The 72,089-nt window shown below is 34.3% G+C and overlaps 1 non-coding gene across 1 annotated transcript; it reads right to left on the bottom strand.

Moving 5' to 3' along the window:
* Positions 1-56,354: 56,354 nt before the first annotated feature.
* LOC112916068 (U6 spliceosomal RNA) lies at positions 56,355-56,457 on the bottom strand. The gene has a single exon (XR_003234249.1). It is a non-coding gene; the product is annotated as a U6 spliceosomal RNA (small nuclear RNA).
* Between the last annotated feature and the right edge of the window lie 15,632 nt (positions 56,458-72,089).

Below are 72,089 nucleotides of genomic sequence, written 5' to 3'. Positions count from 1 at the left end.
CTCAGGAAGGCAAACGCTCAACCACTGAGCCACCCAGGTGCCCAGAAGGTCAATTATTTTAATAAGAAATGCAAACAATAAGAAAGTACCATCCCAAAGATCTTTTGGTGATATTTAAAAAATTTCTTTCAGTGTTACCTAAAGTAATTGTGCAATTCCAATAATGGGTGTCATCTATTTTATAATGTTTGATAAAAAGAACAGTCATGAGTCTTTGTGGCAGCCATGCATGTGTGCCGCTCAGATTTTTGTTCAAGAGAGAGCCTTGAGTTAGCGATATAGGTGACTGACAGCCTCCAGCTGTGGCAATTTGGGGATCCATTTTAGTTTTTCTTTGGGGGCCAGTCTCCCTAAGTGCCTCTCATTTGGTATCAGATCATGGCAGACTTACTAGGGATGGACGATTTGTGCCTAATCTGAGGTTTCTCTAATGAGAAATCTTTTTCTCTAGGGTTCTATTGACTTAACCAAGACTCTCTCAGATTAGTACTCTGTGTCTCTTTTTCAAGATAATAATAACCATCTTTAGGCTTTCAGGCTAGGCTTTCAAGTCATTGTTTTGACCTTTGTGGAAACGTTGGGATTTACATGTACCCTTGCTACCAGAAGGCTTTCTTTCTTAAGCTTACTTTTAAGCAGATAACTTCTCCAGACTTTTGAGGGCTTTTTTATCCCTGAATTCTATTGATTCCCCCTTTCTTTATCTTTTAAAGCCATTAAATTTTACCCAAGCTTATCTTCTTGTATTTTCTTGTCAAATGCAGACTGTATTTGCCAAAACTGCATGGTGTGTGTGTGTGTGTGTGTGTGTGTATTTCTAATCACTTTTCCTAGGGCTTTGGTTCAGCTCCCTAGGATTTGCCTGCTAAGTTATCATGATCAACAGTTTTATAAATGGTTTTCCAGTGATTAAAACATCTTGATCTACATACAGTCTGATATATTTCTTTACCTCTTGCTGTGTGACCACTAAGCAAACACTATTTGAAAGTATTATTGTCTTTAGTAAGCAGAGCAGGATAAATGCAGAAACAATCTCAGATTTCAGTAACTTAAAATTAAATCATTATTCCTTGCTTACATCACTGTCTAATATGGTAGTGAAGGAGTCTGCTCACTGTTCCTACATTCACCCTGGACCCTTACGTTCTATCTTCAACCATATAACTTCCCAAGTCAAGGTTTATGGGAAAATGAGGGAGAGGGGCACACTCACTCTTAACTCTCCACAAGAAGTGATATTCCACTTCACCATTAGTAAGAATTAGTTATGTGGCTAGACATACGAGGACAAATGAAATGGGGCTGGAAATGATATTTAATTATTTTTTCAGAAATAAGAAAACTGGTTTGTTGTACCTCCAAATAAGCACCATTAAAAAGAGGAAATCCTTTCTGTTGAGCCCATGGAAAATCCCAGTTCTTGCCTTCATATTCATTTTTATCAATAGTCTACTAAGCAAGCATTAGGGTGATGAGGATAGAAGCTGACTGAGGAGCAGATAGTAAAAGATAGAGTCTTTTACTATTGAGAGAATTTTGTGTAGAGGGGACTTGTAGGCAAGCATTCCAGTCACATTCCAAAAGATCTAACCACATAATTATTCATTAGACTTTCTGGTCACCAGTCTTTTCTCCTTCCTTACATATATAATTTTTTAACAAAATCCAATCTATTTTATTTCTAACCCAAATATTGTAAATGTAAAGAAAATTACCAGTACAAAAGTAAATACATTCAGATTTATTTACACAATGCAAATGAATGTTGAGTTTCATTTCCATTTTGTGGAATTTTGTTATGGGGTCTGGCTTTGTTGTGTAACTAACATGGGTCATTGAAACTTGATTATCCGTCCCCACATGCAATTTTCTGTCCTAAGGAACCGGAAAATTTGGGTTTTTAATGCACATGCTGTAATGATGTTAATACTGGTTTACACTTTTAGTAGGAAGGTAGCTATCCCATAGTTTGAGGAGAAGTCAGAGAAGTTATAGGACAGGGAGAGACCACATGCTAAGGAAGGGAACAAGAGACAAGAGAAGGTTGAACGACAGGCACATGGGGGCCCTGAGCATTTCTGTGCATGAGGATAAGGAGGGCATGACCAAAACTCTCCTTTCTTAGATGTCAGGACACAGGAGGTGGGCAGAATCACTGGGGAATATTCAAGTCATCTGACCACAAAACGGGGGCACGTGGAAGATGCAAATTGCATGAAAGATTTGGGACATATCAATAAATCATGTACACTATACAGTTTATACATGTATATATGTGCCTATATACATACATAAAGATACAGATTAGTTTTGGGTTTTTTTTGAGATTTTATTTATTTATTCATGAGAGACACAGAGAGAGAATGGCAGAGACATAGGCAGAGGGAGAAGCAGGCTCCCTCCCAGGAGCCTGATGCAGAACTTGATCCCAGGACTCTGGGATCATGACCTCTGAGCCAAAGGCAGACGCTCAACCACTGAGCCACCCACATGCCCCAGTTTATGTTATTCTATATAAACAAGGATGCTTAAGAATGTATTAGTAAATACACACACACACAGACACAGACACACACACACAAATTGAGAGAGAGAGTGAGGAAGTAACACCTCTGGTCATGTCTTTCCATGAAAATTGGTCAGAAGGATAACTTAAAACTCTGCCAACTTTTAAGATTTCCCTTCTCTACTCTCCATCAGAATAAATCAGTGGGACTCCAAAACTACCACAGTTCACTTCTGGCTGGTGATAGCATATTCTGAAGAGCATTTTGCAACTTTTTTTTTCTCCTATCAATCAATTGGATATAAAGAACTTACACATAGGTTATGGATATGTGTTGAGGCAGTAGTAAATGCATTGGAAGAGTGAATGAACTACTTGTGGATGAAGTACTGTTAGTGATGTCTAAATATATGGTTAGGGCAGCACGGGTGGCTCAGCAATTTAGTGCTGCCTTTAGCCCAGGGCCTGATCCTGGAGACCTGGAATCGAGTCCCACATCAGGCTCCCTGCATGGAGCCTGCTTCTCCCTCTGCCTCTGTTTCTGCCGTGCTCTCTCTCTCTCTATCTCATTAATAAATAAATAAAATCTTCAAAATAAATAAATAAATAAATAAATAAATAAATAGTTAGATGGATCACCTATCAGCCAGCTTAGCCTATAAGGCAAGCTAAGGTTATCAGGCCATTTAGGTTTCCAATGGAAAGTGGTCAGCCTGTATCAGGGTTCAAGGCAAGCAAAATCTATTTCTATATCTCAGAAACAGAATAATTATTTGATGAAGAGGACATAGCTTTGTTCTAAAATCCTAAGGTCATTTCTGTTGACTTTATTTACTTAGATTCCATTGATTCAAGGTTTCATTCAACTAACTAGTAAACATTCCCCAGCTATAAGAGTTAAAGCAATGAAGGTGAATAACCCATAAGTGTGATAATATCAATGAGTCCCTTTCAATCTAAATTATCGTGCACCTTCTCTGGGGTAGCACCTTCAGAATCCATTACACAAATATTTCCAAAGATATGCCAAAATAAGCAAAGTACTACAATTCCTCTGGTGTTTAAATCCTTTATTTTTTTTTTTTTTTAATTTGACTTTGGAATTTGTCCTTTGGGATATAGAGAGAATATGTTCTTAGTCCTAGTGTATATTAACCTGATATCTCCCGTGATAGTAGTTATTCTATCAGTAAGGTTTTTATAGTTTAAGGCAACCTGATCCCCTACTTGGACCCCAAGTAGTTTATGCAGGAAGAAGATTAATATGAAAATATTGATTAGTTTGCATCATTTCTGAGAGAATCAGAAAATCAGGCTTTGCTATAAATGGAAAGAATCAGAGCAGCAATTGCAAATGTGCTACCATCACATACGGTATTCTGAAGTTTACATCATTGTTGTAGTTGTCCATACTTCAGCACTTGTAGTGTTATACCAGGTCTAGAATAAGTTTACACCATTACACTTAATAGAACATTCCACAACTTTAGATGTTGTCATTGTTTTGTGTTGCTTACTTCTGCTTCCCAAACTCATGGGGGATGATTCTTTGTAGAGTTATGAAGCTGTCTGGAAAAGATAATTTTCACCTTTTTTTGTCTCTTTATTATAGAAAAGCAAGCTGAAAGAGGGTTCAAATAGGTTGTGACTGAGCCAACTTTGAAATTTTAACAAAGCTGGAAGAAGGCTTTTCAAGGAGAAGGATTGAAGGTGAAAGAAAGTACACGATATTCAAAAGTAACATAGCTAAATGATTGAGGAAATGCTTTATATCCTCAAAACTTACAATGTATACTAGCTACTCTGGAAAAATCTTCACTTTGACAATCTTTTGGTCCAGGATTTTTGACATTTCATATCCTAATTAAATTTGTTTTGCATAATACCTATTAACACCACATAATAACATCTGTGGAACACATTTTAGGAAACTTGATGCTAGATTGAAAGTATCAGAAAAATGGTGATGGACAGAGATGTGGCTGGAGACACTTGTCTTGTTAAGAGAATTGGAGCTTTACATGAATGGAGGGAGAATCATTGAAAGTTGTGAGCAGCTCATGGCACAATGAAATTTAATTTATATCACATGCACCTGTATCAAGCAGGTAGGCCAGTTAATAAGTTGTTTCATTAGTTTAGACAAGAAATCAGGAGATTGAAATATTATATGTTAATATCTATCAAAAGTCCTGCAATGACATTATAAAAATTAAAAAAGTTTAAAGTGCCCAATGGAAGCTAGTGTGAGGCTGAAAGGTAGCTTGCATGCCACTCTGCCCCACATCTCACTAGTCCTTATTCCTCTGCCTTTTTTTTTTTTTAAGATTTTATTCATTTATTCATGAGAGACAGAGAAAGAGAGGCAGAGACATAGGCAGAGGCAGAAGCAGGCTCCATGCAGGGAGCTGGATGCCGGACTCGATCCCAGGACCCCGGGATCACGCCCTGAGCCAAAGCAGACACTCAACCACTGAGCTACCCAGGCATCCCTCCTGCCTGTTTTTTTTGTAGAAGTTCCAATTTAACCCTTGATCACATCAGAAAACAAGGGAAAAGTAAGCCTTCACATGACTGCTAAGGAATAGCAGAAACTACAGAATATGTGTATGTCAGGAACTTAGACTCCAAGGAACAAAACCAGAGAAGCAAAGTCAAGAGCAGTTAGAGCCAGAGAGAGACTAAGACATCAACACTGAAATGAAACATGACTGTAAGAGTGAAGTGCTCCTAAGTGATAGGATTATTATCAATAATAATTTTATCTTAATTGTATTTGAAACTTGGCCTTTTGCTGCATGAGTACATTGGGCTGAGTAAAAAATGCAGAATGTATGCATTACCATGAAATAAGAAGGTCAAGAGAGACAAAGAAACTGCAACAAAATTAGTGTTACAAACACTTAGCAAGCCAGAGTTGCAGGACCCCTGGGTGGCTCAGTGGTTGATCGCATCTGCCTTAGGCTCAGGGCTTGATCCTAGAGTGCTGGGATTGAGTCCTGCATCAGGCTCCCTACAGGGAGCCTGATCCTCCCTCTGCCCATGTCTCTGCCTCTCACTTTCTATGTCTCTCATGAATAAATAAATAAAATCTTTTTTAAAAAGAACCCAGAGTTGCTTTGGAGGGGAGAAAAGCAAAATGGGTAATATTTGATCATATCTTACCGAGTATAGTCAAGCACTTCAATTATTTGCAATATGTCCATATTTTAATCTTCTTGTTATCAGAGATTGCTAAGAGATTATTATAAATTTTAGTGTCAAGATTTGTTATTATTATGAAAGTTATACAGTTAGTTGCCAGTGGAATTAGTACCAATGATCTAAAACTTTAATATATATTGCTGAACTAACAGAAGTGAGGAGCTTTTATATTTCTGTGCTAGTTGGATAATGCTTTTTTTTTTTTTTTTAAGTTAGCTCCCAGCAGGGAAAACATTTTAATTTGGCAGTAAAAAGTGATTTGAACATCTAGCTTAGAGTTGGATATTTTTTCCCTTGAAATTTGATAGATTTGAAATGAATGAATAAAATGTGAAATCCTCAAGTCAATGTTTTATACATAAGTTGGGGAAAATGTGTTGAATTGTATTAAATAATTGATGACAACTAAAACATCTATTAGCAACATATAATTTGTATTTCTCATTGCGCTCTTATATTATCACATCCTGGTGCTTTTACTTAAATCTTTCAAAATAAGCCCTAGAGTTAACCACTTAATTTAGTTATAGAATTCTCTGCAGTTATAGAATTCTCTATGGAAATTTGTATTTATTGTCTTAACAAGGTGACACATTTGTATACATATTTTGACATCTTAAATGTAAAAATTACTTCAATGCATTAATGGGTAAGGGTCCATCACAAATTAAACCACCCCAATCATTTCTGTAGGAAATACTGGGAACATTTGTCCTTAGAGACTAACAAATCAAACAATCTTCAAAGAGATAACATTTTGAAAAGATCCTTTTAGTCAAATTATATAGTTAGGCTACTGCATAGGTTAACAATAGACCTCTCTGATTATCTGAAACATTACTAGAATAATTTTATTGGAATCAGGTAAAGTTCATTGCAATGTTTAGAATGATAGTGTGGCTTTTTAACCAATAATAATTTGTCCACTAATGTAAAGAATCAGAATGTACCCATATGTGTTTTAAATTTTGGTCTCCAGACTGTCAGAGAATAACCTTTACATGCAGGAGGAAAATTGCCAGCTGATTATTAATTATAAAGCCTTCTTGGGGAAATAATAATTCTAGAAATGTCTGAGTCAAATGGCTTCCAAATGTATAGATTAGTGATGTTATTTGCATTATAGAAATGGATTATAGAATGGAAGTATACTTGGATATAAAATTAAACATAATGTTCTATAACAACTTAAGCACAATATTTCCCTTGAAGTATAGACTCATAAATGTACTTATTTGGCATCTCTGCTTTGAAAGCAAGTATTTTTTTTTTTTTTAAAAATGACAGAAACTTAGTTCCTGGGAGTCCCTATTTAATTTCCTTTCTTACAATTTTGCTACCATAGTAAATGGAGATTTCATGTTGCATGTGGCTCAACAAAATCTTAGTTATCCTTAATGCTTTTTTTTTTCCTTTCATAACACATCAGATCCATTAGCAAATATTATCAGATTTATTTAAAAATATTATCAGATTTATTTTTTAAACTATCTACTCAGTCTATTTTTCCTCTCTTGAATTTCATCTGTCTCCTTAATTTATTTCCAAGGCCTCTTAACTGTTCTCTTGACATCCACCTTTGGCTTCTTTGGTCTACTCTCAACAGAATAATTATAAGTTTTCCTTCTGACTGCAACAGTGTAGCTTGCTTGTATCATACAACTATCTTGATGAGATAACTATTAAAGTTAGGTAAAAAACAGCTTCTTGACTGTATTAAGAGTAAGTAGCAAACAGGGAATGACCCTGCAGAGAAAGGGGATGAATTGAAAAGAAAATTTCAAACAATCCCATTTATAAAGCACTCAATAAAATAAAATACCTAGGAATAAACTCAGCTAAGGAGATTGATATAGAATAAATTTTGCAGGCCCCATTCATATCTTAAACAGTAACTTCCAAATCTGATGCTATTCGTTTAGACCGTGGGAGATGTTTAGGTCATGATAGTTGAGAGCTCATAATTTGGATTAGTGTCCCTTATAAAAGTTGTGATGGCTTTTTGATTTCCTATTTGGCTAGACTATAGTCTCTGGTTATTCCATATAATACCCATCCAAGTGCTGCTGTAAAGGCATTTTGTAGATCTGATTAAAGTATCTAATCAGTTGACAGTAAGGGAGATTATGCTAGATAAATTGGGTGTGCCTGATGCAATGAGTTGAAAGGCCTTTAAAAGCCAAGTTGAGGCATCCCTGAGATAAGAGTAAATTCAGCCAATGGACTGCAGCTTCAGATTATGCCCATGAGTTTCAGAATACTTTTCCTGATGGCCTGCCCTTTCAATTATGGACATTCCTAACCAGCTAGCACAATCCTATAAACCAATTCTTTGCAATAAATCTCTTGATATATTCTGCTTCTCTGATTGAATTCTGGCTGACACAACTATTAAACTCAAGATGTACAACTTCCAACATAAATTTATGAGACACATAAGGAATCAAAGTAAAAGAAAAAAAAAATGAGGCAGCCCCAGTGTCTTAGCGGTTTAGTACTGCCTTCAGCCCAGGGCGTGATCCTAGAGACCTGAAATCGAATACCTCATCAGACTCCCTGCATGGAGCCTGCTTCTGTCTCTACCCCTCTCTCTCTCTCAGTCTCTCATGAATAAATAAATAAAATCTTAAAAAAAAATACTAACAAAAGAGAAATAAACCAACAGACCAGGCTCAGAAATAACCCAAATGTTAGAATTAACAGACAGGAAAATTAAAATTTTTATGATTAATAAATTAATGCATCTGGTGGTAAAATAGGTAATAAATGTGAACGGATGAAAAATTTTGACAAAGACATAGAATCTAATGAAGAATCAAATGGAAATATTAGAAATAAGAACATGTTAATGAGATAAAGAATGTCTTTTAATATATCATTAAACTCAACACAGCTGAAGAAAGAATCAATAAATCTGAGCATAGGTCAATAGAAATTACCCAAATTGAAATATGCAGAGAAAAAAAAGTAAAAAAGCAAAAACAAAACAAAACAGTATCATTTATCCACATATTGTGAGGCAGCATCAGTCAACATCCTGTATGTGTAAATTAAAATCTAGTAGGATAAGAGACAAGAGGGCAAAATGAATATCTGAATTATCTGAGTGATAATTTTTAATTTAGGGGATAATTTTAATTTAGGGAATAATTTTTCCCCTAAAGATAAGGCCAGGCATCCCCCCTCCCATGCATACACATAGACATATCATAATTAAACTGTTCTAAGCTGATGAAATAAAGAATGTTTTGAAGGGACTCAGAAAAAAATATATTTCATTGAGAAGAAAACAAAATAAAGCTTATAGCATCTTCCTTTCAAAAGCTATCCAAATCAGAAGACACTGGAGTGATATTTTTGAAGTACTAAGAGTAAAACACAAATGTTAACCAGATTTATATATATATAAAATATATATATTATTTTATATAAAATATAAGTATAAATATATAATATATATTTTTAACTTTTAAAAATTTAAATTCAATTAATTAACATATTATGTATTATTAGTTTCAGAAATAGAGTTCAGTGATCCCTCAGTCTTGTGTAATACCCAGTGCTCATTATATCAAGTGCCTTCCTTAAGGTCCATCAGGTACCCCATTCCCCTACCTCCCACCTCTCCCACCACCCTCAGTTTGTTTCCTATGATTAAGAATCTCTGGGATCCCTGGGTGGCTCAGTGATTTAGCACCTGCCTTTGGCCCAGGGCATGATCCTGGATGTCCCAGGATTGAGTCCCACATCAGGCTCCCTGCATGGAACCTGCTTCTCCCTCTGCCTGTGTCTCTGCCTCTCGCTCTCTCTCTGTCTCTCATGAATAAATAAATAAAAACCTTTAAAAAAAATCTCTTATGGCTTGTCTCCCTCTCTGATTTCACCTTGTTTTTATTTTTTCTTCTCCTCCCCTAGGATCCTCTGTTTTGTTTCTTAAATTCCACATATAAGTAAGATCATATGATAATTGTCTTTGTCTGATTGACTTATTTTGCTTAGCATAATACCCTCTAGTTTTATTCACATCATTGCAAATGGCAAGATTTCATATTTTTTGATGGCTGAGTAGTACTCCATTTGGTATATGTACCACATCTTCTTTGTCCATTTATCTGTCAATGGACATGTTGGCTCTTCATAGTTTGGCTATTGTGGATGTTGCTGCTATAAACACTGTGGTGAAAGTGCCACTTTGGATCACTACATTTGTATCTTTTTGGAGTAAATCATTAGTAGTGCAATTGCTGGGTCATAGCGTAGCTCTTTTTTCAACTTCTTGAGGAACCTACATACTATTTTCCAGTGTGGTTGCAGCATCTTGCATTCCCACCAATAATGTAAGAGGGTACCCCTTTCTAAACACACCTTCATCAACATCTGTCATTTCCTGAGTGGTTAATTTTAGTCAGTCAGAACTGGTGTGAGGTGGTATCTCATTGTGGCTTTGATTTGTATTTCCCTGGTGTTGAGTGATGTTGAACATTTTTTTTTTCATGTCTGTGGCCATTTGTATGTCTTCTGTACAGAAATATCTGTTCATGTCTTCTGCCCATTTCTTGGTTGAATTATTTGTTCTTTGGGTGTTGAGTTTGATAAGTTCTTTATAGATTTTGGATGCTAGCCCTTTATCTGATATGTCATTTGCAAATATTTTCTTCCATTCTGTTGGTTGTCTTTAGTTTTGTAGAGTGTTTCCTCTGCTTTGCAAAAGGTTTTTATCTTGATGAAGTCATAATAGTTAATTTTTGCCTTTGTTTCCCTTGTCTTTAGACATAATGTCTAGCAAGAAGGTGCTGCAAGTGAGGTCAGAAAGGTTGCTGCCTGTGTTCTCCTCTAGGATTTTGATGTATTCCTGTCTCATATTTAGGCCTTTCATCCTTTTTGAGTCTATTTTTGTGTATGGTGTGAGGAAATGGCCCAGTTTCATTTTTCCACATGTGGTTGTCTAATTTTCCCAACACCGTTTGTTGAAGAGGCTGTCTTTTTGTCGTTGGATATTTTTCCTGCTTTGTCGAAGATGAGTTGACCATAGAGTCTCTATTCTGTTCCATTGATCTATGTTGTCTGCTTTTGTTCCAGTAACATACTGTCTTGATGATTACAGTTTTTTAATAGAGCTTGAAGTCTGGGATTGTGATGCCACCAGCTTTGGTTTTCTTTCTTAACATTCCTTTGGCTATTCAGGGTCCTCTCTGGCTCCACACAAATTTTAGGATTATTTGTTCCAGCTCTGTGAAAAAAAAAAATGACGGGATTTTGATAAGGATTGCTATGCTCTAGGTAGCATAAACATTTTAACAATATTTGTTCTTCCAATCCATGAGCATGGAACATTTTTTTATTTCTTTGTGTCTTCCTAAATTTCTTTCATGAGTGTTCTACGGTTTTCTGAGTATAGATCTTTTGGCTCTTTTGTTAGATTTATTCCTGGGTATCTTATGGGTTTTGGTGCAATTTTAAATGGGATCTATTTCTTAATGTCTCTTTCTTCTGTCTTATTGTTAGTGTATACAAATGCAACTGATTTCTGTGCATAGATTTTATATTCTGCCACTTTGCTGAATTGTTATATGAGCTCTAGCAAATTTTGGGTGGAGTCTTTTCTACATAGAGTATCATGTCATCTTTGAAGAGTGAGAGTTTGACTTTGCTGTTTGAACCTCTTTGATTTCTTTTTGTTGTCCAATTGCCGAGGCCAGGGCTTCTAGTACTGTGTTGAACAGCAACAGTGAGAGTGGACATCCCTGCCATGTTCCTGACCGTAGGGGAAAAGCTCTCAGTTTTGCCTCATTGAGAATGATATTCACTGTGGGCCTTTCATAGATGGCTGTTATGATATTGAAGGATGTTTCCTCTATCCCTACACTGTGAAGAGTTTTAATTAAGAGAGGATTCTATACTTTGTCAGATGCTTTCTCTGCATCTATTGAGAGGCTCATATGGTTCTTGCTCTTTCTTTAATTAATATAGTGTATCACATTGATTGATTTGCAGATATGGTACCACAATTGCAGCCCAAGAATAAATCCCACTTGGCACAGTGAATAATCTTTTTAATGTACTGTTGGCTCCTATTGGCTAGTATCTTGGTGACAATTTTGGGTCTTGGTGAGAATTTTTCTATCCATGTTCATCAGGGATACTGGTCTATAATTACCCTTTTTGGTGGGGTCTTTGTCTGGTTTGGGGATCAAGGTAATACTGGTCTCATAAAAAGAGTTTGGAAGTTTTCCATCCATTTCTGATTTTTATATAAAGAGGAGAATATCCTTGAAGATAAATAATCAGTAAATTTTTTCAGACAAAAATTAAAATTAATTACCAATAAAAACCAAGCAATATTAAGTAAATTTCTATGATATACAAAAATCTTATGCCAATTTATTAAATAAAACTGTCATTTGGGGGCAGCCCGGGTGGCTCAGCAGTTTAGCGCCACCTTCAGCCCAGGGCATGATCCTGGAGACCCGGAATTGAGTCCCACATCAGGCTCCCTGCATGGAGCCTGCTTCTCCCTCTGTCTGTGTCTCTGTCTCTCTCTCTCTTTCTCTGTCTCTCATGAGTAAATGAATAAAATCTTAAAAAAAAAAACAAACCTGTCAATTATCTGAATTCTCATTCTCTACTTATAGGCAAATTTACATAGAATGCCATTTTAAAATCAGAAGATTAGTTGGTGACCATGATATAAGAACAGAGGATGTTTATTTATTTTTTTTTGTTTTTGAGGATGTTTAAATTAATAGAATACTGAATGCTATCTATACATTATAATTAATCAGGCATTAATCATGTCATTGTGTATTAATGCCATCTGTATATCAAAGACAGCTGGCTGCACATTCACCACTGGAAAAGTTCTCAGCTGAGAACTAGAGAGGGACATTATATGTTTATTTTTCCAAGAGACTTGTTTTTGTTGATAGCTTAGAATATAAACACTTGTTTAAAAAATATTTTATTTATATCTTTATTTGAGAGAGAGAGAGAAAGTGACCAGTGGGAGTAGGAGACAGGGAGGGAGAGAGCAAGGAAAGAATCTCAAGCAGACTCTGCACTAAACAGAGCATGAGCCTGAAGAGGGACTTTATTTCTTGACCCTGAGATCATGATCTGAGCCGAAACCAAGAGCCAGACACTTAACTGACTGAACCACTCAGGAGCCCCTAAACACTTTAATAGTGCATGTTCCAAATCTTTTCTACCTTAGGTTTACGGTTTACACTTGTACTTTTTTCTCTACTTTTCATCTTTTTTATGCTTTCCTCACTGATCACCCTTTAAATGTACACATTCTTTCTTTTAATATATTAGCATATGCAATCTTTATAATACACATCCTTGTTTATTTAAGTACCACTGTGTCTTTAAATTAGCTTTGAATTTCTCTATCTTTTGTTTTGGTTTTACAACTTTACTCTAAAAGAGTAATTTAAGTTCCCCTACTTCTCAAGATTAAATTGGCTTTCAGACATCCCTTAAAGAAGTTATTTCTAACAATTTTAAGTTTGACTTTTTAATTCCTGAATAAGAATAGTAGCCACCGGTGTATTTTCTATATCCTTCAACAATCTGCTCATATGTGTATATATATATATATACATATATAATATATATATATAATCTAAGTTATCCACCATTTCTCTGATCTCATTTCCAATCATTTTGTAATTAGTACATTGCTTGCTGTGCCAAAACTGCCTTTCTAACCATTTTCTAAACTCATTTACTATTTATCTACGTATCACTTTACTTCTGTTGTTCCTTCTCTGTGCAATACTTTCCTCTCTAAAAATCTACATAGCTTGTTCTCTTGCTTTTCTGGGTCTCTGAAAATATGTCATTCAATCACAGAAGCCTTCTCTGATTACCTCTATCACTATAAATGCCCTTTTTTTCTACTTTATTTCTTGGCTTACAGTTATCATCAACTAACGACATGATTTTTTATTTAAGAATCATGAAAAGGAAGACTATTTGATTCACATTTGTATCCCCAGCTAGTATGAAAATTCTAACACAAAGCTAGTTTCAGTAAATATTTGTAAAATGAATGAATAAATGTATGTCAGGCACTATATGAAATCTTTCTCATTCTATTATTTCATTAAATTCATGCATTGACTAATTTCATAGATGAGGAATTAGAAGCTCAAAAAGATTAAAATAATTTGTCTGGTATTTTAAAGTTTGATATTTGAAGTTTGGTAGTTTAAAGTTTGTCTGGTATTTACTTAAACTTTGCTAATCTGCTAGGAGTAATCAGCCATAATGTTCAAAGACTGTCTTCTCTAACATATGTCACTCTTGATGAGCTTTAAAAAATACAAGGAAGTGAGGTAAAGATGAAGGGGAATACTGAAGCAAAATATATAATTCAAGGAAAGCTGACCCAGATGAAACTCTCAGGCTTCTCAGGGTGAATGTAGAATTGAATGTGGAGAACAGAGATTCTGAACTGAAAGTAATTTAGAGAAGTACTATCACATAGTAACAGCTGAGAAGAGTGGAAAAAAAATGTGAAGATAAAAAAAAAAAAAAAAAAGGAAGCATACTTTCCTGTTAGAATTTTCTTTTGTAGCTGGTGAATATATTTAAATTCTCAAGAGTACAAGAGAAATACAATATGCTGTCCTGATCATCTTAGAGCATTGTGATGAATGAGATAATGAATGTGAAAGTGCTTTGAAACTGTAGGGAATAAAAATAACTTCCCCTTTACCCTTCTAGGTTCTTGGCTGAGACCCTACTCCCATTCCCATAATTAAAGACATATTAACAGGAGAAAGACAAATGGAAGTTTAATGACATGTATACCTTCTATATATATGGAAGATACCCAGGAAAACTGAGTTAACTCCTCAGAATTACCCAAGCCACTGCCTAAAATACCATCTCCAGCTAAAGACAAAAGAAAGATGTCACAGGGAGCAGTTATGGGAGGTTATCAGACAAATCACTGTAAACAATGGCAAGATTCTAATGCAGATTTAAGAGTTTCTAGATATTTGGTCATCTCCTCTTCCTGGTATAGAGAGGGAGACATCTTTACAAATGAAGATTTGCCTTATAAATGTGTATGTTACAAAAAGGTAACTTCTACTCAGCTTCCAGAGCTTTCCCTGTGTCTGTTGTTTCTTAAAAATAATCAGTCTAAAATAATCCTATGCCAAAATGTCATATTTTGGGGTGACAAATTCTGTTCCCTTTAGACACCATAAAGTCTATTCAGTTATAAGGATTTTATATTCAATAGATGTCAATTTTCTTATACTCTGAGTAGATGCTTTCATTTCTCAGTTTCCCTGTAACTGTTATTTATTTTTTAAAAATTATATTTTCCACAATCTTGTCTTCCAGATTAAAATGAATTCCAAATGTTGTGTGGCATAGATCGCATATGGCCTTTCTCAGAATATTAGATTGTTTATCTTCCACATTTCAAGTCACACAAACTAAATCCTCATCTGGAAATGTCAGGGGATTAAAAGAGGAAAAGGAGAGAATTTTAAAAGAATACTTTATAAATGTCTTTTTTTTTTCAGATTTTCAAGGAATTGTTACAGGTAAACATATCAATTGCATTACCATGCCAATACAATAAGAGACATCTTTGAAAAATAAGACAAAAATACCTGTATGTGGAAATTGAGGATGTCTGTTAGGTAGAAGTCACAACTATTTATGAAGCTTTTGTGGAAGGATAATTAGTAATTTACACAAAGAGCCATTTTTTGAGTGTTTTGATCTTTATAATATAAAGGAAATCCTCACGTTTATTTTCCCAAATGCTCACTTTTGGGCTTAATAAAAAAACTTGATCAAGGTTAGTTCTAGTTCATATTTGGATAAATATTTTTCTTCTCTTTTCCCTATCCCACTATCACAAATGAATCAACTGAAAGTATCTTAGTACTTTTAGTTCAAGATACATATAATTTAGTACTTCCAATGCTACCAAAAAAAGGGTATATTTTGAGTTGATTATCCCACTAGATCATACATGTATATAATCTGGAATTAAAAGATATATTAAGTGAAATAAAGGCTATATGGTCTTTTATAATTCCCTTCTAAAATCATAATAGTGTTTCTAAATAATTTCTAATGTGGAATGAGAAATCAGTGGTGCTTATTAACACCTAGAAGTTTAGCAGTGGTTAAAGGCTGTGTTATGAAAGCAGGTGAGCAAGGCCCTCAGTATTTCTAAGGGATAGCAACAGAAAAACATACCTGGGGTACCTGAGCAAATTTGTTATTTAAAAAGAAAAAAAAAAAACTACAAAATATTGCAGTTTAAGACCTAAGACCTATTAAGTATGTACTGTGGGAACTGTTCCAGTGACCTTCCAGCCATGTGTTAATTTTGTCTTTATGTCTGAGTTCATCATTAATTATGTCTGTAATAAATTAAGATTGTCTCTTTCCTGATTAAAAGGTAAAAGGATGTGAGGGCAGCTCCTTCATAAGTAAGTGAAATGGAATATATAAATGGGAAAATCAGAGAGAGAGAAATGATAATGTAAAGAAGGCAATCAAAAATGAAAGAATATTAACCAGGGGAGAAAACAAGGGGACAAATATTGGAATTACTTTATAAAGATGTTATTATTTCAAAAGAAGGTGAATTCTAATATTCTGAAAATTAATAAAGATTCCATATATTTGACCAGTTAATTCTGCAGTGTGGTAAATATCACAAACATATATCCAAATATGATGGCATGCTCTGTGCCCCTATTCATCTCACTCATTGATGTCACTCAGTTCACCTGTTTTAAACAGGAAAAAGTAATTTTTAAGTCAAACATTAGTAGGAAATTAAAAGGAGGTCCAGATTGGTTCTGCATTTTTAAAATTGAAATATGTAAGTTTGGCATAATAATAAGGAACACAGTAATGATTCAGTTGCTACTCTAGTAAACAGGATCTACTTTCCAGACCATGAATGACTCAACATCACAAAATAATTGGCTCCAAACTAGAGACATGGGGTATTTCATAACATTTGTTGTGTAGTTTGTAAATGTGTGAGTGTTTTGCTGATCGTGTGGTTTTAAAAGTGATCAACAGCGAGTGTCATCACAGTAAGATGAAACCGAATGGAACTGAAGCAGGTGAAATACAACAAAGTGCAAATGACATGCTGAAAATGGAAAAGAAAAAGCAGCAGAGAGTAGATGTGAAAGGAGGACTGTTAATCTCTGGGGGTGCTGGGCAGTAGAGGTGAGGCAGCATCAATTCCTCTTAACTCAAATGACCCTCACACTTGCTCTTAGATCCATGCTCCATTTTGCCTCTTTCATATCTTAGTGGAAGACCTTCCTTTTCTTCTTCTTCAAGAGCAATTCTATTCCCAGAATGTGAGTCTATACCATCTTACTATGTCTAATATTTTATCATGCTGATGCCATTTTCCTGTTATCCACAATCATTTCCAGCATGTTCAAGCTTTGCCAGGATAAAAAAATTCAAACAAATTAACCTCTTTCTACTTAATATTCGATGTGTCTACTTCCAATAACTGCTAAGATTCTTTTAATATATTTCTTCATTCATTATCTTCAAATTTTTTGTCTTCTCTACCATGAAGTTTCAAAATTGAGCTTCTTGACCCACCCCTCTTCCGAGAGTGCTATGGCAAGCTACTGTGCTGTGCCCAAGATTGCGAATGTGAGAAACCACCAAGGAGCCAACGTGATGCAAACACACGAGGGAGGGTTTATTTACAAGCTGGAGCTTGGGTCCAAGTGTACCCAACACAGCAGAACAGGGACTTGGACCCCAGGTGGTTTTCAGCTTAGTTTTTATAGGCTGGTCTAGGGGATCTTCAGAAGAGTGGAGGAATTTCTCAAGTTCTGTTTACATTTTGATATGGGGCTTTCAAGGGTATTGAGCTCTGTTCTTATTCTAATAGGGGCTTCCTGCCCTTGGCTTGGACTCTGTTTTTATTCTAATATGGGGCTTTCTAGGACTTTAAGCTGTAAGCTGTTTTCTTCCTGTAACTGAAGTAAGGTAAAGTTCAGCTCTTCTTCGCAGGGGCCTGGGATGGCTGTACTTGTGCTAACACTGAACTTAAAGTGGAATGGCCTTAATTTTCTCGGCCTCCACAACTGGTCATAAATTACCTTATACTTTGTGAAAATGAATCCTTTTTAATTCTTATTTTATTTGGTCTTTTTGCAGGGTTTGCCAGATAATTCCCTCTAAGGAACCTTTCCCTGGGTCTTTAAGGGTTCCTGGGCCCAATTCCAATGTAAGGAGGGTTCCTCCACACACAACACTAAGCAATTCTCAGACTCCAGCAGGGTGTCCAAGAAACCAACCCAATTCTGACATAATCTACCCAAATATAGCACCAGATTTCATAGGTTAAGGATGCAGTCTTACAAGATTGTCCCCCACCCCCAATCTCCATTCCAGCGGCCAGTCACAAGTCCCAGGCTATTATTATTTGTGCTTCTGATCCACCTCTACAGATTGGAGGTTCCGAAGAACTCTTCTTCAGATTCTTTCAATTTGCTACAGTGGCTCACAGAACATAGGAAAACAGTTATGTTTACAAATGTATTAAAGAATATGATAAATATGATAAAGGCTATAAATCAACAGCCAGCTGGGAGAGAGACCTAAGGCAGGGGTTGGGGAAAAGGGAATGGATCTTCCTCGCCCTTTCCAGGAGGGCCATTTTCCCAAATCTTTATGTTTTCACCAACCTGGAAGCTCTCCCAACCTAGTCCTTTTGTATTTTATTACTAAGTCATTGGCCATTGGCTGATTCAGCCTCCAGCCCAGAGATCTTGGAATAGGACAGAAAGTTCCATTTCTGTAATCATGTGGTTGGTTCTCCTGGCAACCAGCTCCCCCTCATCCCTTAGGCTATCAAGGGCTTTCTCTGAAGTCACCTCATTAACATAACGGAAGGACCCTTGTCACTCTTATTACAGAAAATTCAAGAGTTTTTAGGAGCTGTGACCCAGGAACCATGGATGAAGACAAAATACCTGTGAGAATTATATATTTGGTTGTTCAAAGTCAAATGACCGAATACGCATTTCTCATAAATCACAATATATCACTGGGGTTCGCATGAGAATGATTTTCAAATTCTACTTTCTTCCTTGCTTTTTCCTCAGACCTTGACATGGTCTTCTTTTTCTTTAAAAATTCTTTAACATTGATTTTCCCTGGGGCTGGGTCTTTGGAAATCATATCACTTTCCACTTCTTTCTTTGGGATTTTCATTCATTTGCACAAATATTGGTAAATAACACTCACTTTCCTATTTATTTTGAAAACTTCAGAACCACTTATCTGATCTTATCTTGAATAGCCATGATATTTACTATGAAATAAATAAGTTAAAGAAAAAATTGCTAAGTGAGGTTGTTTTCATGCCTTCACTATTAATTCTTTGCATATTCTTGAGCTTGACCTAATAAAAATATGAAGCATTCTTCTATTTGGAGTCATTTCACATGTAAAATGGATGTTTTAAAATAAATTTCTCATCAGTGATCTCATATATGCAGAGAGGTACAGTCTTGAAGTGATAAGTTCTTTTTCAGTGCAATGGGAGTTGGATGACTTCTATACAAGTATCCACCCAAATGTGTAAGTTTGCTGTCTATTGACAGCCCACATGAGAAACTGCCTTTCATTTTATGTTGTTATTTTAAATAAAAACTCCTGCCTTGAAACGCACGAGTTTCAATACTGGAATTACTGGCCTCCTCTATTCTTTTCCCCACCACAATTGTGCTTGGAGATTGGAGAAACATAACTTGTTTCTTTTTTCATTTTTTCATAGGGTACATTACATAGAACCAGTTGCAGGACTGATATAATGCTCAAAGCTACAGAAAATTGAAACTTTAACCTGCTACAGAGTATACATTTCGAAGTTTATGTTTCCTACCTTTAACATCGAATTAGAGTATAATTTCACATATTGCTTTTTCCTTTCTTTCTTTTTCAAATTAGGAAAACTTCATTTTATCCCTCCAGTCTGTGTTTTGTTTTGTTTTGTTTTTTCCTTTTTCTAGCTGGCTCTGTTGAGAGACATCAAACTGGAAAACATCAAAAATGGCATGGGAGCTGAGCTGTTTTCACTAGAGAACTGCTTTCTTGTGATTCTGATGCAGAGAAAGAATTGAACTTTTGGCATTCAAGTTCAGTTTATCTTTACATAGCAATATTTTTTTTTTTCTAATTTGTGTGACATCTTCAAATAAATTCTGGGAAAATTGACTTTCCCAGGGGAATCTGACGTGTCTAGTGAACTTTGACCTTGGAATTTCAAACAAAGGAATATAACAAATTCTGGTTTGTTTTGATTTATCAAAGAACTTTACCTGAAATAAGACAGGACTGAGTAATTTAAACTTTTTTAAAATTATGCAGGTCCCAGAAAACATGAGAACTGTCTTTTAATCATTTTGTCTAAAGATTTCATTGACTGAATGGATATTCCACTTCATTCCTGACAGTAAAGAATAAGAAATAATTTAGTTTCACTAACTCTTGATGAATGAAAGGTCTTATGAGCTTACATATGTTATTTGACAGAATGAAATATAAATGTTAAATTACAAAATACAAACTTTTTAGAATTCATTTTTGGAAGAACCAACACTAAAAATCTTGCGCTGCCATCATGGTTCAATTTTGTCAGCCTAGTGTGCAAAATAAATAGTAAAGCTCAGGGTTACAGCCTTTCTGCTCATATGTGTGTTGACAGATCATGCTTATCAAAGTCTAGAAGTTCAAGAAAGGTGGCACAGCAATCATCACTGGTTCAGCCATGGCTGTCTTCTGCACTACAGTGGTTTTAACAAAAATGCAAATTGACCTCAAGCTGCCCTTGAAAGTTGTGAGCTGAGATATGGCAAGCATTCACCACTAGACTTCAAACACAAATGTACAAAACCAGTAGGAATTGGTCACTCAGTAAAATTGTTAGAAATGAAAGTTATTACTGATTAAATAGATGGAGTGAGTTTGCATACTGAATGCATTTACTATATAAAATGCCTTACCTAGAAAGTGATTGTAAATACTAAACAAGAAGGTAAAAAAATATATTCTTTTTAGTATGTGAGGCTAAGGTGATGTGATTTCTTTTAAAATAACTTGGAAGATCAATATTGGTACAAAGATATTTATTTAAGCTAGATGAAAGAAAAAATAATTTTCATCTTAAAATACTTGCTTTAGCAGACTGTATTTTCAATTTATCTGAGACGACTGTACATTTTGCTGAGCTAACATGGATAACAAAGAAAATCGTCAATGCTCAAATATATTGTCAGTTTCCATGGAGACCAAAGAAATCATAACCCTTGAGTTCAAACAATTTGAGAAAGGCTAAATACCACACCACATGGAAGGTGAGTGGTGAATGGGATGAAGTTGAATAAGTCATGGAAACACAATTTTACATATGCCACGTTTAATATGCATAAACTGAATTCTTTACTCTCCTTAAATTTTCCTAAATAAGTAAAGTTATGATATGTGATGTGGCGAGTAGTGTGTTTCCTGACCCTGAAGTCAGAACACTTGGATTAGGACTGACTCTCCCTTAACAGATGCTTGACTTAGACCAATAGCACACTTCAATTATTAATTCCATTCAAGAAGCTTAAAAGAGGGATAATAATCAGAATTAAGATGAGCAGCTGAAGGGTCGCAGGTCTGAATTCAGCTGATATTTCAGCCACTTGCTTATATTCTTTTCTTTTTTTTTTTTTTTTTGTTCTCAGGATGGTGCCTTTTTAATTTGCTAATATTATGATTTTCCTTATCTTCTGTCTTTGGCAATCAGCATCTCTTTGTTTCAGAATCTAGTTCTACTTTTGTAGGGTGGAGTGGAGTAGTGTGTTGGGATTCTCTGCTCTTCCTCTTGTGCACTTGATGAGATTTATGTATACGAGAAACTTAAAGAAAGTGTTGTACAAACTAATACCAGAATTATCGATAACAGAACTATTAGTGAGAAAACTACCATTGTTTGGAAAAATTATTGTAATTGCTTGAGTGGAAAGTCGGGCCCAAGAATAAAGATCTTTGAAGGGACAAAATTTAAAAGAGAGAAAGGGAGATAGATATAAGAAAAAGAGAGGAATTTTATTTTTCATTTGAAATGGAGAAAGTAATTATAACTAGAGGAGAATTAAAAAGCGGGAGAGAAGATAGTAGGTGGTGAAAGGAAGTCCCTTGGAGGTTCAGGAGCCACAACAAACTTTTATTAAAAGAATAATGTCTCCTGTTCATTTCATTTAAAGTTGGCTATGTTTCTGTGATGAAATTCCTATCTAAGTCATCGCATCTTGATCTTTAATAAAATCTGCTGTACTTCAATATACTCTCAAATGCTGTGTGTGTTTGGGGAGATGGGGGCTGTGTTGCTACTAGTACTTTTTAGGTTCCTGAACCTAATTCCAATGTTGGAGGTAGGAGGACACCAAACTGGTGTCTGAGAATTTAACTCAATTCTAACATGATCTACCCAGAGATAGCATCAGATTCCACAGGTTAAGAGTTCAGTCCTACAAGACTGCACCCCACACCCCCACTGCAACTTCAGATGCCAGTCAGAAGCCCAGATTTTGTTACCCGCACCTCTGATGTACTGGCTGTAAATTAGAGGTTCCCACTACTTCCTCTGTGAGTTTGGTTAATGTGCTAAAGCAGCTCACAGAACACAGAAAACCTGTTTACTCACTAGATTAGCAGTTTATTTTAAAAAGATAAAACTCTAGAACAGCCCGATGGAAAAGATGCAGAAGGCACGATATGGGGAAAGGTTTTGGAGCTTCCATGCTTCCCCAGGTACGCCATTCTCTCAGCACCTCCATGTGTTCACCACCCCAGAAGCTCTCCAAACCCAGTTCTTTTGGGTTTTTATGGAGTATTCATTGCATAGGCATGGCTGATTGATTACATAGGCATTGGCAATTGATTCATCCATCAGCTCCTCTCCCCAGAAGTCAGTGGAATGAGACCAAAAGTTCCAATCCTCTATACACATGGTTGATTACTCTGGCAAATCACCTCATTAACCTAACAAAAGGCACCTTCATAGTTTTCAGCACTCAGGAAATTCCAAGGATTTAGGGAACTGCAAGCTACGAACTGTGGGTAAATACCAAATATATATGAGAAATATATTTTGGTAATCTGAATGATGAAATACGTATTTCTTATAAGTCACTATGAATTTCTTCATTTGCCAACATTTATTGTCTCCTCTGTGCCAGGCATTGTATTGGGTATTGGAGGTACAGCCATTTTAGGAAAAAGTGTGATAACAGAATAAAAGAGAGTAGGCATTAGTAAGAGGGTTATTTAAAATGGAGTTTGGAGGACATTGTGAAAGAGGGGCTTATGCACATCTGTCTTAATTCTCTGAATTTTTGCTGAACTCAGTGAAAAGCCAAGACATCTATCTGCTGCATGTTACAATGGACATAAATGGACTTTCCACCTAAACTAGCCCGAGCAACCGATTACAATTCCATTGATGTAACTGTGGCTATAACAGCACCTATCACATTTCCTTCAAAACAATTTATGTAAATTCCCTTTCCTCTTTGTAAACTCTAACTCCATTTTCTCTCTGGAGCATGTTTTCAATTTCAATTAAATCTATGTTACCGGATTACCCCAGAAAATGCTCACATTTTATTTCACAGCTTGCAGTTATCTTTCAATGGTTGACAGGTGTATAGGACGTTATTAGCCAATTGGGCAAGCATTTAAGGTGCCTATAATAAATGCTTTAATTGATACATATATGGGTCCTATAGAAGCAAGGGGGAGGGGCATGTACATCACATGACAGTAAAGAATACGGCTTTAGCAGACATGATTCTCAAACCTTACCGTTAAAGGATGGGTTTCTATCTCTTTATCCGTATAATAGGGAATGTAGTAAATGCCATAAACTTTCTACGACTGTTCTATGGATCAAGTGTGACAGCAAAAGCACTATATCCATTTACTAGTGTAACTTTTCTTTCTTTTTTTTTTTTTTTAGTGTAACTTTTCTGAGATGACTATTAAATTAGATTTAATCCACTTCTATGACTGCATGGTACTAACAACTCACACTAATTATGGAGAGTAGTTAATTTGATTATTGTTACAAGTCTTGTTCAAAAGATTTTAACGCAAGTTGGCTTAACCTTTTCCACTTCTCTGTCTTTCTGTCCTTCCATTTAATCGTGCAACTGATGAAACAGTATCTTAGAAAGTATATTAAAGGATTTTAAATATATATACTAAACAAGACACTTGTTTTCTGTTAACATAAATCACTCACTTTGGAATTTTAGCTGATTGTGGAGGTGACTTCTGGTCCTTGCCTGCTTATGGGTCTTTATATTTGGAGGTCGGACTAGCAGTTGCACAGAATTTTACAGTCAGGTGTTTCAAAAGTACTCAGCAAATAATGGTAACTACTAAACAGGAATCTTAGTAACTTCTACTCCTTCTATCAAAGTTGACTAATTTTTTTTTTTCTCAGTCTAGGAGTCAAGTGTTGGAAGCTGTCAACTTTCATTTTGTTTTTCAGTCAGAAATGTTTTAGTATTTGTTGTAGACTGAATGTGTGCCCCTACTAGATTCATATGTTGAAAACTAATGCCCAGATGATGGTATTTGGAGGTAAGCTCTTTGGGAGGTGATTAGTGCTATTATAAAAGACAGCCCATAGGGCTGCCTTCCCTCTTCTACCCTGTGAGGACACAGAAAAAGGATGGTTGTCTATGAAGCTGGAAGCAGTTCCTCACCAGACAGTGAATCTGCTGGTGTCTTGATCATGTACTTCTCAGCCTCTAGAAATATGAGAAAGAAATTTATGTTGTTTATAAGTCACCCAGCCCATGATATTCTTGGTATAGCAGCCTGAATGGACTAAAACAAGTTTTAGCAGACATGGGTCTTCATAGAACTTTTGTTGCCCTGCCTAGACCTATTTTACAGGCCTGGTGATGCAAACACAGCTTCACACATCTGTGAGGTTATATCTTTTCCCAGAGGTAACTGAGAACCACTGCCAGTCTTCTTAATTCAAAGTGGTCAATTATGATGTAGCATTCATTTGCAGGCATTTGTTGAGTATCTGCTACATGCCAGGGGTTATTCTAGATGAGCCTAAGCTGAGTACAGGCTTCAGCTAGACCTCCTCTGCCACTGTTCTTTCCTACCCTGTCCTTCATCTCTCACTTCTATACAGGTTTTACCTGACCTACACTTTCACATCAAATCAGTTGAACAACAATCTTTAGTTAAGGCATTACTTCTACTGAACCTAGCTGAAGATACAGAATTTATATTAAATGATCATGAGGTTCTCTTCAAGAATTCATTTAAAAATAGGAACAATCACAAACTTTTACTTATAAGTGATCACTTATAAGAGATCATGTAACCTGTTGGTTTCATTTTACATACTAAGGCCTTGAAACTTTTTTTCCAATACGTGTTCTTTTGTATTTATTGAGATATTCTGGTTACCATTTAAATGATTCTTTTATTTATAAAATACATATGACTGTGCTGGAAATAGAATAATTATTATTGACATTGGATCATATTTTAGGATCACTACAATAGGAGAGAACTTTGGCGCTTGTATCCAAGTGAATTAAATTATCCATTTTTTTTTCATTTTAAAAATAATATTACTTCCCTTTATTCTCTTATTTCTTTAGTTAAAACTAAGCCATTGCTGATTCCAATAGCTCAAATGGAAAATTTTCTCTCCCTGATATGAAACAGACTATAAGATATTCCTGAAAAGTTCTGAAATGTACTTGTGAATCAAAGTATTTTGGAGGGACAATTCAGGCTTATAAGAACCTCTCTATTACTAGTTGAATTGTTCAGCTTCAACTTTTTAACATTAGTAGTTGGAAATGGGGATCTAAGAAATTTAATTCTGAGTTTCTTGGAAATTTTTTAAAATGTAGAATTCTAAGAATTTATTATCTAGGGAATTAAGATTTGATCCTTTCTGTTGATTATAATATATATTTGGATGCATAATCAACTAAAAACTTTAAAGAATGCACTTAGTAATTGAAAAATCCATGATTTACCATATTCAAACATCTTGAGTTCATATATAAGGACATTTATTTCAGCTCTATTTCCTTTAATGGCCATATCTTTCAATATCAAATTCTAGCAGGGAATCAATTACTTGTAATTGCCATGTTATCTATTTAATAAGAATTTATATATATTTTCCAAAAAATGAAATAAAACAGTAAATCATGGGCAATTCCTTATAACGTATTTCTTGTTATCTTGCCATATCTAACAAGCCAATTCCATTTTTACGGTAAAAGGCCTACTTACTTTGACTTACGTAAGCCCACGTTCCTCAAACATTGTACTTAAATCAGTCAAACATTTTTCTATAAGGTTTTATAGTAACTTGCAATTTGAAACTTGGTAAACTTATAGATATTTAAAGAAAACATTAATTATATTATTATATTAATTATAATTATATTAATTATAGCACTCAAACTGGTCAAGTGATAGTCTCCCCAGTTCATTACTCAGAAAATTATAGAATTTGAATTATATCACAAAGAAATCTATAATTAAAAATCAATAAATATGGTACAATTACAACTTAAAAATTAATTAATTATAAATGTAATCATTTTACATATATATGCATATTATATAGTTTTAATAGTTTTGTATTTTGCTTTTGCTAATATTTTTATTTAAATAATAACATAGAATGCCATTGAAAAAAAGTATGCCATAATTGCTGCTCATATCTCATAAATCAAAATCTCTATCAGATCATATAGACATATTTGAAAGAAACTTGAGAATTTTATCTTTATTAGTTTTATTGTGTGTTCTATACATTGAAAGCATGATACTTTCATTTCTCATGGTTCAAAAGGGAAAAAATAAAGTCAACAGTAAAAAGAGTATAGTCCAGAAAATAAATTATTTCATTGTGTATAAATAGAATTAGGCACAATTTGGATAAAATGGGGTTGTGTTTTACTATAAGATTATTTTTCTGACAGGAAAAATGGGGAGCAAAAACAGTTATTAAAGCTTGTGTGTACATGTACTTAAAGTAATATTACTACACATACTATGTATAGATGTTAAGTTGAGGTTTTTGCTTTGGTTTTGTTTGTTTTTTTGTTTTGTTTTTGTTTTCAAGTTTTCCTAACAAGTCCAGATTGGATCATTGGTCTAGATTTTTATTTTCACTGCAAGATTGAAAATGAACAGTAGGATTCCTCTTTAAACTTGAATGAAGAATCTTGTTTTGGTTCCCAAACTCACTAGTGATTAGAACCTTATAAACTTTCCAAAATGGGGATGAATTAGTCCAAGATGACACTGTAGAATACAAAGAAGACCCTGAATTCATCTCTTCCTATGGACATGCCAAATCTATAACAATAAAAAGAATAATTCGTGCTGAAAAAGAACTGAAAACTAGCTGAACATTTCCCTCCACAACAAAGGATAAAAGCACTGCATTGAGACAGGTTGGAGTCTGTTCCAAAACTGGTGTGACCACATGCAATAGGGAGGGAGAAATAGCATGAATCTGGAGCTTTCCCCTAAGGAGTGAGGGGTTTGTGCCCAATATCAGGCATCCCAACCCTTGAGACCTGAACCAGAAAGATTAGGTCCCTAAAAATCTGGTATTGGAAAGCAATAAGGCTTACATCTAGGGGATCTGGGAGTCTGTAGAGACTTAAGATATTCCTTTTGAGGGGCTCACATGTGGATTCATTCATCCTGGAAACTAGTGCGAAGACAGAAGTTTGAGAGAGGACTAGATAATATGTGAAAGAGATTAGTTTCTAATTTTAAAACATTTGTGGAAAAGACAGGGATCAGTTGGGATTTTCTTTGGGGTAGAGTCGCTGGAAGTGCCACTTTTGCCCTCTCCCTTTCCCTCACTAGTGTAGACAGGTGCTCAGGAACATAGACTCAGTAAAGTGAAGAGCATACCTGCCCCTATTGCTCCTTCCCTGCATCACTAAAGCCAAAAATTTGCCAGTCCTCAACACATTTCCACAGCCTAACTATAGCCAATGGGTGAGCACAATACACACAGGGGATGCCTCATGATCTGCTGTCCAGAGTGGCTGCTGTCCAGAGGGACTGGTGTTCCTGTGCACGATGGAACTGTAATGAGCAGAAAGACAGTTATGGGTAGGCTATCACAACCAGGGGGTTGCACACACCGCAGACTAAAACACTTCCAGATCTCTTAGTCTGAATGTCAGCATGGTCTCTGATTGAAGTCCCACAGGACTTTATATGTTTACATATGTTAAGAGCTACTGCCGCTGATGATCTGATTTCCAATTAGCCTGAAACTACTAATAATCAACTCCTCCTCCCCCCAAAAAAATATTGGAAGAAATAATGGCTAAAAACTTCCCTGATCTGGGGAAGGAAACAAATACCTAGGTCTGGGAAGCAGAGAGATTTCCAAAGAGAACCAAAGAGATCCCCACCAAAACACATTATAATTAAAATATCCAGAGTTAAAAATAGAGAACTTAAAAGGAGCAAGAGAAAAACAGCTTGTTTGTTACATGGAAGGGAGCTCCCATAAGACTATCAGCTGATTTTCCACCAGAAATTTTACAGATCAGAAGTGGGGAAAGGAAAACAAACTTCCAACCAAGAGTACTCTACAGAGAAAGGCTACCATTCAGAATTAAGGAGATAAAGGATTTTCCAGACAAACAAAAGCTAATGGAGTTCACCACCACTAAATTGGTCTAACAAGAAATGTTAGAAGAATTTCTTAAGCAGGAAAGAAAAGGCACTAACTAATAACTAATAAAAAAATGAAAGTAATAATTTTACTGGCAAAGGTGAATATATAGTAAAGACAGTAGACTAACCAGTTATAAAACTAATAGGAAGGTTGAAAGACAAAAGTAGTAAAAAAAAAAAAAAAGACAAAAGTAGTAAAATGAACATCAGCAATAATCAATTCATTAATTAAAAGATGTAAAATATGACATCAAAACATAAAAAATGGGGAGCGAGGTTTACTAGCAAAAATATACAATGGGGAAAAGACAGCCTCTTCTACAAAAGGTTCTGGGAAAACAAACAAAATAATAAAAGTTAGACCACTATGTTAGGCCATACACAAAAATTAGCTCAACACCGATTAGGGGCTTGTATGTAAAACCTAAAACTATAAAATTCCTAGATGAAAGCATGGCCATAAGCTCCTTGACATCAGCCTTGGCATTGAATTTTTGGATCTGACTGCAAAAGCAAAGGGAACAAAAAGCAAAAATAACCAAGTGGCACTACATCAAACTAAGAAGCTTCTGTAAGGCAAAGGTAACTAAAATAAAAATAACAATCAACTGAATGGAAGAAAATATTTGCAAATCATGTATCTGATAAGGGGTTTATACCCAAAACACATAAACAGCTTAAATAATTCAATAACAAAAAAATAAAATAATTGAATTAAAAAGTAAGCAGAGGATCTAAATAGACATTTTCTTTTTTTTTTTAAAAAAAGATTTTATTTATATATTCATGAGAGACAGAGAAAGAGGCAGAGGGAGAAGCAGGCTTCCTGTGATGAGCCTGATGTGGGACTCAAACTCAGGACCTAGGGATCATAACCTGAGCCAAGGCAGATGTTCAACCACTAAGCCACCCAGGTGCCCCTAAATAGACATTTTTCAAATGAAAACATACAGATGGCCAATAGGCATATGGAAAGATGTTCAGCATCACCACTTATCTGGGAATTGCAAATCAAAACTACAATAAGATATTACCTCATACCTACTGGAATTGCTATTATAAAAAAGAAGAAATAACAAATCTTATAGAGGATGTGGAGAAAAGGGAGGGACACTTATGGTATATTGGTGGGAATGTAAATTGGTGCAGCCACTATGGAAAAATAGTGGTTCCTCAAAAAATTAAAAAATAGATCTATCACATTATCCAGCTATTTCACTTCTGGGTATTTATGTGAAGAAAACAAAAACATTAATTTGAAAAGATTAGGGATTGAACACCTTTATGTTCACTGTATTATTATTTATAATGGTCAAGATATGAAAACAATATTAGGATCCATCAATGGATGATTAAATAATGAAGTTGTGGTATATGTATACAATGGAATACTACTCAGCCATAAAAAGAAAATCTTGACATATGTGACAGCATGAATGAACCTGGAGGGTATTATGCTAAGTGAAATAAGTCAGACAGATAAAGACAAATGCCTTATAATTTCATCTATATGTGGAATCCAAAAAATGAAACAAATGAACAAACTCATAGACACAACAGTTATTAAGGGGAACAGAGTGGGGATGTGATAAGAGGGTGAAGAGGGTCAGTTGTATAGTGATGGAAAGCAATTAGATATATTGTGATGATCCTTTTGTAGTGTATACAAATATTGAATCATTTTGTTGTATATTTCAAGCCAATATAATGTTAAACATATAAACTTTAAAAAATTAAATTAATATTTAAAAATTACCAACATGTTCTCTATAGATACTCTTGAGATTTAAATTGTGACAGAATCTGATTCACTAACAATATTTAAGGCTGGAGTCAGGATTTTCATAAATTTGAAAAACATGGCTCTAAACTTGACCCTGTCCAATTACTTTTCTGCATTGGAAGTGATTGCAATTCTGGGTCATGTCTAGGCTGCTCAGTGTAGGTATGATTTAAAAGCCATTTTCTGTAAAAACCGTGCCTTACCAAGATAAATAACATGTGTGATAATTTCTTTCCAATTGGTTTGCTGGCACTTTTTGATTAGTATTGAAATAAGAGCAATGGCATATTCTGTGGTTTGTCCTATTTTTTTAGTACAAAAAAAATGACTGTGGATTCCATTATAGTTGGAAGGGAAACTATTTTAAAATGAATCTCTTATATTTATGGACAGATATTAGTTATATTGGAACAGCCTCAGGTGTCGATATTTTCCAAGTTGTTAAGATTGTGATACAAAGAATAAGTTTTAAATGTCTGTATTATTAATTTTCAGCTAACAGGAAGAGTCATCAACATGGACAGCCATGCAAAATAAGAATGTAGGGCGAAAGGTATATCCATCAGACAATAGCACCAAAACTAAATTGTACCAAGAATTTCTAGAAACATTTTAAGTTGTTTTAGACCATTTTACATTATGATTGTCATGACAGCATTTACTAAAGGACTCTAAGAATCTCTTCTGAAACTGGTATTCATAAAATATCATGCTGTAATTATGATTAGAAAACAACATTGTAGTGTTCCATATTCATTAATCTTGGATAATTGTCACACCAAATGTGCAGTTTTAAAAGAAAAATAAGATCAATTGCTGTCACTGAAAGCTTTACTTACAAACCAAAATCAATCTATCAATCAATTCTACTTAAATTAAGATTGTGCAATTACTGGAAGATGGCAATTAGAATAAACCTAATGATTTAAAGCTCTTCAAATACAAGATCTCTACTCCTGATATACAGGTTCATAATTCTGTCGATACTAAAACATAGGAAGATCCACAAAATCTATATATATGATTGTAGACCTGCTGAGGCCTCCTTGAGAATAACTTAGCTATGAAAAATCCATTTGAAATTCAAAGAAGCTTTTTTTATAGTAGAGAATTAGTCACTCTATCCTGATCATCATGCTTACCAAGGTCCAATGTTTTCTCACAGATGACAAGATTAGGGCATAAGGAGATTGTAACAAAAAGGAAGTAGCAATAGTCATTCTTCATTATTTATGTATCAGTTCCATTACTGTGGGCTGAATTCTCCAATTTCTGTCAGAACTCCATCTCTACCTCATTTTTTCTGGAGACACCAGTTAAAAATGTGGATTCCTGGTATACACCAGGAAAGACTCTTTAGGAACAGGAAAGGGTCAGTATTTTAAACATTTTTTGTACACTAACTTTGAAATCAAAAGGATGCTTGGAAATCTCCTTGCTTTAAAGAGAAGATGAGTAGGGATTACTGGCCCTATGGGAGATTCCGTAACACCCTCAGAGCTTCCAAGTTATGTAGTTTTTGTTGTACAGGTGAGTGAGGACATATCTAATGTACACCCTAAACAAAATTATATATTTTAACTTTTTCCATGAGAATACACTGCCTTATGAGTCCCAAGGGTCATTGTCCTTTTTTGATTAGGCTAGGACTTTCCAAGACCTCAGAAAGGGCAGCTAAAGGATATGGCAAAAAAAACCCAAAATTGTAGCTTTTATATTAACAATTTTTCACTCATGAATATATTTTCATTTCATAAATACAAAAGGATATATGTAACCTAGAAACAAACTATGAAAGATGAAAGATCTTTATAGTAAATACTGTGAATTTATCACTCAACTACTGATGGACTATTATCAACAGTGTTTAACATGGCTAGTTGCATTGCCTACCTTTCTCACTAAATGTAAGAACTATTTTAGCATTTGTGTTTGCCAGTACCTTGCTTTGCGTGTGTGTATGTGTGTGTACACATCTTCTTATCATCTATCATCTATCTCTGTCTCTGTTTATCATATAGCTTATTCATATTTCAAGGGTTTATATTAAATCTCCTAGGTATGTTTTGAAATGTTTACTTTTTCTTTGTTTCATTCAGTATGAAAATTGATTCATCTCTTGTGCGATTTACTGCTACTTGCCTTTTAAACTGAACATTGAGTTTCTAAAAATCATACCACCTGATGTGTATAAGCCAGAGCTATTTTAATTTTGCTACTTATAGTTTTCTACTACATAAATGTCCATAATTTATCAATTTTTATGTTGTTGTTTTTTTTAGCTATTTCAACTTTTGCTATTATAAACTATATGGCTGTTAATATTCTGGTGTATGTCTCCTGATGCACATTCACAAGAAACTATTTAATGTATATACCTATGAGTAGAATTTATGGATCACGAGTTGTTCTTTTATTCTTCCATACTGGTTATGCTAATGTGCTTGCAAAAGCATCTGTACCAGTCTAAATCCCACTAGAAATGTATAAATCCCCAACCCTCCACATCTGCAATAATTCTTACAGTTACAAGATTTAAAAAATTGTTATGAATGTAGTTTATGTAAAAAAGGTATCATAAAGATAAATTTTTCCCCATATTTCAGAATAATGGGAATATTAAAGAATAATTTTATTTTTCTTTATTATTATAGAATAATTTTATTTTTCTTTATTATTGTTATTAAAGAATAATTTTATATTTATATTTAATATTATATTAAAGAATAATTACATTTTTGTTTGCTGACCATTGATTATTTCTCTTATAAGGAAAGTTTACTCAAGGCTTTCAGGAAATTTTAAATTCAGTAGTTGGTCTTTTTGAATTAATTGTAAGAGTTCTTAATACTATATTTTTTAAATATTAATAATTTCATGGTTAAATATGCTGCAAATAATTTTCCAGTTTGGGTCTCATCTTTCACATTCTTTGACTAACAATAATTCTCAATTTAGTGTAGTCAAATTTATCAATCGCTTTATGGTCAAATCGTTTTACATCATCTTAATCAAATATTTCATAGATCAGGGATCATAAAGATGTTCATTCACATTTTCCTGGGAATGTATTAAAGTTTGCTTCCACATTTAATTTTCTAAGTGATTTGAAGTTGATATTTAATTTTAATGTAACTTAAGTATTTAATTTCATTTTGACCATAGGGATACATACTTGTTTCAATCCTATTTATTAAATGTTCATCATTTCACCACTGCTTCAAAATTTGAGATATGCGATACAGCATAAACCTATATTTGTGTATGTCTCAATTTGCATATAATTTTTCTTTTTTGTTCCTCTGATAAATTTCATTTATCCTGTGCTAATAGTATATTATATAATTAAGAGAACTTTAAACAAGTATTAATGCTCTGACATCTCTTTACCGATTCTTCGTCCACAATGTCTTAGATATTCTTAGTCATCCAATCTGCCTTCTGATTTATACACTATTACTTGAAAATTTTTTGTGTTGATTTTATATTTTTTCAATTATATTCAAAGATTGATTTGTATTGGTCTGATACTTTAATGTTAGTAAAGTTTCTATTCAGTGACATGAATATTTCTCTATTCATTCAGATTTTTTATAATATATTCTAATCTGTTTTATAATTACCTTGAAGAAAGTCTTGGCACATATTTTTGTTAGACTTTCTAAGTTTACTTCATTTATTACTGCAATTTATATAGTTTATTTCAAAATATATATGTAATCTCTGAGAATAATGAATACCAAGGGGATCCCTGTGAGGAGCCTGATTCTCCCTCTGTCTATGTCTCTGCCTCTCTCTCTCTCTGTGTCTTTCATGAATAAATAAATAAAATCTTGAAAAAAAAAACCCAAAACCTATCTTAAAAAAAGAATAAAATGTTAATAATGGCCATACTTTTCTTGTTTTGAATTTATAAGAGGAAATGCTTATATTTCTCTCTAAAGATTTACGTAGGTTTTTAGTATCCATCCTACATCTTCTATTCTCTATCTGGCATGCTCAATTAAAAAAAATCCAGAATGGTCATTGAATTTTATCAAATATACTTTTGCTTCCATTGAGATGATTATATGATTTAGGGATTTTAATCACTAGATATGATATTATTAATTTATTGAATATCTAATATAAAAACTGATGATGTAATTCTGAGATAACCAAACTTGGTCATATTATTCTCTTGTTTAGTATTTAACCATGAATGGTTGCATGCTTCACATGCTTATCAATTTATATCTATCCTTTCTGGCAAAATATACAAAACCTTAGAATACATGAACTCTTATCAGTTCCTTCCCAACTACCATGCTATTTGTATTCAGTAGTTTAGTATGTCTTTTTTTTTTTTTTTTTTTTTTAAGATTTAAGTAGAGAGGAGAGTGTACATGTGGGGAGGGGGAAGGGGAGAGCAAGAGGGAGGGAGAGAATCTTTAAGCAGACTCCCCGCTGAGTGTGGCTCAATCTCACCACCCATGAGATCATGACCTGAGTGTAAGGAGTCAGATGTCCAAATGACTGAACCACCCAGGTGCCCCGTCTTGTTTTATTTTTTTTTAAAACCTCACACTTGAGACATTGTTTTTATTATTTAATTATGCAACTTTTGTTTAGACTTAACTGCATGTTCCCATTATTTTTTACTCACCTTACTTCATTTCTCCTTCCTTCCTTCTTATGTTGCAATTTTATTCTAGGGTCATTTCATTTCTTCCAGCACTACATTGTTTAGAAAGAAATTGCTTTAGTTTAGTCCTTAGTTAAGTTTAGCTTATAAATTCTGTTCATTTGGCTGTACTTGAAAATATACTTCTTTCACTCTTATTTTTGAAAAGTACTTTTTCTGGTTTCAAGAATTCTAGGTTCATATTTCCCTTCAATTTTGTAAAAATATAATTCCACTTTTTTTTCCAGTGCCCTCTGTTGGCATTTGCTCACAGGGCAACACTAGCTTTGTTATCCACTGCAGGTGTGTCTATTGAACCTCCCCATGTCCCTGCCAGTGTTCCAAACTTGATTCACTGCTCATTTTAATCCAGAGTTCCCTTTATTTGCCCATCACTGGGACACTTCTCTAGTTTTTATATGAGTTTAGCAATGCCACAAAAGATATGTTGTAACTCATCTCAGAGGTAGTTACATTCTAGTGAAAGAATTTTTATAAAGAGTCTCCAAACTAATAACAGGTAGAAATTCTATTAATTTAAATTTTATAATGTCCTAAATATAATATTTTAACCAGCAAGTAATCCATTTAAAACACAATGAAATTAGTTATCAACATGAATACTTGACACAAATTTGAAATAATTATATCAGTGTTTCAGTAAGACATGATCTCTACACATATAATGATATCCATAGAAAGTCCTAGAATAATCCATTTCTGTCTAAAATTTAAAATGTATTGGCAGGATGCTTGGGTGGTTCAATTGGTTAAGCATCTGACTCTTAGTTTTTGCTCAGATAATGATCTCAGGGTCCTGAAATCAAGCCTCAGGTACGAAGGCATGCTGGATGTGGAGTCTGCTTAAGATTCTCTCTTTCCCTCTCCCTCTGCTCCTCTCCCCACCCCACCCACTTACACACATGCTCTCTTTCTTTTTAAAATAAATAAATAAATAAATAAATAAATAAATAAATAAATATTTTAAAATGTATTGGCACTTTGAAAAAGCATGATGAGGAGTATCTAGATAGCTCAAAATAAAATATAAAAGTGATAGTTGGAAACTTCTATAAGTAGCTTGCTTGCCTTGTCTGAAAAGGGACTTTTCTCCTTTATTCAAATCATTCTCAGGATCAGGGTATGGGATCTAATAGGTAATGATAAGAGTGACAGTAAAATAAACTCCTAATAGATTTATTTTATCCTAGATAACTCAAAATTATTTAGTACCCACTACTTTTTGAAACTTCATTACTTCTGAGGTATTGAGGTTGACATTTGTGTATGTGTGGGAGGAATGGACAATGGAGGTAGTTTTGGAAAGAAAGTCATGTTCTTGGAGAGAAATACAATACACCAAAAGGAAAATAAGATTTACAAATAACCCCAGTGGGGATGAGTAAGGAGGAAAAGAGTACCATTTTAATGTGAATTAAATATGGATGACATGAGCTTCAGAGAATCAATGAGATCAGTAGTGGGACTTTCACATTTCTTCTCCTATCTCTGGTACATTTCAGAGTCCTCCTGAGTAAAGGATTTCCATGATTTGAAAAAGTGAAAAAAAAAATCCTGTTTAAAAAAAACAATTTTTTTTATCTGGCATTTTATATTGGATAGCATTTAGCATTGAGGTTCAAGATTTGTATTTTGATTTTTTCTGAAAGTGTACTCTATGGTGTTTAAGCCTGTGGTTGGCCTGAAGTGTTTTCTTTGTTATTGTTTTAATAAAGATCTCTTGTTGGAGTCCCATTTCCTTTCCCTCTATTTTTATTCCAGCCCAACATAGCCAGAGCCACAAGAAAAGCAAAGAACCTGTTGCTTCATGGAACGTTTATAGGCAGTATAGGATTAAAATAAAATAAAAATAAAATAAAATAAAATAAAATAAGAAATTAAAACGTCTTGTTGCAAATATCATAGCATACGTATGACATCTTTCCTACAAACTCTGAAAATATGAAACATGTTTCAATACATAGCCCACATGATATTCAGAAATTTTATTCTTAAAATCAAATATATAAAGATATAATTCACATATAGAAAAGTTCACCTTCAGTTTTATGAATTTTGGCGTATATATATATATATATATATATATATATATATATATATAAAACTGAATGACTTAAACTGAGTTCTCATTGCTTCAGAAAGTTTCTTCCTATAATACAATACAAATATATGCAATCATGTAACCACCACAGATAAGAGCAGTTCAATCTCCCCTGAAAAAAGCTTGTGGTCCTTATTGCCAACCTCTGTCTTTAACCACAATCTCTTGCAACCACTGATCTGTTTTCTGTCTTTCGTTTTGCCTTTGTCTGCATCTTTTAGTCATTTTAAATATTATTTGTGTATTAGAAATGTTTATTGAACACCTACAACATTAAAGTCATCTTTATCTACAAAATTATACCAAAGTCTGTTAATATTCAGCATTCACTTTTAGTCAAATTTGAATGTTCAGAACAAAATAAACATCAATTTATGAAACAGCCACATGCTAATGCAAATTTCTCCCATAATTACTACATTTTTTTTTCATCTTTAAAAGTCTAAAAATGGAGACAGTTATTGGTGGGAAGTGAAGCTGAGCTTGGTCCACATTAAGATTTGTTAATCAGTGAGTGATCATAATCAGTTTCTGGAACTCACATTGACTTTCATAAACAATGCTTTTAGAGTTGTTTTGGCCACAGATTTCATCTGCAGTCTGTGTTGGAAGAGTTGAAGATTCTAGCAAATCCCTGCTGATTAGGCAACTGTGTATCTAGACCTCAGTTGACTGATTTAGGTGAAATTGGCTGGAACCGATTTATACCATCCGCAGAAGGAAAAAGAAAAAAAGAAAAAAGAAATAAAGAAAGAACTCCAGGGTGTTGATGCATATGATACTCCAAGTTAAACATTTTCAAAATCAGAAGTGAAAATAGGCCAAATTGTTAAGTGTTTCTCTTGAGCTTTCCTTTAGAACGATTCCGGTTTTGCAAAATGGCTGTTTACTTTTTGGCACGGTCTCTCATCTGAATTTGATGAACCTTTATTTTTGTCAATAAATTACTCAAATAACCCGGTAGTAGTCTTTCCCTTGCACTTAGGAAGTATGAATATAGGCAATTCCTTTCAGTTTTCTCCTTGAATAACCATTCTCTTTTACTTTAAACAAAGTTTACTCAGAATAAATCAAATCATAAGTGTTAAAATATGATTAAATTACCCTATAGTCAAGGAGTACTCAATCAAATTATTCAAATTCCTATTGTGTCATTTTACTACCAAATATATTTTCTCATTCACATGAATGTGAATTAATATTCAAACCACTTCTGAATGAATGTGTCTGATTTCAATCTATTCTAACTAAAGGAAAATAAAGTTTTAAAGCTCTTTTATCAAGTATCTACATTCTCCTATTACCAACCCAAACTGCCTGTTGTCAAACAGCAACCAATGAAACTAAAAAACTCTTAAGCTTTTGAAGTGGATGTGCGCATAGTTTTCTCATCTCTCCACTTCCATAAAATAACAATATTCTTGAAGTTAGAGATAATGCTCATGTTTATCTGCCAATGTCCTCAAAATTATTCCAAGCGCATAAATATCTAATACTAGACAATATTTAATTAAATTTTGCACAGATACAAGAAAAAGATCAGATACTCTAGTTGTACACCTGGGAGGAAAATTGCAAGGGATGGTTGAATTAAGCAACTCATTGACAAATTTGTTTTACATGTGAAGGCAGCATCTCTTATAGAAAGCCTTATCTCATCACCTCCAGGCTAGGCTAGTCTCATACAAGTTGGTGTAATAATCTTCTAATTTAGCTACTTCATTCACTAAACTGAAAATTCCATGAGGTTATAAATATGTGGTTTAATCATTCTTGGATTCCTTCATGTAGAAACATCTACTAAGTGGCTGTTAAATAATTAAGCATATGTTGAAAACATTTTCTTTATGTTATAGTAGACTGTGAAGAAAGAAGCTATTTAAATATGCAAGATAAATAAAATATATTATTCTAGGTATACAAATTAGAAATATGACTTAAACTGAGTTGTCATTGCTTCAGGAAGTTACCAAGAACTTAGGGCATCAAAAGTGGAGTGTATAGCAAATATGCTTGGTTTATCTCTAGAGACTAGACCCTAGTGGGCTTCTCCTAAATGTCTGGCTTTGTGTCCAACTGTGGAGGTGGCAATAGACAGGTAAGTTTGGTTGCTTGTACTTTTGGTGTCATATCCAAGAAAATATTACCAAATTCCATGCCATGAAATTTTTCTCCTGTGTTGTCTTCTATAACTTTTATAGTTCTAGTTCATACACTTAAGTTTTTGATCATTTTCAGTTAATTTTGTTGTGTGAGACAAAGTATGGGTTCAACTTCATTTTTGGCATGGGGATATCAAGTTTTTCCAGCATAATTTGTGGGGGGAAAAAAAAACCTGTCTTTTCCCCATTAAATGGTCTTAGCATCCTTGTTAAAAACCATTTGGCCTTATATGTGAGGGTTTATTTGTGGGCTTTCTATTTTATTCCATTCATCTATATGTCTACCTTTATATCAGTACCAAACCATTTTGATTGCCATAACTCTGCAGCAAGCTTTGAAGTCATAAAGTGTGAAATCTCTAGCTTTGTTCTTTTTCAAGATTGTTTTGCCTATTTAAAGTCCTGTGAGATTCCATATGAATTTTTGGTGTCTTTATAAAAATGTCATCACCAAACCCAAGGTCAAATCTAGGTCAACTAGATTTTCTCCTATGTTGTCTTCTAGGAATTTTGTAGTTTGTTTGTTGTTGTTGTTGTTGTTTTGTTTTGTTTTGTTTTTGTTTTTGTTTTTTTGCTTGTTTGTTTTTTTAGGAGTTAGAAGGTTATCATTTATTGACTACACTACAAGGGAGCAGCAGGCAGGACAAGAGAGAGGCTGTCTGCTGGAATTTTATAGTTTTTGTTTTTACATTTGGTCTGTCATCCTTCTGATGTAATTTTTGTGAAGAACATAAGGTTTGCATCTAGTTTCATATTTTTTATGTTGATGCCCAGTTGTTTCAGCATCATGTGTACAAAGACAATCTTTTCTTTATTGTAATGAATTACTCCTTACAATTCATAAGTAATTTTAAGAGGACATTTTAAAACCATAATCCTTGCCCCAACAAACTTTTATCCAGTGGTTATTATATAGTTTGTTGATTGTCACCTTCATTAATTTGTTATATTGACGGCTGAAAAATCAAGCTGATTTTCATTGCTATTTTCATATGTGAAAATTTAATGGAGTAAGTTAACTCTATTATATATTTTAGGCTCATTATGTTAAAAATAAATGATATAGATGTGAAAATTATTAAAAGGAAACCTCGTTAAAATGAAGTCAGGAGGCCAGAAGGGGGAGCTCTCATGCCATACCGCTCCACATCAATTACAGGAAGAACTGTCAATTGCATACCTCCACAGAATAATCCTCTATAGGAAGGAATCATTAATTTCAGGCCCCAACAGGAAAAGATGTGCATTGCATCTTCCATAAGACATTGACTACACCAGCAACTCAGCCAATGAGAAATCGTCATCACCCTGAGCTCTTGCTTTTCTCCAGTGAAATTTCTTTCAAAATAACCTCTCCCAACTTCCTGCTTCTCTCTATAAAATAATATTATTTTGCTTTGTTTGTTGGACTAGCCTATGGTGTTTCTATAACTTGCTTGTCCTGAATTGCAATTCTCTGATATTTCTGAATAAACTGTTTTGTTGGTAATATTACTGACTTTGACTTTTAAGATCAGCATATTCTAAGTTGGAATAGTAAAAGAATATGCAAAAAAATGCTTAAATCAGGGAATAACTTTAATCAACATATAAAGATACACCATTTGTTTGCATTAAGATGCATTTGTCTTTCATTTTTAAAGAAGCATTTAATTACTTCTCATATATTGGTATAAAGGATCTTATAAATATTTTTCTTTTAATGTTTTACTATGATATGAGATGTCACTCTAAGTTTGCTTATTGAAAATCATTCATGTATTCAGTCATTAATTAATGTAAACAAACACATATTATCTATCCATTCACTTGTTCAGAACCAGGCGAAATGTTGGCGATAGAACGATAAAAAAGCACTATACTTGCTCTCAGGAAAATTGAAATTTGGTGTGAAAACAGATAATTTTAGTATAGCATGAAGGAAGTTACCCAGTAATCAACAAGTGCTAAAAGAAGTTATTCACTGAGCATGGGTTTTGAATTATTTTTCTAATGTAATCAACCTCAGGTAACATACAAATTATTTAATAAACTTCTTAGAAAACATTGGTAAGAAAAAATAATTGAGCTAGCATTCTGTATGCAATTTCTTATTTAATAATGTAAAAATTTTCTAAAAGCATAGGTAGAAACCCAGATATCTTAGTTCCCTACTTAAAGTTATTAGTTTCCTGTTTTATAATTATATAAACGTTCTTTTAACTTTTCTTAATTTTAAAAATAAAATTGTTTTTCACACTATTTTAAAAGAATATTATTGTGTTCAAAACTAGTACTAGTAATCTAAACTAAAACTAGTACTCAAAGACTTTGTCCTCTTCAAAGTATAATAATTGTTATTTTAAAGTCAGAGTATTTCCATCTACTTTCATGTATTTGTTTACCACCCAGGATTCTAATACCTATATTATTTTAAAACACTCATTCACCTAAATATTCTCTTAAAAGATAAAACAGAGACATGTAGTTTTGCGGTATATTAACTTCAGTTAAAGAATTATAACATTTATGCTTTAAATTTTTAGTCTGTTCTTTGGCCAACTACTTTGAAGACTTTCATTTCTGGTGTGGAGGGATTGGTATCCTTGTTGTTCACAGAAACTGCAGCTTCTTTTGGCTTCTGGGAAATAATAATACTGCCTGGCAATTAGTGATGACAATTAAATGAGGTAATGCATGTCTAACACTTACCACAACACTTAGCACTTATAAAGTGAGCAATAAATCCTAGTAATTTTTTTAAAAATCTGAAGTTTTTTCAAATATTCTAACTCTTAATAACTGGACTCTGTCTGGTTCTCCAACCATCTCAGTATTTCCTACCCTTCCTGTCAATACTTAGGGCTCCAACCATAAATGAAATTCTTGCAGACAAATATGCCTACCAGTTCAGATCCTTGGGACTTTGCATGTGCTGGTCTTTTTATTGGGATGTCTATTCTTCTACATCATCTGCAAAAACTTGTCTCCCTTCAAGTTTTAAATTCAGCATCATTCCCTTGGAAAGCATTCCTAGATTGCTTCTAGGTAGAGTTGACTATTGTCACCTGTGTCTCCAAAATTCACTATATATCCTAATTATAGCACCTAAGTCACTATGTATGGGAAGTATTTTTGTGAGTTTAATTTCCACTCTCAAGAGTTAGCTCCTTGAGAGAGCAGGAAAACTGTTATCTACGACACTCTGCATAGGATAGTGGCTGGTAGATGCTGGTATTCAAAGAATGTTTGATGAAATATTTATAATAACTTCAAAATATTATGTCATGCACAGAGGTGATTGTTTGTGTCTCCCCCAAAACCATATGTTAAAATCTTAATGCCCGGTAAGATAGTATTAGAAGGTAGGGCCTTTGAGACGTAGGTACTTAGGGCATGAGGGTAGAGTCCTCCTGAATGAAGTTAGTGTTCTTATAAAATGACCTCATAGAGATCCCTTGTCCCTTCCATCATGTGAGGACACAGCCAAAAGGTGCCAGCTATGAACTAGGAAAAGAGCCCTCAAGCAACTACACTGGCACCCTGACCTTGGACTTCTCAGTGTCCAGAACTGTGAGAAAATAAATTTTTGTTTATAAGTTTCCAACCTGTGGTATTTTGTTATAGCATCTCAAATTTGCCCAGACAGAAACCCCACTGTCACTACCAAAATCTGTCTTAGGGTTCTCCAGAGAAACAGAACCAGTAGGATATACAAGGAGATTTATTATAGGAATTGGCTGACATGTTTATGGAGGCTGAGAAGTCCACAGTCTGTCATCTGTAAGCTAGAGAACCAGGAAAGCTGGTGGTATAATCCAGTCTGAGTCTGAGTCTGAGGCCTGAGAATCAGGAGCTTCAGTATCTGAGTGCAGAAAAAGGTGGATATCCAGCTCAATATGAGAGAAAGAATTTGTCCTTCCTTAGCCTTTTTGTTCTTTTCAGGCCCTCATTTGGATTAGATAATGCTGGCCCCACATTGGCGAGAGTAGATCTCTTCACTCAGTTTACTGGAATCAGATGCCAATCTCTTCCAGAAACTCTAGAACACATCCAGAGATAATGTTTTAGCAGGTATCTGGGTGTCTCCTAGCTCAGGTAAGTTAGCATATAAAATTAACCATCATAGCTAGGTTATAAAAATTCACTTTAGACACAGTACATTTCTGGTCTCCCAAAGGAAACATTAGAATCAGATTTGTCTTGTTTTATATCACTCTTAGATCTCAAGGGTGTGAAGAAGTTTTTAAATGTAAATTTATTTTTGGCTGAAAAAAATGTAGATTTTTTTTATGCCAAGAGTTCACTTTATTATGTCAAAAATAATGTGCAAATGTAGACATCTTTTTTACTTCCTTTATAAAATATAATGAAATAGTATTATTTTACTTGTAAAGCCTGAGTATAAAATGAATGATTTTGGTAACTTAGGAACAGTGCAAATCATAAGTAAACAACCCATTGCTTGAATAATCTAAACTATTTGATGCCATAGAAAACAGCTCCTCTGATTCTCAGATTTGTGATTACAGTGCAACTTGAGTCTCAACTCTGCTTACAGCCCATGATACACTCCTGCTGAGTGAGCTGATTACCTCCTTAAGGACAATTTATTGTTGATCACAATTTATGTCCATGTATTATTAATTTTGTTGGTAACTTGATTTTGACATGCCTCTGTGCCATCCTTTTAAAAATTCTCTGTAGCACTTACATGAAGGGAGCTGAGTGGAGGCTGACAAATACATCTTGAACATGAACTCCACATGTGGTCTTGTTGAATGACTTTCTTTGGTGTTCTGGGAATTATGTCATTTTCAGTGATTGAAAGTTATTTTTAAAAATTGAGTTGTCATTTCCACAACTGTAACTTTTATCTCCCACAAATAAAAGCACATTTGTAAGTGATCTAATTCAGTGTTCCATTCAACCAAAATCAAACGGTGCTGTCTTTCATAGTCTGTATGAATACCACCCAAAAAGAACCCTATATATCTGTTTTGGGCCCCTTGATGTTGGTAAGAATATGAAGTGATTCTTTACTACTACTGATAGAGGTATTTTACTTATATATGGAAGTCAAAGGTAACTACTAAGTTAATTTAATAATCAGTAAGGATTCTCATGTTTCAACTTTCATGAAATACAGTAATGAAAATGTAGTTAAAACATTATTACATTTATGAATATTAATTTTAGGAGTAACTACTTATACATAGTTGAATAATATTAAGAAGCAAGTTGAGGTTGTAGTCAAGGTCATTTTCTATTTGTCAATTCTTATCTCTTCTTTCCCCCCATTCTACTTGTATGCACAATAAAAATAATTTCTCCTTACATACACATTCTCCCCCATCTTGTTGACTTGTTAGCATTTAGTTAGACAATTAGATAATCAGAGACAGGGTCCCCAACCAGAAAATATAGTCAGTACAGCTAAGATAAAAGAGTACTAACTTCCTACTTTGTTGCTTAGATAGATCTGCATTAGCTTTCTGCTTTGCAGCCTTTTTAAATTTTATTTTGTTTTTTATTTTATTTTACTATTTTTTGCTTTGCAGCCTTTTCAGAAATGACTTCTGCAAAATATCCTACAAGACAATTAACCCCCGAGCATTTGTCACTATCACAGGCAAGGGGGCAGTTAAGACTAAGCCACCAATGTCAGCAAAAAAGACCCATCAGCATGTAGATATTCACCTAATAGGTAGAAAGATGTGTGACCAAAGACGTGATTGGCAGGACTCAGAACAGCCTGATTGCTTAAGTAGCTCCCGCTAAATAGCTCATAAACCTCCTAAGCTTAAGGGCAACTCTCTTGGGCCCCTCTCCCTCTCCAGGAGCTTTGTACTGTTGCTTGTTACCCACCACTCTTTATCTGGTCTACCTCTTCATTTTTTGAAGCTGTATGATGAAGAACTCTGGGCACTAAAGGCAGAGAAATCCTGTAACAGATTTATTTACAAAACATGGAGAATTGAGGAATTATAGCACATAGACATAGTTTTTGCTAATACAAAAGATTTAGCAGATTTCTGAATCTTGTTTTACATGACATTTACAAACAAGTAGTATAAAAAGAAGAAAAAAAATGGTAGACATTGCTGTTATGAACATAGGGGTGCAGATGTCCCAGGTTTCAGTACATCTATATATTTGGGGTAAATCCCCAGCAGTGCAATTGCTGGGTCGTAGGGTAGCTCCATTTTTAACTCTTTGAGGAAATTCCACACTGTTTTCCAGAGTGGCTGCACCAGTTTTCATTCCTACCAGCAGTGCCAAGGGATCCCCCTTCTTCACATCCTCCCCAATGCTTGTTGTTTCCTGTCTTGTTAATTTTCCCCATTCTCACTGGTGTGAGGTGGTATCTCATTGTGGTTTTGATTTGTATTTCTCTGATGGCAAGTGATGCAGAGCATTTTCTCATGTGCTTGTTGGCCATGTCTATGTCTTCTTTAAAGAATTTCTGCCCATTTCATGATTGGAATTTTTGTTTCTTGTGTGTTGAGTCTGATAAGCTTTTATACACCTTGGGTACTTTATCTGATATGTCAAGTATTTTCTCCCTTTCTGTAGGTTGTCTTTGAGTTTTGTTAATTTTTTTTTTCTGTGCAGAAGCTTTTTATCTTGATTAAGTCCCAATAGTTCATTTTTGTTTTTGTTTCCCTTGCCTTCATAGATATATCTTCCAAGAGTTAATGTGGCCAAGTTCAAAAAGGTTGTTGCCTGTGTTCTCCTCTAGGACTTTGAAGGAATCTTGTCTCACATTGAGGTCCTTCAACCATTTTGAGTTTATCTTTGTGTTTGGTTTAAGAGAATGGTCTAGATTCGTTCTTCTGCATGTGGCTATCCAATTTTCCCAGCACCATGTATTGAAGAAACTGTCCTTTTTCCAGTGGATATTCTTTCCCGCTTTATCGAATATTAGTTGACCATAGAGTTGAGTGCCTATTTCTGGATTCTCTATTCTGTTTCATTGATCAACGTGTCCGTTTTTGTGACAGTACCATACTGTCTTGATGATCACTGCTTTGTAATTCAGCTTGAAATCAGGCATTGTGATGCCCCCGGCATTGGTTTCCTTTTTCAAAATTTCTCTGGCTATTCGGGGTCTTTTCTGATTCCATACAAATCTTTAGATTATTTGTTCCAGCTCTGTGAAGAAAGTCCGTGGTATTCTGATAGGAATTTCATTGAACGTTTAAATTAGTCTGGGTAGCATAGATATTTTCATAACATTTATTCTTCCAATCCATGAGCATGGAATGTTTTTCCATCTCCTTGTGTCTTCCTTAATTTCTTTCAGAAGTGTTCTATAATTTTTTGGGTATAGATCCTTCACCTCTTTGGTTAGGTTCATTTCTAGGTATCCTATGTTTTTGGGTGCAAGTGTAAATGGGATTGATTCCTTGATTTCTCTTACTTCAGTCTCATTGTTAGTGTATAGAAATGGCACTGATATCTGTGCTTTGATTTTGTGTCCTGCCACATTGCTGAATTGTTGTATGAGTTCTAGCAATCTTGGGGTGGAGATTTTTCCATTTTCTATATACAGTATCATGTCATCTGTGAAGAGGGAGAGTTTGACATCCTCTTTGCCATTTTGAACGTATTTTATTTCTTTTTGTCATCGGACTGCTGAGGCTAGGACTTCTAGTACTATGTTGAATAACAGTGGTGAGAGTGGACATCCCTGTCGTGTTCCTGATCTTAGGGGAAAGGCTCTCAGTTTTTCCCCATTGAGAATGATATTCACTGAGGGCTTTTAATAAATGGCTTTTAAGATATTGAGGAATATTTCCTCTATCCCTACACTTTGAAGAGTTTTGATCAGGAATGTATGTTGTATATTGTCAAATGGTTTCTCTGCATCTACTGAGAGGATCATATGGTTCTTGTTTTTTTTTTCTCTTGATAATGTGATGAGTCACTTTGATTGTTTTATGAGTTTTGAACAACCCTTGCATCCTGGGAATAAATCCCAGTTGGTCATGGTGAATAATCCTCTTAATGTGCTGTTGGAACCTATTGGCTAGTATCTTGGTGAAATTTTTGCATCCCTGTTCATCAGAGATATTGGTCTATAATTCTCCTTTTTGGTGGGGTCTTTGTCTGGTTTTGGAATCAAGGTAATGCTGGCCTCATAAAGCAAGTTTGGAAGTATCCCATCTCTTTCTATCCTTCAGAACAGCTATAGTATAATAGGTATTATTTCTTCTTTAAACGTTTGATAGAATTCCCCTGAGAAGCCATCTGGCTCTGTACTTTTGTGTCTTGGGAGGTTTTTGATGACTGCTTCAATTTCCTCCCTGGTTATTGGTCTGTTCAGGATTTCAATTTCTTCCTGTTCCAGTTTTAGTAATTTGTGGTTTTCCAGAAATGCATCCATTTCTTCTAGGTTGGCTAATTTGTTCGCATATAGCTGCTCATAATACGTTTTTAAAATCATTTGTATTCCCTTGGTTTTGGTTGTGATATGTCTTCTTTCATTAGTTATTTTATTAATTTGAGTCTTTTCTCTTTTCATTTTATAAGGCTGGCTAGGGATTTATCTATCTTATTGATTCTTTCAAAGAATCAACTGCTGATTTTATTGATCTGTTCTACAGTTCTTCTGGTCTCTGTTTCATTGAGTTCTGCTCAAATCTTTAATATCTCTCGTTTTCTGCTTGGTATAGGCTTTACTTTCTGTTCTTTCTCTAATTCCTTTAGGTGCGAGGTTAGCTTGTGTATTTGAGTTTTTTTCCAATTTTTTTGAGGAAAGGTTCTACTGAAATGTATTTCCCTCTTAGGACTGCTTTTGAATGGCATCCCAAAGATTTTGAATGGTTGTATCTTTATTTTCATTGGTTTCATGAATCTTTTTAATTCTTCTCTAATTTCTTGGTTGACCCATTCGTCTTTTAGTAGGGTGCTCTTCAACCTCCACGTGTTTGAATTTCTTCCAAATTTCTTCTTGTGATTGAGTTCTAGCTTCAAAGCACTGTGGTCTGAAAATATGCAGGGGATGATTCCAATCTTTTGGTATCAGTTGAGACCTCATTTGTGACCCAGTATGTGGTCTATTCTGGAGAAAGTTCCATGTGCACTTGAGAAAAATGTGTATTCAGTTGCATTGAGATGGAAAGTTCTGTATATCTGTGAAGTCTATTTGGTCCAGAGTATAATTTAAGGCCCTTGTTTCTTTGGTGATGTTCTGCTTTGATTATCTGTCACTTGCTGAACATGCTGTGCTGGAGTCTCCAACTATTAGTGTATATTAAGTATCTCATTACTTTGGTTAATTGATTGATATACTTGGTACAGCTCCCACATTAGGGGCATAAATATTAATGCTTGTTAGATCTTCTTGGTGGATAGAGCCTTTAAGTGTGATATAGTGTCCCTCTTTATCTCTTACTACAGTCTTTGGGATAAACTCTAATTTATCTGCTATGAGGATTGCTACCCCAGCTTTCTTTTGAGTACCATTTGAATGGAAAATGGTCCTTCAACCTTTCATTTTCAGGCTGGAGGTGTCCTTAGGTCTAAAATGAGTGTCTTGTAGGTAGCAGAGGGTCTTGCTTTTTTATCCAGTCCAATACCCTGCATCTTTTGATAGGATCATTTAGCCCATTCACATTCTGAGTAACTATTGAAAGGTATGAATTTAGTGTCATTGTATTACCTAGTCAGTCCCCATTTTTGTGGATTACTTCTTTGGGCTTCTTCTTTCTTTTACAGTGTCCCCCTTAATATTTCTTGCAGAGCTGGTTTGGTGGTCACATATTCTTTCAGTTTCTGCCTATCCTGGGAGCTCTTTATCTCTCCTTCTATTCTGAATGAAAGCCTTACTGGATAAAGTATTCTTGGCTGCATGTTTTCCTCATTTAGTACCCTGTATATGTCATGCCATCCCTTTCTGGCCTGCTAGGTCTCTGTGGAGAGATCTGCTGTTAATCTGATATTTCTCCCCACATAAGCTAAGAATCTTTTTCTCACTCTGCTTTAAGAATATTTTCTTTATCTTTGAAATTTGTAAGTTTCACTATTAAATGTCAAAGTGTTGAATGGTTTTTATTGATTTTTTGGGGGGCAGGGGTTTATCTCTTGGATCTGAATGCCTGTTTCCTTCCCCAGATTTTGGACATTCTCAGCTCTGATTTGTTTAGATATACTTTGTGGTCCTCTCTCTCTTTCAGCCACTTTTGGAACCCCAATTAAACATATATTCTTCCTTCTCATTTCTTTCCCTAAGCCTTTCCTCCTGAGCTTTTAATCGTTTCTCTCTTCTTTCCTCAGCTTTCTTCCTTATCATCAACTTGTCTTCTATGTCACTCACTCTGTCTTCCACCTCATTAACCCTAGCTGTTAGAACATCCAGTTTGGATTGCATCCCATTTAATCTATTTTTAACTTCGGCTTGATTAAATCTCAATTCTACAGTAAGGAAGCCTCCTGAGTCATTTACGCTTTTTTCCAGAGCCACCAGTAGCTTAATAATTGTATTTCTGAGTTGAATTTCTGACATTATTTTGAAATCCAAATTCTATAACTGTGGCAGAGGAGTATGGTTTCCATTTCTGTGTGTGTGTGTGTGTGTGTGTGTGTGTGTGTGTGTGTGTGGCGACTTCTTCCTTCTAGTAATTTTGTTCAGTGCAGTGTGGCTGTATGAGTGGGCTGAGTCAAAAATATCAATCACGACCTAAGTAAAATATACCCTGGATGATTCCAAAGAGGTCAGAGACCAGAAGACAAAAGAAAAAGAAGAACAGAATAAAATAAAACAAAAGGACCACTAAAGTGAAAAACAAATTTTAAAACAAAGTGGTAAAAATAAAAAGCCAAAAACAAAAACAAAGAAGAAGAAAGAAAAAGAAAAAAAAGTAAAGAGAAAAAAGAGGGGGGTTGTTGGTGGTGAGGAAGTGGTAGAGAGGATGTAGTACCTGAGGGATCTTAGAGGGTAATCCTATTGTTTCTGAATGTATTTTATTCTGTATGTTAGAAGATGTTCAATCCCATATTCATATAAACCAGCAATATGTATATAAAGACCCAACATTAGCCACCAAAATATAAACAAGATTAAAGAGGGGGCAGAATGGGAAGGAAGAGAGAATATAATCTCACAGAATGAACCAGCATGGTGTTCCATTTGGTTCTTGGTGTCTTTTCGTTGTGTGTTAGAAGGTACTAATTTCCACCATTATAAAACAGGCAGAAAAAAAAAAACAGGAAAGAATAAAGTCCCATCTCATTCATCTCCCAAAACTAAATTGAATATGTTTAAGGGAATCCAGTAGTGAAAAATATATCTAAGACATGTAATTGTAGAAATATGAAAGTCAAAAAGGAAAAAAAAAACCTTAAAAATGAAGAGTTGGTAAAATATTGTAGTTAAGGTGAAAAAAGAGAAAAAAATATTAGGAATTTTTAGTCTGATATAAAAATTAGTCATAATGAAAAAAGAAAAAAAGGACCCTCTCATTCTATATACTATTTTCCTTCAGTCCTGGAGTTTTCCAGCGCTGCTTGTTCATCAAACTTGCTCTTCCCTTGTTCGTCCAGCTGGCCTTCTAGGGGGAGGCCCTGCTGTGTTGATTCTCAGGTGTCCATGCCTGGGCAGAGATTCCCTGCCCCTTGCCAGGTGATGGGCTCAGTATGAGCTGTTTATCCTGTGAGGCCTTTGTTCCCTAGATGCCCTGCCTCTCCCAGGCACATGGTGAAATAAAGAGGAAAAACAAACAGCAGTAGACAGATTTCCAGCTCTGGAGTTGAGCTGCTCACAAGTAACTAACTGTAGTCTCCCAGTCTACATTGGGCTAGATGGCCCTGGGGGCAGGTATGGGGGCACAATCTGCACAGCTTGGGGGCGCCCAGTGGCAGGAGAGTTCTCACTATCCTGTGCCTTCCCAGCTTATGCTTGTCCCAGGAGGAATGCAGGATCATGAGCTTTGTCCGCTTTGATGACCTGGGACCTGGGGTCCTATACTGCTGGACCTGTGCTCCTGGGGCTGCTTCTCCCAAAGGGAATGGAGTATAGCCACCTCCATCCTTTACCAAGCTCAAGTGTAAGGGCTGCTCCTGAGCCAGCCTGCCTAATGGACTGGCTCCTCCCAAGTGCCCATAGGGCTGCAGCTCTCGGGCCCTTAACTGATATGGACCACAGTTTGTGGTGAGCTTTCCCCACAGGGCGCCCCTCCTCATATAGTGACTCTGGGAATCTGCAGGCTTCCCTGCCCCTCCTGTGATTCTGCCCAATTTCCCTGCTAAGCACTATTCCATCCAGAAAAACTGGCATGGATTTTTAACATTCCTGCTTCTCCAGGGTGGAGCTTTGGTGCCCTGGAAGCTGTCATTGTTCTGCTTTAACCCTGATAGTCACAGTTCCCCTTCCCCACTTATTTATTTATTTATTTATTTATTTATTTATTTATTTATTCACCTTCTTGCCTTGTTAAAAGCAAAAACTTTTTTCTTTGTAGTGTTCCAGCTGTTCTCTCTTTAGATGGCAGGATTAATTCATCGGTGTTTGGGATGTTTTGAAAATTATCCAAGTAAGTTTATGGGGCCAGGTGTGTTGAGGACCCCTACTTTTCTGTCATCTTGCCCTTCCCTCAACTTCCTTTCTGGATTAAAGATTTAATGTAAGACAAGGAAACAGGAGAAAATCTTGTTGGCAATGATTTTTTTTTTGGATCTGACACCAGAAGCACAGGAACAAAAGCAAAACAAAACAAAACAAAAAGTATAAAATTTGTTTCTGCACAGCATAAGAAGCATTCCATAAAATGAAAAAGCAACCTGTGGGTTGAGAGAAAATATTTGCAAACCATGTATTTAATAAGGGATTAATACCCACAATATAAAGGAACTCCTACAGCTCAATAGTAAAAAACAGCAACAACAAAAAAATCAACAAGAGCAAATAACCCAGTTAAAAATGGGCAAACGAACTGTATAGACATTTCTCCAAAGAAATGTACAAATGGCCAAAGGTACATGAAAAGATGCTCAGCATCAGTTATCTTCTGGGAGACAGAATAAGATAGTACTTCACACTTGTTAGGATGGTTATTATCAAAAAAGCAAAAGATAATAAATGTTGATGAGAATACAGAGAAATAGAACTCTTGTATAGTGCTGGTGAGAGTGTAAAATAGTGCATATTCAATAGAAAACTGTAAAAGAGTTCATCAAAAAATTAAAAATAGAGCTACTCTATGATCCAGTAATCTCACTTGCAGTTATACATCCAAAATAATTGAAATCAGGATATTGAAGAGTTATCTACACTCCCTGTTCATTGCAGTATTCATCACTCAGAAAAGCCAAGATATGGAAACAACCTAAATGTCCATCCATCAACAGATGAATGAGTATAGAAAATGTGGTATATACATACAATGTAATGTATTCAGGCTTAAAAAGAAGGAAATCCTGCTATAACTGATAGTGGATGAACCTGGAGGACATTAAGTTAAGTGAAGTAAGCCAGTCACAGAAGTACAAATACTCATTGACCTCATTTTTAGAGTATCTAAATAGTATCAAATTTAAAGAAGCAACAGTAGAATGATGGTTGTCAGGAGTATGGGGGAAGGGTAAAATAGGGAGTTGTTATCAATGGGTATAAAGTTTCAATTACACAATGTGAATAAGTTCTAGAGATCTGCTGTACAGATTTATAGTTAACAATGCTATGATTAATACTAGTTAATACTGTTGTTAACAATGCTAATTATAACAATTCTATAATCATTTTATGGTTAACAATACTGCATTAGTTAACAATACTATATGGTAATGTACATTAAAATATGTTAATAGAGTAGATCTCAAGTTAAGAGCTCTTGCTAAAAAAGGGAGGGTATGGAGCAGGAGTAAATGTCTAGAGGTTATGAATATGCTTATTACCTTGATTGAGTTGATGGTTTCACAGGTAAATGTATATGTTAAGATCCATGAAATTGTATACATTAAATATGTGTCATTTTTTGTTATTTCAATTATGCCTCTATAAAGCTATTTAAAAAACACATGAGGAATTGTGCTAACTTTCACATACTCTGGAGCTAGGCAAACTGAGTACATATACATTTTTATTTTATTAAAAAAAATACTCAAAGAATGAGGTATTTTATTTTTACCTTAAAATTAATTTGGCTGTGGAAAACATTTCCCACATACCCATTTTCTTAGTAATTAGAAATCTTTAAGTCTAACAAAATATTACTTTTGTGAATAGGATTATTATGTACCTTATATCCATGAACATTAACTTTTAATTCTCATTCTAGTGCCTGTAAGGAAAAATTGTAGTGGATGGTGACAAATTATTGATAATATCAGGGTGCAAAGTAGAATTTATATCTATATGGCAAAATACTAATCATTTATTTGTTCATTCAGGTAATTGATATTTATTGAACATGCTATATTAAATACTAATTACATTTTGTTTTGGTTACTGATGGGGTTGTTTTTTCAGTTAGTATTTTCTTGGAAATATTGCTGCTACCTTTTCCACAAGGGCATCATATTTTTTAATACAATGTGACAGTGACATACACTCCTGCCTTCAGCTGATTGGTCCACAAGAGGATAACTAAACCAAATGAGTTAAGTTTCTAATTTAGGATTATTAGATGTGGCCTGGTCCAAGAGTATAAGGGGAAGCTTTTTCCAGCAATTAAATTTATGAGATGTAAAATTCAAAAGCCATCAGAGGACTCATTTTGTATTATGAGAAGAAGCCTGAGTGAGTGAAAACAATGGAGTAGATTCAAAGAGAAAATTAGAAAAGAAGAAAAGGAGAGAAGCTCAATCTTGACCTCATTCAAATTCTTGGTTCCAGTTGTTCTGAAGATTAGGTGTGTCTCTCAAATTTCAGCTGCAGTGTTGCTCACTGCTGTTTATATTTAATATAATATCCTTCAATAGATTCAAGTATATATAGTTTGAATTTCACTAATTGGGAATAAAAACTGCACTTAACATTGTTTTTAAAATTTCTCTCATATTTATAATGAAAAAAAATTACTTCTGCTTGAAATGGATATAAGTATTCTTACTAATTTGAAAATGTGATTTTAAGTTTGGTGGACCCAATTCATTGACATTGGAAGTCTTACTCTGATGATTTATATAGGATTAACTGTATCACAGTTGGGTTTATGTAGGTCTAACTATACTGCAATTGACTCAGTTGCAATGCAATTAATCCTGTATAAATAGAACATCTCATTTGAACAAACATTTGACAGATATGTCATTTGGAAGAACATATATAAAGTCAAACAAAAACAAAGGAAGTGAATTCAAACAGTGTGATAGCCAGAGTGATTTTCCTCCCCAGACATGTCCATGTCCTAATCCCTGGAACCTGTATGTTAGATTACAAAATGAAAAGAAACTAAAGATTCTACCTGGAACTAAGATTGCTAATCATCTGACCTTAAAATGAGACTATCCCGGATCATCCAAAAGGCCCAAACTAATCTCGAGGGGCCTTAGAAGTAAAAGAAGTAGTCAGAAGAAGAGGATCACAGGGAGATGCAGCTATGGAAGAAAATCACAGAAAGCTGCAAACTTGTAGACTTTAAAGTTGTTGGAAGAGGGCCTCTGGAAGCTTGAAAAGAAAAGGAAATTGATTTTCCCCCAGAATCTCCAGAAAAGAGCACAGCCTACAAACCTATTGACTTTAGCCTGATGAGATCTGTTTCTATTTTTGACCTGCAGAACTGTAAAATAATAAAATTTGTTTTGTTTTAAGCCATTAACTGTGTGGTAATTCATTATGGCAGCTATAGAAAATGGGTATGACCAAGTAGTCCCAAACTCATAGAGAAAAAATTAAGTAGTAACTCTTACAGAAGTAAATCTTTTCTCTGATGCTCAATGATAAAAAATCATTTTCTTATACGTTTTAGATAGTAACAGTAATAAATATTTTATATTTATTTTATATTATATATAAATATTTATATTTATACTTATATTCCACTATAATAAGAATACAGTGATAATGAAGATAGTTTCCAACATACCTCACAGCACTAGACTAGGAAAGGCACCAAAGGAAGGGTCTGTAACCCAGATCTGGTGGACAAAAAATGTTTCTGGGATAAGTGGTAATGATATCTAAGTAGTGACTCAGAAGACAATTAAATATTTGTCACATGGGTGGAGACAGGATGTTGAAAAGACAAGCTACATGTGAAAAGACTGGAAATTTAAATAAAGCATGATAGTCAAGAAATAAGACAAGTTCAAATCAATAGGATCAAAAGTGGCAAAACAGGATGCCAGTGTAAGGGCATCTTTTAAAAAATATCTATGTCCCTAAATCTTCCATATCACTAGTCCTTGTGGCTTCAAGATTAATTACATATGGGCAACATACATGTCAGAAAAAATTGCTAATTTCCCATCAGTACCAACTCATGAAGTTATTCAGTTGTCCTATGAGCAACTCTAACTCCTACTATCTGTCTTTCCAAACAAATATGCACTACAGTCCTGTGACATTTTGTCTATTTTAAGGAACTGATGCCACCAAATTCACTTCTTTATAAACAGAATCAAAGCACATAATTACAATTTCAGAGATTTCCATCACATTAGCTATTCTGAACACTTACACTATCATTCTAGAAACACCAGTTGCAACAGAAAAATAGTAACCCATTAAATTTGTAAGTCCCAAAATACCTGAAGCATCTGTCTTTTAAGATGAACTTGGAGAAGAAATTACACAGAAGATAGACTTGGTGACAATCTGTCATCAACAGTAACCCAAACACATTAAGTGTTTTTATATATGCTTTTTAAGTGTCAGTAAAGATGACACATCCTGGGCATAGTAGAGCAGCTGCCACCAATGTAAACTGCCTTGTTTTATCTTTCTCTCTTTCATGGTTTACTTTTCACTGGCCAGAAGATGTTATAGCCACAGATGTAGCAACCATTTAAAGAATGTCCCTGAATACTTTATAAACATTGATTTCACGAAGAATGCTTTGCAATTTTCTGCATGTCTTTGTATTTTTAAACCTGAGTCACCTCATCCATTTGTCCACCTATGATAGTCATCTGAGCCAAAATTTGTTTGTTAATTTCAAAATTGATATTTCAAATGTAAATTAAAAGGAAAGAACAATATAAAGTTTACTTTTACAAATTTGTGTACCATCTTTGCACAGAGGCCATGCTAATCTCTCTATCATTCCAATTTAGTATATGTAATGCCAAAGTTAGCACTCTAAAGTTTACTTTTAAACCCACTAATCTTAAGTTTCAGGCAATGAAAGTTTGGGGCAAACAGCACTATTATCAGTTGTAAGAAATCTAAAAAATTTAATGTGGCAAAAATTGGACAATCTGACACATGGACATGTTCTTTTCTTTAACAACACCTGTTTTAGCTACAATAATTTCTTACTCTCTCACATTTCCAGGACCCTCCCAGAGCCAGTGTAATGGAAAATTATGAAGAATATAGGTTTTCTGAGTAAACAATACTTTCCTTTCTTCTTTTCCAAATCTCCCGTCTTCTTGGCCCTTGTTTCTATAGAGTAGTAGTTGAATACTTCTTTGTCTTTCCTTTACAAAAATGCAAAAAAAAAAAAAAAAAAAAAAGAACAATTTACTCAGTAATATATTTCTTCTTTTGTTCTAAAGTTTTGCTTGGCAAAATCTAACTAAGTTATATTTGGCTTATCTTTTCTTTTCAGGACAGCAGTTTTGCTATGAAAACAGTTATTTGGGGCACCTGAGTGACTCAGTAATTGAGTGTCTGCCTTTGGCTTGGGTCATGGTCCAGAGGTCCTGGGATCAAGTCCCGCACCAGGCATCCTACAAAGAGCCTACCTCTCCCTCTGCCTGTGTCTCTGCCTCTCTCTGTGTGTCTCTCATCAATAAGTAAATAAAATCTTTAAAAAAAAAAAAAAAGAAAACAGTTCTTTCATGGCTCTAAGAATTTCATGGCTCTTTCAATTTGTTCACTATTTTTCTTCTTGTGAGGAAAGGAGTGATGATTTTTAAACTCTTAACATGTTAGATGGGAAATAAGAAGACTTTGATATATTTTTGATGTTAAAAACCACTAAAGATCTCTATTTGATAGTAGTTTATGCATTTACTTCAACTGCCTAAGAAATGAGAAGAAAGTACCATATATTAAACTATACTGTCTGATAAATTATATACATCATTTTTACAAAGGCCATTACAAGTTTTAAAGAAAAGTATGTCACATGAAAAGAACACATACTCAGTGCATATGGATTTGATCAACACTTTTAATCTCTTCATTCTCTAATTCTCTTCTGTTTGGTGCCATCCCCTTATTGAGTTGAGGTGTGCATATGCTATGTCTCTTCTAGTTTTCAGGGATTCAGGAATATTAAAAAAAAGATCCACCCTTTTTTGGTTTACAACTTAAGAAATTGGAAATATGGATTTATCTTGACTGATTTTATAAGAATATTATATGAACAGCCATCTGACAATATCATAGAATAGAAACTATATGTTAAATATATTTTTAAAATGAAAAATAGACATACCCACTGATGTGGTAATTCTACCTTTAAGAATTTATCCTACTGAGGCACCTGGGTAGCTCAGTGGTTGAGCGTCTGCGTTTGGCTCAGGTCATGATCCTGGGATCCTGGGATCAAGGCCCACATCAAGCTCCCTGCAGGCAGCTTGCTTCTCCTTCTGCCTCTATCTCTGTTTCTGTTTGTCTCCCATGAATAAATAAATAAAATCTTAAAAAAAGAATTCATCCTACTAATACATTAGCACATGCATAAAATATTTATGCATAAGGATATCTACGTGGATTGGAAACAGTCTCAATATTAACTAACATAAAAGTATCAGAAACAGTCTAGTATTTATTCAGAGCAGCCTTGCAAGTAGTCCATAGCAAACATTACTATTATAATAAAGAAACTGAAGTACTTGGAAATAAATGATATATAATTAGTAGTACTGTAGTCATCTACTCTTAATCTAGTATACTGGGTTGTTTTCTCTCAAATTAAGCATTCAATTAGTTTTATTATTGGTTTAAGTAAGATTAAACTATTACAGTTTAAGTGAGATTATTTTCTTTTCTCCTTACCTGAATTTATAAGCCTTTTATTATTCTTTCTCCTTCAGCATCCTTAGGTTATGGTTAATGTATCTAAGAATTTAAAAAAAATGGATTTCTCATCCTCTTCAGGCTCTCTTGTGTATGTCCTAACATTGTAAGAATATATCATTTCTGATTAATTGTATGCATTAAATTTGTTTCCTTAATAACATTTGTCTTGCAAAGTTTAGATTAACATTACTTCACACTTTGGAAAAGTAGCATTTTATTTGACATTTTCAAAGATCAGACATAGTCCTTTGCCTACTAATCATAAAAAAAAAAAAATGATGGGGGATCCCTGGGTGGCTCAGTGGTTTAGCACCTGCCTTGGACCCAGGGTGTGATCCTGGAGACCCGGGATTGAGTCCCATGTCGGGTTCCCTGCATGGAGCCTGCTTCTCCCTCTGCCTGTGACTCTGCCTCTCTCTCTCTCTCTCTCTCTCTCTCTCTCACTCTGTGTCTCTCATGAATAAATAAATACTATATTTTTAAAAAAATGATGAAGTGAGGCTTGATGATGTCATTTTGACCAGTGTAATCATTTCAGCAATGATCCTTTCCACTCTAATGTACTCTCACCTTTAATTTGGACAAAAGTGGCATATTCTTTGTATTTTTCTAATACAATTTTTCATATTTTCACAATTATTTTTTTGCATTATGTCCTTCACCTGACACTGCCTCTAACATTTTTTAAAGAAAGGAGAAATAATTTCTACCATAAAAACAGAACATATTAATATCTTTGAACAATGTTATGTGGCATAGAATGTTTATGACAAGGTTTTATTTACAATACACAAAGTCAACAAGTCATTATGTTACCATTATAAAGTAAAATGGTAATTCTCATGGGGATTGGCTGAGGATAGTGAACATAGTTTATTTGTGATTTTTTTTCCTATTCAGGTCGTTGTGATTATCATCCATAAAGCCACTTGATATAGCACTACTATCTTTCAAATTAACATTACAAATTAAATATTCCAAACTCAAAAGTTTAATATAGTTCCTTTCAATAAATTTTTTACAACACCGACTTTTGAATGTTACACTCAAATTATTAGGCTATAGCAGAGAAAAAGTTAAAGATCAAGAGATTTGGAAGTTCACAAACTGATTATTAACATAAGTAACATTATTAACATAATCAGTTTGTGAATTTCCAAATAGTAATATTAATAATATTAGGAATATCTCCAAAGAGACAACAGGTTCAATGAAAGATTTAAATGAGTAAATATTTTTTTCAATAATACCACATTCAAGGTTTTGTTTCTTAGGCTAAAAACTGAAATAACAGAATGTAGTGGACTGTATTTTCCAAAAATAACTACAGCAATATTTCAGTTCACAAATCTCTTTTAGAATCTTACAACTTCTCATCAAGTGATAGAGTCTATTTCTCCTCTCTCTGAATATGGGTGGACATTTGAACTGTTTCAATGAATAGAAGGTGCTGAAAGTTTTAATGCTATGTGACAACTAAGACTACATCCAAAAGGGCCATATAGATATATTTTTCTCTCTCTTCCTCTCTCTTACTCTTGGGGCTAAACTCATACCCCATGATCTTAGGAATCCCAGGACATACTGAAAGGCCACAAATAATTTTTTTAACCAACGGTTCCAGAGAAGTTTCAGTTGATAACCAGCTTCAAACATTAGACATGTCAGCCTTCAAATGATTTCAGTTCCTAAACTTTGTACCTTCTCAGTCCTGAGCAGATGTCAGGTTGAGGCACAAAATAAATTTTGTTATTGTTTTAAACCATTCAGTTTTGGGGGTAATTGTTTATGCAAGTCATAGTAACTAAAACATAGAGCACCAGGCATTCTCATTGTTTTTCCTGCTCCTTCAGAATACAAATAAACCCCATAATCACAAGAAGGAAATCTGTCATATGTGCCCAATGTCTGGCACATAGAATGTATTATGTAAAAAATCAGGTGAATTAATGAATAGAATTTTGACTAAACTTTTAATACTGAAACTTTCAGAAATGATGCCTCTCAAACTGTTTCCTGCCTCATAATTCCTTAAATATATATATTAGAAAAGAAGTTTCTTTCTTTATTTGTTTACTGTTATATATTGGAATTTTCTTATAAGCTGGTTAAATTGTTAAGAAACATCAATTAATAGTAGCCATAAAAGGCTCCAAATTAACCCTTTGTCATGTCTTCCTCAGCCTTGGAACACATTGTTCTTTCTCAGAAAGCAAATTCTTCTTAGCCATTTACTTTCTTCAAACCCTACCAAAGCTTTTCTCTTCTTTTATTAAAAATTTTTTTGAATTTCAATTCAATTTAGTTAACATACACTGTATTATTAGTTTCAGGGATAGAATTTAGTGATTCATCAGTTGCATATAACACTCAGTGCTCATTACATCAAGTGCCTTCCTTAATGCCCATCACCCAGTTACCCCTTCTCCTTGCCCACTTCCCCTCCAGCAACCCTCAGGTTGTTTCCTATAATTAAGAGTTTCTTATGGTTTGCCTCCCTCTCTGTTTTGTATTATTCTATTTTTCTTTCCCTTCCCCTATGTTCATTTGTTTTATTTCTTAAGTTCCAGATAAGAGTGAAATTACATGGCATTTGTCTTTCTCTGACTTATTTTGCCTAGCATAATATTCTCTAGTTCTATCTACATCATTGCAAATGTCAGGATTTCATTCTTTGTAATGGTGGAATAATATTCCATTTCATATATATACCACATCTTCTCTATCCATTCATCAGTTGATAGACATCTAGGGTCTTTCCCTACTTTGGCTATTGTGGATATTGCTACTGTAAAAATCGAGGGCAAAAAAAAAAAAAAAAAGAAGGGGATCCTTGGGTGGTTCAGTGGTTTGGTGCCTGCCTACTGCCTACGGCCCAGGGTGTGATCATGGAGTCCTGGGATTGAGTCCCACATCGGGCTCCCTGCATTGGAGCCTGCTTCTCCCTTTGCCTGTGTCTTTGCCTTTCTCTCTGTCTCTCATGAATAAATAAATAAAATCTTTTTAAAAATCGAGGTATATATGCCCCTTCAAATCACTATGTTCATATCTTTTGGATAAATCACTAATAGTGAAATTTCTGGGTGGTAGAGTAGTTCTATTTTTAACTTTTTGAGGAATCTCTATATTTTTTCCAGAGAATCTGTACCAATTTGCATTCCCACAAATAGTTGACACTTAAATATTGTCACCATTTTTTTTACCCCTTCATTTCTTATTGTGTTTTGCATAGGAGTGATTAATTTAGACATTTTGTATGTGATTTTCAATAATTTTCAAATTTAGAAGACATTAGGAATATATAAAAGAATGATGTGATGTGTCTCTGTTTTTGCTGTTTTAATCATGTATCAGATTCCTCTGGTAAGGAGGCAAATCAAGTAGCATTAGAATTTTCTACAGATTTTATGTAGCATCCCTATATCTGCCCTCTGCCCCAATGGTCACATCCTCTATTATATGTAGGAAAAATGATTTCTTTTTTTTTTTTTTTTTTTTTTTTGGAAAAATGATTTCTATCATGTTTATTGCTGAGTCAGTCAGTACAGCTGTTTGTTTTCCCACTTTAACCTGCTTATGTAAGTGTTGTCTTTTGCTAGCTTTCATCACTGTTCTTTCATTCCTCTAGTTTTACCCTAACAGCAGGTAGTTTTGTATAGCCTATAGCAGACCTTTCTAAGGGTTAGGGGGAGTAGCAGAATGCAATTACCACATAGTCCTAGAAATAACTGTAAATCTAATAGCAGACATCACTCTTTCTGAAAATCAGCATTTCCCAGAGAAGGTGATTTTTCACTACTTGTTTTTTCTCCTCAGACTTGGGTCTCTTGTCAGGAACCTCTTGTCAGGAACCTCTCCTTCCCCTTGGCTAAGACCAGCTCATACTCTAGTTATCTTGCAGAGCATTTCCATTTTCCTTTTCCCAACTATGTGCCTAAGCACTGTATCTTCATATGAAAACTCACAAATCATTATTATGGATCTCTACTTAGTGAGACTAATTTCCTGGGTGGCTGGATACCTGAGAAATACCCAAAAAACTTATAATGGTTTAAACAAAATATGGTCTTTTAGAGGAAATAAAAGTACAAGATTCTTTTCCTCTAGATAAATTGCAGTGATATTATTCATGAACTATAGAAATATATACTCTGCTTCTTTTGTCATTTTTCTCATCCACTGCCAGGTATGTTAAGTGCAATATATATCTAAAGAATAATAAATAACTTAAAGAGAAGTGTAAATCTAGAAATTCCATAGGAATTTACTTTGTGATTCCAAGACTGATATTTTTGAAGAGTTTCACTGCATAGAAACTAAGAACATATTTTCAATCCTTAATATTGTTTACCAGCTAAAATTTGAGAAAGAAACTTGGTATTACTGGAATTTTCCTCAAATTATATATGAGTTTGAAGATGACCTAATTCTATAGTTTTTTAAAAAGTTTTTAATGTATTCACTTATATAAAAGTATAAAAACATAGAATCTGTGTCTTGAGTTTTAGAAAAATCTTAAGCCTTTCATTAACATTTGCATATAGGAAATGAGGGAAACACTTACCAACTAGCCTGCAGCTAGGTAACTCTCATTTTCCTTAATACACCAACTTAGAGCTTTTCTTTATACATGGATCTAACTGCTGAAATTGCCTTGTGGTCATTGGAGAGAGAAATTTTGTGACAAAGTGGGACAGGGGAAGGGCCTTGTTACCCTTAGGTCATCGAAATAATTACTACATTGTGCAACCCCAAACACACTATTCATATTACAGCTGTAAGCAGTGAATATGGATTAGAAAACTTTAAAAGGCTTTCATAAGAGATTTTAATAACATATATCTGAAAAGGATAATATTACTTGTAAAGCAAAATGTTAACAGTCTATCAATTTTATCTATAACTTCCTTTCTCTAGTTAAGAGCCACATGGCACAAATCTCTATAAGGGAGACTAACTTCTTTATTAATACCCATAAGATGAGCCATACTACTAAATATACATTTATCAGTGTCAGTAGATATTGAATAGGAAGAAGAAACAACATGACTTGTTAAATTTGAATTATAATTTAATATATTAACATTAAAATCCATAGTCTAAATATAAAAAGATTTTGCACTGTGAGAAAGCATTTTATTTCACTATACAAGGTGAATTAAGAGTGGATATCTCAACTCCCTATGTTCATGCTTCTATATTTGCACCCATCCTCCCTTTTTTGCTCCCTTTACTGCTACTTCCTCCTGCAGTACTATTTTCTGACTCATGTGCCATCCCTGTTTTTAATGTATTTTTAACTACTCCCTTTCTATTGACTATCTTTTGATCATGAAATCTATTTTCATGTGCCTCATCTCATTACATCTTTCTAAGCAAAATGAAGTAAAACAATATCTTTCCATCTCCATATTTTAGTTACCACCATTTAGGTCCATATTCTTACATGGCTAAATACTCTTTTGAAGTATTTTAGACTTACTGACTTTCTTATATCCATGTTCATTCTTCAACTCTGAATACTCTTCTTCTCTCTCAAATCTACTCAATTCACCATCATCAAGACCATCAATCCTTTATATCAACTAATCTTGGTGTTCTAGCCCTAACTGAAATCTATTTGGCACTGTGGGTCAGTTCTTCATTATCATAACTTACCCTTCACTCATCTTCCCAAATACCACACTCTTCCTTTTCTTTTACTGAACAGAATATTCCTCCTTTGTTACTCCTCCCTTTCTTTGTCTCTCTCCCTCCCCTGAGAACTTAGCCCATGTCCATTATCTCAGCAACCATTTATATGGTCATGACTCCCACATTTCTGCCTCTAGCTTGGCAGACCTTGAAATAATAGAATACAGCTTCCTTTCCATCTGAAAACCCCCTGTATGGGAACTGGCATAAATTGCTTTTAAGAAATATGTTGAAAGAAAAAGTGATTCATTTGTTAAAAAGGAAGCATTAGAGATTTGGGAATAAACATTAGTAGTGACATTTCTAGCAAATAAGAACTAATACAGCTTTTTTATAGAAAATTAATTTGGGGGAAGAAGCAGGAATTTTTCTGTTTATACTTTTATTGACCTTTCTGATGAAAATTTCTACAAGCTTTCTACTGTGCTATAAAAGCACAGCAGTGCTTTACAGAATAACTTCACTAAGGAGCTGCTAATAAATAGAGTGGGTCAAACAATATGTGAAAGCAACTGGGTGCTTTCTATTTTCAAAGACTATTTATTTGAGAGAGAGAGAGAATCTGAAACAGATCCCATGCTGAGCAGAGAACCCAACATGTGGCTCAACCCCATTACCACAAGATCATGGTTTGAGTTCAAACCAAGAGTTAGATGTTTAAACTGACTGAGCCACACAGGTGTCCCAACAACTGGGTGCTCTTTAATATAATTCTTTATTACCTACATTTTGCCTTTCCAAACATGGTCTGATTTTGATGGGCTTGTAAGCAGGTACGTATATGGAGCAGAATCCAAATGAATAGGGGTAAATTAAAAAAAAAATAAAATAAAAAACGACCCTAGCATCTAAGCATTTGGTTGATAAACTAAGATATGTTGAATTTATATACGAGTAAAGTGAAAGAGAGAGCTATGAATTACATCCAGAAATCTAGAATCAAATCATTGAAGCAGAAAATCCTAGAGCAACAGAGCCAGAATGGGTCATTTCACAGAGAATAAAATTGAAGAATATGACCTTGCCAAGTCCACATTCACACTGAAGACCACTGTAGTTTATATACCCTGGATCCCAGTTTATTTTTTAATCTCACTAATTAATTATTGAAAAGCATTTAATTATCCTTTAGCTTACCAAGATAAATCCAACCTTATGGGAACCAAATTTCTGAAAAATATCATTAGCAAATTTTATCTCAGGTGAAGAAACTATATTGATCCAATCAAGAGATTTCAGAATTTTCTGTAGTTATCAAAACAATGAAAACATGAGAGTTGACACACTTTGCACTTCTGATTTTATATACCATTTTTTACTGTACAAGCTAGAATGAATATTTATTCTATTTAAGATTTTTCTTTGAATTGGACATTGGTACAAATAAAAATATTCTTATACTCTGCTGTATGCTAACAAGTGATATATGTAGACTCTCTTAACAACAAAGTATGGCTCAGAATAGGAACCACACAGCTCTTTTGAACACCCAAATTCTAGGATCCTATACATATTTTCACTTATAATTTGAACTGAATTAAAATATTGATATATATATGAATCCAATTTTTTTCTCTTTATAGACTCTCCTCTCTCTTTCTCATAAATGTCACTCCCATATTGGAGATCTTCCTTACTAATCAGAATGAAGTTACAGAGTTATGACATAGCAACAAACACTTTTGACTCCCCTAAGTATTATTTCCATCATTGATTTTGTCACCTAGTATGCAATACATTTCCATCTTATTTATCAAAGAAAATCCTAAATAATTAATATATGGAAACATCTAAATGTTCTTCTCAATTTTACAGAATAGCATATAGGCATGTTTATTAAAATGTGCAAAACAAGACAATAGAATTGTCTGTAATAATGTACAATTCAAGGAGTTTGTAACTTGTTATAATGTGTATGCCTATATTGGTCTCAGTTGATTCCCAGAAAGAAAGGAAAAAAGTACATGTCAAGTCTGTAGGTAGTAAAGCATGTCTGAAAATAGTAAAATAAATCACCGTAGAAAGATGAATTGTTGAATGAAAGGTGAGAGAACTTTTCCTTGTACAACAATCAGGAATTCACTGAACAAAACAAATTATCTGCTGTCACCCATTTGAATAGTGGCCTCAGAGAAATAAAAGGGTTTTAAATATAAAAGAAGCCTGTTAAATGTGTATAGGCAACTGCTTTGCACATCAGATGGCATGATAATAAATTTCATATTTCTCAAGCTTACTCCAAATAACATTTCATTGCTTTAAAAACTTTATTAAAATAAAAAGAAACACTAAAGGTTTTTAATATATAAGAATAATTCCTTAAATTTGATTTATTCTTGAATAAATAGATGAACATGTATTTGGAAGAAAGAACTCATTATGTCATAAATATAATGTCAAGATGAAATAACTATGAGCTTCAGCCAACAAAAGAAGTAACTTTACCTATATAAGTTTCTCACAGTTAAAATAAATTTGGTTAAATCACCTAAACTCATAGAATGCAAATTTCTTAAAAGACATTGTAGAAATACATTAGTTGATTATGTTTGTCATAAATGTAGTGAAATTAGAATTTCTGTAAAAGGTAAAACATAGTTGCAAAAACTTTTGCATTAAAATAACAATCGTCCCACATCTGTTTCCATTTTTGAATAGTTATTGATGAGTACTTTTTTTTTTTTTTAATTTTCTCAATTAAAGAGAGAAATTTGTTACTTTGGGGGATACTGAAATATTATTTTACATTCCATTAAAGGACAGATATAAGCTGCCTTTGTTCATAAACTAAACTCACTGATCTCACAGACTTCCCACGGGGGTTTGAATGAGCCTGAGCTGTGGCAAGTATTCAGTCACTGTGAAATAGATCTGGGTTTTCTGCCTCAGATTTAGACTGACCTTGAGTTCTCTAAGACTGTTGAATTGACGAATCAATTACAGTGCTCCAAAATCACCTTGGCTCCCTCCCACACTATCTTCCTTTCCCTCTTGCTTATGCCCAAATATACACAGACAGCCAGACAGTATACCTTGAGAAGCCAGACAGGATGTCAGCCAGCGATGGGTCTTTTGAGCTAACCATTCTAAATGTGAAAGAGAGAAGATATATCTCCTGAATACCATAAGTGTCCTGCCAACAACCTCTTCCATCTTCCTTCTTGCCTGAAATCCATAATGTTATTTCCCTTTTTAGATTTTCTATAAAATTTATTCTGAGGCTAGTAATTCTAACTATTTGTAGTATCATGAAACACATAATATGTACATGGAACAATAGGATAAGCAGAAGACCTCTGGCTTTCCTTAGGCTGAAAGATTAATATTTCCTCCAATTTGAAAAGTTCTGACTTAGAAAAGTGATGGAATAATATGTTGCCTATATTTAATTGTTTCATATATAGTAATTTTGTCTTCCAAAAATGTATTTTTTGAGAGCATCCTCCATATTTTTGTCATTTCCCATTTCACCCATACACTACTGGTTCCACAGTAAAAAGGAAAGAGAAAGGAACCAACAAGCTCTCTTATTAACTGGTTTTGCTTGATGAGAAAGTTATAAAATTTCATTGCTCTCTACAGTCAGTACCTGTACTATAACTTTAGGAATTGTATTTTTTTGTGTGTTTAATCATCTAACTGGAAAATATAATTTTAACAAACCTCATTTTTGGCTTTCATGTGTTTAAAATAATTATAGTTGCACTCCCCAAAAAGGATCAAGTGCATAGTCTGTATTCAAAGAACTTACAAGCTAAGATTATAGCTGAGTAGAATTTACCATAAATTGTTTTACCATAAATTGTTACTCTCCTGTGTCTCTTCTCCCCAATAAAGTTTCTGATAAATGCCTTCACAGAATGGTCATAAATTTACACCTTTGATCCTTCTATCAAAACTGATTATATAGTGTCTAATACCCAGAACAATTTCCATCTAATTATTACAATGACATTTATCAGAATAATGTTCCTTGACATTTACCACAAATTGTACTGTTTAGATTCTGTACCTTGGATCTTAAAAAAAAAAAGAAACCAAAGTATTTTCTGTCATAGTACATTGTACATACTGTACATGTACTTTGATTAGTTCTGCAATTTCCTTTTTAAAATTTGATAACTTTTTACAGGAATATATGCCACTAGATTAGCTAGAATTTTTATTGAAACTGGCATTTTTCTGATAAGCTTCTCCATTATTTAGAATGTGACCAACTTTCTTATATACATTAATTATAAAATGTCTATGAACTTCTCTTGCAAGTGTAAAATATAGACAGGATGGAACATTAGAATTCTCCTTCAAAGCCTGTCAAGGAGAAATAATAAGAACCATTTCAATAGTCCATACATTCCAATGACATGATTTTAGAGCTTGTGGCATTTGGTTGTGCGGCTGATTTTTAAAATTGACAATAAAGCTCTGCTTAGTCCTTTTTTTACAGCAGTATACACAGTATGGTGGCATTTTGAAAACTTTGTAAACTTATTCTTTGATAATAACAGAGTTTCTCAAAGATACTATTAAACACAAAAAATATTTTCCAGCTAATAATAAACTGCCTAAACAAGTGGAAGTCACTGAGATACAGGAGGAAGAGCAATGATCTGAGGTCATGAGATTTTAACCCCAGATACAGGTTTGCTTTGAGGAACTCTTGCAATTTTAATGGAAAACTAAAACTTGGTCACATAGAGTCTATATTCTTTAAAACTGCAAATCTAATGACTGCTGTTCTCCAGAAGCCAAAAAATGTGATCAAATAATCAAAATGAATCCTATACATGCTCTTACTGTTAAGGGGGCATGGAAAAGTAAATAGTTTGTTCCATGGATCTAGGAAGATAATTGAAAAAAAATACTTATTTAAAACTTTCTATACACTCAGTGTGGTCAAAGGCATTATATTGGTCTAAGCTGCTAGTCCAGGGTCCTAAGAAAATTCATAGCTAGACAATTTGGATGATTTCAAATAAAAGACACTATTATTTTATAAAATATCTCCACTTTCCAGCTGTATGATCTTTGACAAACTATTTAATTTCTTTGAGCCTCATTTCTTACAGCCATAATAAGGGATAATGAAAATGTACTCATCAAACTGGTAAACATAAAATGTTAATTGTATAAAGTTACTTGTACTCAGTGAATAGCTAGTAAAGTTCCATTTTCTTATCCCTTGACTTAACATACAGGTGGATGGACCTCGAAAGTATGATTTTAGGTGAAATAAGTTAGACAGAGAAAGACAATTACCATATGATTTCAATCCTATGTGGAATCTAAAAAAAAGAAAAGAAAAGAAAAAAGAAAAAAAGAATAAATAAACACACAAAAAGCAAAATCAGACTCACAAATACAGAGAACAGATGGTTGTAGGAGGGGAAGGATTGAGAGGCTGGACAAAATGGACAGAGAGGAGTCGACGATAAAGGCTTCCACTTATGGAATGAATAAGTCACAGGGATAAAAGGTACAGCATAGGGAATATAGTCAATGATATTGTAATAGTGTTGAATGGTGATGGACAGTAGCTACTCTTGTGGCAAGCATAGCATAATGTACAGAGAAGTGAGAAGTGGAATCACTATATTGCACATCTGAAACTAATATAGCATTGTGAGTCAACTATACTTAATTTTTTTAAAATTATATAGGGGCATCTAAGATCTTTTCACTCTGTCTCAATTTCAAAGCATTATAAGGTAGGCTATCCCATACCCATTATAGTTTTAAAGATTTCCAGGGGAAGTTCACACTCATTCTTAGCCACTTGTTTCAATTTAGTAAACCACAGAAGTAAGCAGTTCTTTCTTATGCCTAGAATATATTGAACCTACAATAAGTAAAACATATTTTTCTGCACTATTCTGTGCAGCCTGTCAAATCCCACTTTATAATGAATGACTCATGTTTATTCACCAAAGGATACATCCATATATATAATCTTTTCAGTATATAGTTCTTGAGGTGCTAAAAAGAAGGAGTAATGAGATAATTCAAACATCATCTATATTCAATTTTGGATTCCATTAGTTTTTTTTTTTTTTTTGCTTGTCTTCAGATTTACATTCTTAATTATGTTTTGCTCAGGCTAATATTCAAATTAGGTTGATTCCCTAAGCATAATTATCAAGGGTAGGGGAAGATAACTTAGAAGAGTGCTGCATGATTGAAAAATATCTGTATTTTTCACTAAAAATGAAAATATGAATACAAATACATGTAATTCACACATTAGATCACCGATATAGTGAATAAAAGGTTAATAGGTCATCTATCAAAATCCTAATAAAATATACATTTCAGCATTTAATTACTACTTGTAAATCAAAATTAATCTCACATGATGCCACAATCATTCCACTATTATAAAAATCCCAACTCCCAGAGAAAAATCAATTATTTGTGCCAATAGAAAGTGGTGTTACTGGGGCACCTGGGTGGCTTAGTTGGCTAAGTGTCTGCCTTAGGCTCAGATCATGATCCGGGTCCTGGAATTGAGCTCTACACTGGGCTCCCTGCTGGCACCAGGTTCTCTGCTCAGTGGGGAGCCTGCTTCTTCTCCCTCTGCCTGTTGCTCCCCCTGCTTGTGCCCTCTCTCTCTCTGTCAAATAAATAAAAATAAAATCTTAAAAAAAACTAATGTTGCCACAGATAAATGTTTTTCTTACTGCTGTGATTGTTTCATGCTAGACAGTCATATTATAGTTGGAAAATTGTAATCAAGCTTTCAACTCACAAGTTATTGGGCTCCTTCAGGAAAAGTATTTTGGTAGGGGACAAGAACTTAAGTTCTGAGATGTGATAGAAAAATAAAAAAGGATGAATGGTTTAAATAGTTGACTGATTTTTTGCATGGAAAATTTTGATGTAACAATTTGGCAATGTGCTTAGTAGGCAGTAACTAAGGTTCGCATTACTGTCCACTAGCATTTATTCTAATCAGCTTATGATCTGGCCAAAAGGGGCAAATACAGTATAACAAAGAAAGTAAAACATTTTTAATTCCAGAATTCTCACTTAGCTAGAATTCCTCTGCCCAGAGTACAAAATGATAGTGTAGTTCCCCTGTCAGTTTTCATTGTTTCTCACTAAATTGCTTTGACTTTATTTCAATGTCCTTGAGTGCTTATTCTTTGGGTTTTTGCTCTTATCTTAATTGTTCTCAAATGTGCTGCAATAAATAATCACAAGGAGATAGAAGTAGCAAAGAAGTGAGCTCACAGTGAAAAGTTAAAGTTGATAGCACAAACATAAAGTGACTTTGGTCTTTGGAAAGAAAGGCTGCTCTTGTTCTTTGTTTACTTAAATTTCAAATTGGAATTTTACCTATGTGCTGGTCAATCACATTGGCTGTGTCATTAATGGTAAGCAAGGGCTGAGTTGTGACTTCACGATCAGTAAAGTTAAAAAAAATCAAATAGTTAAAATATAATTTTTTTTCCCATAAAGTGAGCTTAACCTAACTCTAGACATTCTATCCAGTAGCACTTGGTCTACTCACAAATAAACTCAGTCCAAAGGGACAGGACTTACCAATTTATGTCACAGATTGTAGGTATACCAAAATATGAGACCTTCAGACACTGAGGCCTCTGGATGAGTCCTGAAGTCAAGGAGCTCTGTCGTTATGTATTTCACCTGTGTGCACCCTTTTCCATTCATACTGGCAAACTGTCCAAGTATTGTCACTCTCTCTGATGCTTTGATATAATATTTTAAAAAAGCTCTAGAGTAAGGATCTCTTTTGTTGTTGTTGCTTTTTGTTCCAGTAATATTTAATGTCAAGGCTCACACAGCAAAAGGTCAGGGGAAGGTTGGTGCAAGTTTTTGAATTTAGCAATTCACAGTTTAAAATAGTTAAATTTGTGTTGCATCAATCATTTACTAGTCACTTAAAGAAAAAACTTATCCCAAGCCTCATGATTTCATGTTGTTGCATCCAACCTCATGAATCTTGGACAAAGTAAAACTATTCTAATCCTCAGTTTCTTCGTAGCTTTGGAGGCTGGAAGTCCAAGATCAAGGTGCCCACAGG

This window comes from Vulpes vulpes, chromosome 13 (genome assembly GCF_048418805.1).
Source record: "Vulpes vulpes isolate BD-2025 chromosome 13, VulVul3, whole genome shotgun sequence".
Taxonomy (NCBI): Eukaryota; Metazoa; Chordata; class Mammalia; order Carnivora; family Canidae; genus Vulpes; species Vulpes vulpes.
Note: the sequence above shows the minus strand (reverse complement) of the source record. Positions and strands in the feature narration are given on the sequence as shown.